Source organism: Siphateles boraxobius, unplaced genomic scaffold, assembly GCF_051911475.1.
Source record: "Siphateles boraxobius isolate OS27281-9 unplaced genomic scaffold, OSU_SipBor_1 35, whole genome shotgun sequence".
In the NCBI taxonomy this organism is placed as follows: Eukaryota; Metazoa; Chordata; class Actinopteri; order Cypriniformes; family Leuciscidae; genus Siphateles; species Siphateles boraxobius.
Window position 1 is genome coordinate 16,938,262 of NW_027508975.1, and position 72,089 is coordinate 17,010,350.

General features: G+C 41.9%; 2 protein-coding genes across 2 annotated transcripts; both read left to right on the forward strand.

Annotated features, from left to right (window-relative positions):
* The first annotated feature begins 15,825 nt into the window (after positions 1-15,825).
* On the forward strand, positions 15,826-23,488 carry srsf4 (serine and arginine rich splicing factor 4). Its single transcript, XM_077196654.1, has 6 exons — positions 15,826-15,997; positions 16,758-16,900; positions 18,563-18,675; positions 21,627-21,835; positions 22,041-22,106; positions 22,278-23,488. The coding sequence occupies exons 1-6, from the start codon at positions 15,891-15,893 to the stop codon at positions 22,801-22,803; spliced, it is 1,164 nt and encodes a 387-aa protein (XP_077052769.1). The 5' UTR covers positions 15,826-15,890; the 3' UTR covers positions 22,804-23,488.
* A 497-nt stretch (positions 23,489-23,985) lies between these two features.
* Positions 23,986-44,558, forward strand: tmem200b (transmembrane protein 200B). The gene is made up of 2 exons (XM_077196656.1): positions 23,986-24,548; positions 42,167-44,558. The coding sequence occupies exon 2, from the start codon at positions 42,203-42,205 to the stop codon at positions 43,412-43,414; it is 1,212 nt and encodes a 403-aa protein (XP_077052771.1). The 5' UTR covers positions 23,986-24,548; positions 42,167-42,202; the 3' UTR covers positions 43,415-44,558.
* The last annotated feature ends 27,531 nt before the right edge of the window (positions 44,559-72,089 follow it).

The window sequence follows — 72,089 nt, forward strand, 5'->3', positions numbered from 1 at the left end:
ATGATACACAGGTGCAGACCCATCGGTAAACTCAGACACACAAAAGAAACACAGAGTCATGACGTCATCACAAGTAGAGGGAACACGAGACACGAACCGTAACACTCCCCCACTTAAAGAAAGAACCAGTCTTCTTTTTAGACAGGTTCTGGACGAAACGAACAGTAAAAGCAAACAAGAACATCACAATAAAAACTAAATTACTCATAGGCTTACACATAAATTAAATTATACATTTACCTAGCCCTGAGAAAGGGCATCTGCCATGACGTTGTCAGTTCCTTTCTTGTGATGGATCTCAAGATTATGACATTGAGCTATTAGCGCCCAGCGCATCAAACGTTGGTTATGATTGTACATTTTATTTAAAAAAACCAACTGATTATGGTCCGCTTGTAGACGATGACGGGAGTAGAGCTGTATCCCAAGTACACATCTAAGTGCTGCAAAGCAAGCAACATAGCTAGAGTCTCTTTTCGATAATAGAATAATTTAACTGATGACGATTAAATTTAGCTGAGAAATAAGATACTGGATGGGATATGCCATCAGCACCACGCTGAAGCAGGACAGCTCCAACTCCGGTCGCACTGGCGTCTACCTCAAGCTTGAACGGACGAGCCAGGTCAGGAGCAGACAACACCGGAGAACTGCAAAGGAGAGACATTGCAAACAAAAATGCAGTTTGACATTCCTCAGTCCAATTAAAAACAATTTTAGAGCTACACATCTTCGTTAAGGGAGCGACTACAGTCGAGATTTTTTTACAAAAACACCTGTAATAGCCAGCCAGTCAGATTTAAAGGTAAAGAGGCGGCGGCTAAACGGCTAAAAACATAGTACAAAATAGAGATGTGATCTGTCCACGTAGAAGAAAAAATAACGACATCATCAAGATAAATATTACAGTTTGGAACATCACCTAAAACTGTAGACATTAAGCTTTGAAAGGTAGCAGGCGCGTTTCTAAGACCGAACGCCATACGCGTATATTGGAAGAAAGAATCGGGAGTCACAAATGCGGAGACCTCAGAAGCACGTTCAGTCAATGGCACCTGCCAATAGCCTTTTAAAAGATCTAATTTCGTAATGTACCGAGCAGTGCCAAGATTGCATCCGACACAGTAACAGAATTCACCTTGCGGGAATCGATACAAATACTGAATGAACCGTCAGCTTTAGGTACTAAATGGCACGGTGAACTCCACGGGCTATTACTCTTTTTGGCAAAACCATTTTGAACCAAATAGTTCACTTCACATTTCATGATCTCCCGTTTACCTACTGGACAACGATATGCATGCTGTTTTATTGGAACTGCGTTACCCACCTCAATATCATGCTGGATGACAGAGGTACCTGACAGAACATCACTAAACAAGTTAGGATAATCTTATACTAAGTCAATCACATCCTGACGCTGTTCACAAGATAAATAAGACAAACGAGACGGTAAAACTCTTAAAATCTCTGAATTCCTTAGATGACCACCGCTGAACATCTCCGTGGACATTTTCAACCCATCATCTACATCTTCAGCACCCACGGTACTGGACAGCAAAGCTACTCGTTCTACATTTAATACCGACTGTGCCTCACTCTGGGACAAATCATTCCCCTCACCAGTCTTCTCAGTTCGAGCTACATATTGTTTCAGCATATTTACATGACACAAACGTGTCTTCCGTCGTCGTTCTGGTGTATGGATTATATAATCAGTGTCACTCAGCTTGCTCTTAATCACATACGGACCTGCAAATCGCACAGCTAAAGCAGAACTGGGCAAAGGAAGCAACACTAATACTTTTGAAATACTTTATCCATCGATCAAAAAGTATACCCTTCTCACGGGCAAATTCGACATATGTCTGTGAAGCGGATTTTTTCGTTGAGCAAAAACGTTGTCGGTAATGTTCAGGTACTAACTCATAGGCACGGAGAATCGCATTTTTTACTGTCTCATATTGAACATTTTCCTCTAACGGAAGAGATGCACAAACTTCTTGCGCTTTCCCTATTAACTTACATTGTAACATTAATGACCAGACCTCTGTTGGCCACTTCAAAGCAGATGCTATTCTTTCAAATGCCTGAAAATAAGCTTCAAATAAGCTCTTTCTCCCGAAAAGGTGGAACAATTACAATATTTTTCGCCACATTAAATGAAGTCGAATGATCAAGAGAATCCGTTAACGCAGGTAGAGAGTTAACTGTAGGTATCACAGGAATATTTGACACTAATGCCGCAGCTCCAGACTCCGAACTAGGTCTATCTTCTATTACAAATTTTTTAGATCTTTTTGGATCATCTCGAACAGACTGTAACTCTAACTGGCGCATCTTAACTTTCATCTCCGCATCAATACGGTGCAATTCAAGCTGATGCTGTAACTCATCCTTTCGTGCTTGAGCTCTGTCTTGTGTCCCAAGCTGTAAGCGAGCTAAATGTACCTTTAACCGCAAACCTCCCGGGGGTACAGGCGATTCTTTGGTAGAGAGGGATAAAGGCTCGAACAGGCAAAGAAAAAGGTGGTGCTCCTACCTTCGCCCCACCACCGGCACCCGGCGTAACTGGATTGCTAGCGAGAGGACGCAGTGAGGTAGAAGAATGCAGTGGGAGTTGTTCCTCATCCATAACAGCTGCAACTGATTCTGCTGATTCAGGAACATCCTCCCCTAAAAACAACACCCCATCATTCATTAACCCAGTTAACAAACAAGCTTTCAAGTCTTTCTTAAGCAATGTTTTAGAAACAGATATCTCAAAATGTCGAGCAATTAGGAATAAATCGTCCTTTCTACATGTTTCCAACACTGCAATGCTAGGTTGACTTATAAACTAATTTAAATCAAACGTCGCCATAATAAATTAATGAGCAAAATCACAAACATAATAAGTTAGTAGGCTATCAACGACTCCGGACCTAAACCTACCTAACGAAACTAACTAAAACCTCTGTAGTCTTCAGAGGGTACCAGTTGAGAGGCAAGCCTCTCCCCCAGAATACCTCCAAACACAACAAACTAAAATAAAGAAAACAATAAATAGTAAACCGTAGTGAGAACCGGCGCTAAGCACGGCCCCCCTGGTTTACTCTATCTACCCGGAGATCGCCCAGCACCACTATCTTTACCTGCTCATCAAACAAAATTAAAGTAATCTGAGATCTCGGTCGAGCCCCCAATTTATGTTACGAACCCTTTTTTTAAAAAGTGGCTACGTAAGGGTTTCATGACATAAAGAGGGTCAGGTGAAAACTCGAGTGCGCTGCGTTGACATTTGGGGGAGGGTTGGGGTCTGTTGATTGTCGAGTGCCAAATAAACACAGAGATGGACAGGAAAAGGTCAAAGCCATCAGGTTCCCAATTTAGAAAAAAAAGAAGAAGAGGAGAAACGAGCAAAATATAAAGCTATGCAACTATGTTCTCTCTGTGTGATTAAGGTATGCATGTCATGAATTAAGGGCTAATGTTAAAGGGGTCATATAATGGTACATGCACTTTTACAAATTGATTGTACTGAAATGTGTGTTGGCAGTGCCTGTACACAACCATCATATAATGCTAAAAATCCATCCAGTGTTTTTGTTTTAATCTCCTTATATGTTTTCCCATGCCTCAAACTGAGCCGTTCGATTTTGTGACGTCACTAAAACGGACACTCCTCCCACGATTGATAATTGACAGCAGCGTTTCAACACAGACCCGCCCTGAGCGAGCTGTCATCGTAGTTGATACGTCATTGTTGATACGCTGGAGCAGAATGGCGTCTAAGCGATTGTGGTGTTCTGTTCTTGGGTGTAATAATTCATACTTTGCACGTGACATCACAAGTACTGGCTGGCAGGCAAGAATGCGTTTTCTAGCAACGAAACCCAGTAAACTAATCAAGGATCTTGCCAGGACGTCGCCAGTTTAAACTGATAGAGTTAACAGTGCCATGGGAGGATGCGGTAGATGAGGCATATGAGAGGAAGAAACTGCGGTATGCTCATCTGGCCACTGAAGCAGAACAGCGAGGATGGAGAGTCCAGGTTTATCCAGTGGAAGTGGGTTGTCGTGGTTTTGTGGCACACTCTACAACCCGGTTCCTCAGAGACGTCGGATTCAGTGGCCAAGAGTTGCGTCGTACAGTAAAGAACTTATCTGAAGCAGCAGAAAGGAGCAGCAACTGGCTGTGGTTGAGACGGAAAGATTCTAGCTGGCTGTGTACAGGCTGCCATGCTACGGTTTCGTAGAATTCTTGAAAACTTGAAAGGTCTGTTGGTTTATTTGTATAGGTTGTATAGTATTTACAGTCATTACGTTCCTGTGTATATTGCGTGAATGACGGGTGGTTGGGCAGATATTGTGTTTTGCGGTAGGTGGTATGCCATACGGAACCGTTGCCACTGAAACTGCATATTAACGCACCAGTGGGGCTCGACAGCCTTAGTCAAACGGGTTGGCGCGTATGGTTGGGTTGCGGAGAGATTGTGAGATTGTGGTTAGGTCTCAGCAGCAACTGTTGGTTTATTTGTATAGGTTGTATAGTATTTACAGTCATTACGTTCCTGTATATATTGCGTGAATGACGGGCGGTTGGGCAGATATTGTGTTTTGTGGTAGGTGGTATGCCATACGGAACCGTTGCCACTGAAACTGCATATTAACGCACCAGTGGGGCTCGACAGCCTTAGTCAAACGGGTTGGCGCGTATGGTTGGGTTGCGGTGAGATTGTGGTTAGGTCTCAGCAGCAACTGTTGGTTTATTTGTATAGGTTGTGTAGTATTCACAGTCATTACGTTCCTGTGTATATTGCGTGGATGACGGGTGGTTGGGCAGATATTGTGTTTTGTGGTAGGTGGTATGCCATACGGAACCGTTGCCACTGAAACTGCATATTAACGCACCAGTGGGGCTCGACAGCCTTAGTCAAACGGGTTGGCGCGTATGGTTGGGTTGCGGAGAGATTGTGGTTAGGTCTCAGCAGCAAGAGGGAAGTAGAGGTCAGTAAGCTGGGCTGAGTTGAGTGGGGGACGGAGGGGGTGACTCTGGGACGCCAGAGTCACTGTCGAGCCCTCTTGAGGTGTCGTGGGCTAGTCGACGAAACACTGAGGACGGAAGGTGCCCACTTGAAGACCCTAGAGATGTTCCCTACTCCGCTCAATCCAGAGGGTTGTTATGGGGGGACCGCACTGTGGTTGCAGCCGTTGTGTGTGCTGACGCGCAATACACTGTATTAACACCAGACAGAAAATTCACGTCACCAGATGGAAAGAATGGATGGAGAAGCATAGGTTACTGTAAAGCTACGTCTTAGTTGGTGATTATCTTGGCGAAAGCCGAGTACAAATCAGCATGAAGTTTTAACATCTACTCTCGTGTAATGGAAATCATGAAGATCTGGATACGTCCAGTGACTGCGGTGAATAGTGCTGCTGGCAACAAGGGAAAGACCTTGTGACAGCCTGGAGAGACAGCTGACAGGAGGAAAGAGACCCCAATGGGGCTGGTAAGGGTTAGCTACCCTTGTCGGCAGTATCCAGCTCTGTGTTTACAGGATGCTGGAGACACCCGCCCAAGGCTTCTGAAAAATTAAAGAGGAAAATACCCCTAGAGTCTGCGAGAGCAGGGGCGGAAGATGACTCAATGGTGGACAACATGGTTAACGACTTTGGAATGGAAACGGAATTGAGTATAGACAGTACTTCACAAAAGACTAATTCAGGTTCTGCAGTTAGCAAAGCCATTGAACTCCAAGCTTGTGTCTGTGGCTGGAGCAAGGCGACAACGGTCAGGGGTTTGAAGATTCATCAAGGGAAAATGAAATGCTTGAGGGAGAAGGGACAAGGGCCTCGCATTGATCAGTACTTCTTACGAAGTCAGTCAAGTCAGTCGAATGAAATCCAGCGACAGGAAGCAAACCACAGTTCGCAGGATATCAGCACCCCTGTCATAGAGGAGAGGAGGGTTTGCACAGTTAGTGATGAACACATTGGTTCTTGTGAACCCGGTCAGACTAACCAGCATAAGAGAGAAAAGAACCTCAACGGGCATAGGCCTGGAGTTAGATGGCCAAGAGCTTGTGAGAAAACTGCATGGGACACGGTAAACACAGATCTATGCTTTGCATTAGAAAGATTAACTGGTACAGTTGAAAAGAAGCTGGATAAATTTGGGGACATCATTTACGCATATGGAAGTGAGAGGTTTGGTGTGGAAAAAAGGAAGGAAAAAGTACAAACTACTCCTGGATTGTCTAGACGGCAGCAGAAAATTGAAGGGTTAGTTAGAGAAAGGAGACAGCTGAGGAAGCAATGGAAAAGAGCGGAACAAAGTCAGAAGGAGGGACTCAATCTCTTACAAAGGGCCATAAAAGATAAGCTTGCAACATTACGCAGATCTGAGCGCCTACGGAAACGCTACAAAAAGAAGGAGCGTGCGAGGGCTAATTTCTATAAAGATCCATTCAAATTCGCAAAGAAGTTATTAACCAGTGAGAAGAATGGCACTTTAAAAGCATCTAGGGTTGAGCTAGAGAGATATTTGGAGGAAACACATACAGATGCAAAAAGGCATAAGCCTATGTCTATTCCGTCAGACATCCCACCTGTCAATCCACCAGAATACCAAATGGAGGTCTGTGCACATAAGTGGAAAGAGATAGAGCAGGTTGTGAGAAAGGCAAGGGCTTCATCATCTCCAGGGCCTAATGGAGTTCCGTACAGAGTGTACAAGAGTGCTTCAGGAGTTCTACGAATTCTGTGGAAATTGATAAAAGTGGCTTGGGGAAAGCAGGTTGTACCTAGAGCATGGCGCAGAGCAGGGGGAGTCTTTATACCCAAAGAAAAAGATGCTACAAGCATCAGTCAGTTTCGCCCTATTTCACTATTAAACGTCGAAGGAAAGATTTTCTTCAGCATTATTGCTCAGAGATTGTCAACCTACCTATTAAAGAATGGCTTCATTGACACTTCAGTTCAAAAAGCGGGCATTCCAGGATTCTCAGGATGCTTAGAACACATCAGTGTTATCTAGCAACGAATTCAATCAGCTAAAAAGGAGAGGAAGGAGCTCCACGTGACATTCCTGGATTTGGCTAAAGCATATGGTTCAGTGCCACATGAGCTTCTTTGGGCATGATTTGATTTTTTCAGGGTACCGATGTCGATAACAAATTTAGTGAAAGCCTATTTTGGAGATTTGCAATTTAGTTTCTCAACTCCAGAATTCAGCACTACATGGCAATGCTTAGAGGTTGGAATAATGGCAGGATGCACCATTTCTCCACTGGCTTTTACCATGGCAATGGAAGTAATCATTAGGGCATCAAAATGGGTAGTAGGAGGAGAGCGCTTGGCTTCTGGGAAGCGACTACCACCAATCAGAGCATACATGGATGACATGACAACCATGACTACAACGGTAGCCTGCACTAATCGGTTATGGGGAAGTTAACAGATAATATTGAATGGGCACGAATGCAATTTAAGCCCTCTAAATCAAGGAGCATCTCCATAATTAAAGGCAAGGTAGTAGATAAAACATTCTTCATTAATGGTGAGGCAATACCAACAGTTTCTCAGAAGCCAGTGAAGAGTCTAGGGAGATGGTACGATGGGGATCTAAAGGACACAGTTCGAGTGGGAGAAGTTAGACGACAAGCAGTGGAAGGGTTGAAGAGCATAAACAGCTGTGCTCTACCAGGCAAACTGAAACTCTGGTGCTTTCAGTTTGGTCTACTGACAAGGTTGCTGTGGCCACTGAATGTGTATGAGGTTTCTTTGACAACAGTGGATAAGCTGGAAGCGTTAATAATTTCATACATCAGGAAATGGTTGGGAGTTCCACGCTGCCTCAGCAGAGTGGGACTTTATAGTAAAGGAGTATTGCAGCTGCCCATCTCTGCTTTAACCGAGGAGTTTAAGTGTGCCAAGGTCAGACTGGAAATGACTTTAGCAGAGTCACGCGACAAATGTGTAAGGGAGACAGCCCCTGTGGTAAAAACTGGTAGAAAGTGGTCAGCAAAGAAATCTGTAGTAGAGGCAAAGGCTGACCTTCAAATTGGGGATATCGTGGGACAGGTACAGCATGGAAGAGGGGGTTTTGGGCTCAGTTTAGCTCCTCCTAAATGGCACAAGGCAGGCCCAGCCCAACGAGGTGCGAAAGCAGGAGGAGAGGATGAGATGTATAAAGGCCATTTCCCAGGCCAAGCAGGGAGAGTGGATGAGATGGGAGAGTGTGGAACAACGCAAAATGGGCTGGCAAGACCTTTGGTCAATGGAAGAGAGTAGGATCAGTTTCCTTATTAGGTCAACATATGATGTTCTCCCATCATCGCAGAACCTAAACCTCTGGGTAGGAGAGGATCCATCTTGTCCTTTGTGTTCATCACCTGCCACATTAAGGCACATTTTGACAGGATGTAAGGTGGCTCTTAGCCAGGGTCGGTTTACTTGGCGCCATGACCAAGTATTGCGATGTTTGGCTTTAGCATTGGAAGGCAAGCGTAGTATGACCAATAAATTGCCGCCTGTTCTAGCAAAACATTACACGCAGAAGACAATATTCCTCCGCCCAGGCGAGCAACCACCAAGAAAAGGTGCTAACACCAATTCTCGCCCAGGACAACTGGAAGCTGCTAGGGACTGGAAGATGCTGGTTGATCTTGATCAACGGCTTATTTTTCCACCTGAGATTGCCACCACTAACCTACGACCAGATATTGTTTTGTGGTCTGGATCAGCACGCATTGTTCAACTGATAGAGTTAACAGTGCCATGGGAGGATGCGGTAGATGAGGCATATGAGAGGAAGAAATTGCGGTATGCTCATCTGGCCACTGAAGCAGAACAGCGAGGATGGAGAGTCCAGGTTTATCCAGTGGAAGTGGGTTGTCGAGGTTTTGTGGCACACGCTACAACCCGGTTCCTCAGAGACGTCGGATTCAGTGGTCAAGAGTTGCGTCGCACAGTAAAGAACTTATCTGAAGCAGCAGAAAGGAGCAGCAACTGGCTGTGGTTGAGACGGAAAGATTCTAGCTGGCTGTGTACAGGCCGCCATGCTACGGTTTCGTAGAATTCTTGAAAACTTGAAAGGTCTGTTGGTTTATTTGTATAGGTTGTATAGTATTTATAGTCATTACGTTCCTGTGTATATTGCGTGAATGACGGGTGGTTGGGCAGATATTGTGTTTTGCGGTAGGTGGTATGCCATACGGAACCGTTGCCACTGAAACTGCATATTAACGCACCAGTGGGGCTCGACAGCCTTAGTCAAACGGGTTGGCGCGTATGGTTGGGTTGCGGAGAGATTGTGAGATTGTGGTTAGGTCTCAGCAGCAACTGTTGGTTTATTTGTATAGGTTGTATAGTATTTACAGTCATTACGTTCCTGTATATATTGCGTGAATGACGGGTGGTTGGGCAGATATTGTGTTTTGTGGTAGGTGGTATGCCATACGGAACCGTTGCCACTGAAACTGCATATTAACGCACCAGTGGGGCTCGACAGCCTTAGTCAAACGGGTTGGCGCGTATGGTTGGGTTGCGGTGAGATTGTGGTTAGGTCTCAGCAGCAACTGTTGGTTTATTTGTATAGGTTGTATAGTATTCACAGTCATTACGTTCCTGTGTATATTGCGTGGATGACGGGTGGTTGGGCAGATATTGTGTTTTGTGGTAGGTGGTATGCCATACGGAACCGTTGCCACTGAAACTGCATATTAACGCACCAGTGGGGCTCGACAGCCTTAGTCAAACGGGTTGGCGCGTATGGTTGGGTTGCGGAGAGATTGTGGTTAGGTCTCAGCAGCAAGAGGGAAGTAGAGGTCAGTAAGCTGGGCTGAGTTGAGTGGGGGACGGAGGGGGTGACTCTGGGACGCCAGAGTCACTGTCGAGCCCTCTTGAGGTGTCGTGGGCTAGTCGACGAAACACTGAGGACGGAAGGTGCCCACTTGAAGACCCTAGAGATGTTCCCTACTCCGCTCAATCCAGAGGGTTGTTATGGGGGGACCGCACTGTGGTTGCAGCCGTTGTGTGTGCTGACGCGCAATACACTGTATTAACACCAGACAGAAAATTCACGTCACCAGATGGAAAGAATGGATGGAGAAGCATAGGTTACTGTAAAGCTACGTCTTAGTTGGTGATTATCTTGGCGAAAGCCGAGTACAAATCAGCATGAAGTTTTAACATCTACTCTCGTGTAATGGAAATCATTACAAAAGTTGGTGTTTTGAGGTGTAAACGACATGCCAGATAGTTGTTGTGCGATTGGATGCACTATTATTCAGCATAATCGGGTTAAGAACGTGCATGTAAATGCGCTCATTCCCTGAAAGTGAAAGTAGAAACGGACTGAGCTTTCAGCATCTGTCGCTGTATTAACGCCACATTCTCTCAGAGACGACGATGGATATAATTGTATAGCGACTATCTTAATATACTGGCTTAATATTTCTCTTATGGACCTACATTAATGACAGTAAAAAATTAGAAGAATATTTCATTTTAAACAAGTTTTTGAAGCTGCTTTTGATTTTCACAGATGGCAGAGTTATGCTGTTCGTGAACTAAAGACACTATTGTATTGTTTTTAGTGTTATTAGTGTCACATAGCGTCTGTATCTCACTACTGTTACTGTAACAATGTTCAGGGAAGAAGGAGACGGGAACCGGCGAACAATCAAACATACTTTATTTAAAATAAAACAAACAAACCAAAATACCGCCAGCAGCCCCTCGTGGACGACTGCTGGCTACCGAAGATAAACATAACTGCCAGCAGCCCCTCGCGGACGACTGCTGGCTAAAATAAAATACAAAAAACAAAACACAATGTAAAACCAGGCCTCTTCCTCTCTCGATCATCAACGTCGTCGTTCCTCCTTTATGCTTCCGCTTCTCCGTGAGAGATGCGAGACCGGTGTGCTACACAGGTGTTGCTCATTAGCAAACGCAACACCGGCCTCGCGCCGTTCTCTCACGTCCCTCGGCCGTCCTTCGCCACAGTTACCCTGCCAGTACATAAGTTACAAAAATAGATAAAAGTGACATTACGTTAACCAACCATTCAGAAACGTCCTGTTCGAGCCTTAATTGTCGAACTTCTTCAGGCCCGTCATCTTGTTCTGGGTTGTAGCAATGTTCAGGGAAGAAGGAGGCGGGAACCGGCGAACAATCAAAATATACTTTATCTAAAATAAAAACAAACAAACCAAAATACCGCCAGCAGCCCCTCGCGGACGACTGCTGGCTACCGAAAATAAACATAACTGCCAGCAGCCCCTCGCGGACGACTGCTGGCTACAATAAAATACAAATACAAAAACACAACTAAAACACAGGCCTTTTCCTCTCTCGATCATCAACGTCGTCACTCCTCCTTTATGCTTCTGCTCCTCCGTGAGAGATGCGAGACCGGTGTGCTTCACAGGTGCTGCTCATTAGCAATCGCACCACCGTCCTCTCACGTCCCTCGGCCGTCCTGTTTGCCACACGGGTCCGACTCCGGTTCAAATTGATAAGGTTGCACAGATGTGTCCTCAGAAACTCCCGCTGCCATTCTTGTTGCAAAATATACCCTCAACTGTTGTCAAGGCAACACTCCATGTGCGTGGTGTCAAAACGCCCCACAGAACAGAGGGGCGGAGTGAGCAAAGCTCATTATCATTTAAAGGCATATGCACTGAAACGGCGTGCTGAGAACAGAGCTGTTTTTGACCATGTAAAATTAGTGTTCTCTTACGGGAGGTTCTCTCGTATTGCGTAAGTTGCTTACGCTACGGGTAAAGTCACCTTTTCTCAAGATATTGAAGCCAAAAATTATCCTTAATTGTATATCTATTGTCAAAGCAGTGTAGCAGCTAGCAGACCTTGAGCAGGCTATCTTGTGTGCTCATTGGCTGCTCTGCGGCAACTGCAGCAGCCTATCGTTGAGCCTGGTGTGACGTAACGTCCAATGAGGGCGCTTCACGTCCTCTATGCGTCTGAGCCCGCCAGAATGGGAGTGGCTTAGCGTATATAAGTCAGGCAGATAGGCTTGCTACTCTGGTTTTCATCGACTGAAGCGAAAACGCTCATGGCGCAAGCACGGCCGGTTACGCAATACTCGTTCCCTCTTCTACTACCTAAAACAATCAGTCATGGAGAGTGTGTGTTACGTCACCATCAAATAAAATGAAATGGTACAACATAATATACAAAATCCATAGATGTCACATTCACAGCCTTCTTCGTCTGTGTCTTCACTACACTTCCCAGAATCGCCTGTCATCATCACCTGCACCTGCGCCTCATCACCCTCATCATCATCATCACTGTCACCTGTTGTCCTTGTCATTATCTGTGTATTTAAGTTCCCCTCTCACTCCTTTTCATTGCTGGTTATTGTTTGAGCACACGCTCACTGTTTCGAGTACTTTAAATAAACTTTGTTATTTTGCATCCTCACCTGATCTCCGTCTTCATCCACCCAGTGACGTTACAGAATAACCAGCCCAAAAAAGGTAATGGAGGACAACGCCGATGGATGCTTTTCTGTTTGATCAGAATGGGCGTTCTCTGGAGGAATTTGTTGAAGAGTACCTGCATCTGCATCAGGACGTTTACTGGGAGGAAGAGTTCTTAAAGCAGCGGTTCTGGAGAGGACTGGATGATCCACTAGCCCAGATACTGCTGCTCGAAGACTTAAATTTCCCTTTTGCTGAGTTTATGGACAGAGCTCTGTGGGTTTGCGGATCCTCCCTCACAGTGGAAGTCGTCCTGAGTCAAGTAAGGATGACTTAATTGACTTTGACACATAGCTTTCGCCACTGATCCCGTCCAGCCCAGAGCCTTCACCGCTGGTCCCATCCAGCACTGACCCTTCACCGCTGGTCCCGTCCAGCACAGAGCTTCCGCCGCTGATACCGTCCAGCCCAGAGCCTTCACCGCTGGTCCCGTCCAGCTCAGAACTTCCACCGCTGATCCCGTCCGGCCCAGAGCCTTCACCGCTGGTCATGTCCAGCCCAGAGCCTTCCCCGCTGGTCCCGTCCAGCCCAGAGCCTTCACCGCTGGTCCCGTCCAGCCCAGAGCCTGCACCGCTGGTCCCGTCCAGCCCAGAGCCTGCACCGCTGGTCCCGTCCAGCCCAGAGCCTGCACCGCTGGTCCCGTCCAGCCCAGAGCCTGCACCGCTGGTCCCGTCCAGCCCAGAGCCTGCACCCTTCGCCGCTGGTCCCGTCCAGCTCAGAGCCCTCTTCGCCGCTGGTTCCGTCCAACTCAGAGCCCTCTTCGCCGCTGCTCCTGCCCAGTTCAAAGCCCTCTTCGCTGCTGGTCCTGCCCAGCTCAAAGCCCTTTTCGCCGCTGGTCCTGTCCAGCCTTGATATGCCTCCGCCGCTGGATTTCTCCTACCCGGAGCATAAGCCCGTTAACCTCCCCAAGAAAATAATAAATCCACTCCGCCGTGGCAACCCGAAGGGTCTTCATCACCACGGCCGCCTGAAGGGTCCTCACCGCCATGGCCGCCCGAAGGGTCCTCACCGCCATGGCCACCCGAAGGGTCTTCACCGCCACGGCCGCCTGAAGGGTCCTCACCACCATGGCCGCCCGAAGGGTCCTCACCGCCATGGCCGCCCGAAGGGTCCTCACCGCCATGGCCACCCGAAGGGTCCTCAGCGCCATGGCCACCCGAAGGGTCCTCACCTCCATGGCCACCCGAGGGGTCCTCACCGCCATGGCCGCCCGAAGGGTCCTCACCGCCATGGCCACCCGAAGGGTCCTCACCGCCACGGTCACCCGTAGGGTCTACACCGGCACAGCCGCCTTCTCGTCCTGCTCCGCCCTGGCCGCCTGCTCGTCCTGCTCCGCCCTGGCCGCCTGCTCGTCCTGCTCCGCCCTGGCCGCCTGCACGTCCTGCTCCGCCCTGGCCGTCTGCACGTCCTGCTCCACCCTGGCCGTCTGCACGTCCTGCTCCGCCCTGGCTTCCTGCACGTCCTGCTACGCCCTGGCCGCCTGTACCATCCTGGAGTCCTTCCAGCTGCACGCGGTCCGCCTTCCCGTCACGGACTCCAGGATGCCCACCCCCCCTCCCGTGTTCTGTCTTGTACGGTGCGGGTCGCGTCTAGCGGGAGGGGGGAGTTATGTCACATTCACCGCCTTCTTCGTCTGTGTCTTCACTACACTTCCCAGAATCCCCTGTCATCATCACCTGCACCTGCACCTCATCACCCTCATCATCATCATCACCGTCACCTGTTGTCCGTGTCATTATCTCTGTATTTAAGTTCCCCTCTCACTCATGGACATGGACATGGACAAAAACACATGGAACCATCGCTCTTTGGAACAAGTAAACATGGCGAACTCCATGGGCTATTACTAGATTCTGCAATGCCAATTTTTAACATTAATTTTACCTCACTCTGAAACAACAACCTTTTATGTGGGTTTGTACGATAAGGATGCTGTTTGATTGGGCATGTGGACCCCACATCGATGTCATGTTCAATTACCGTTGTGCGACGAGACACATCAGGAAACAAATTCTCATGTTGTTTAATTAAGGAGATTAAATCATTACTTTCTAGTGTGGATAAACTAGACAAAAATGAATCTAGGTCATTAAGAACCTCAGAATTCTTCAATCTCCCTTCAATAACCTCAAACGACGGAGTACGACCCTCATCTTCCAACAAAGCACTCGCCACAGCACCCTGTTGTACCAACAGAGACGCATTTTCAGCTTGTCCCGTAACCACCAGCGAAGAAACAACCTCAGCACCTCACTTCTTGGACGGCGCTACTTCCATTGCGCGAGCATCATCATTTGTGACAGTTGAAGTGCAAGGAGATATAAGTTCAGAAATTGAACCTTCTCCTCGATCACAATACAACTTCAAACGGTTAATATGACATAGTGTTGTCTTTCGCCGTCGATCTGGGGTGGAGATGACATAATTCAAATCATTCAATCGTCGTTCAACATGATAAGGCCCGCTGTAACGAGCCTGCAAAGCAGAGCCCATCACAGGAATCAACACAAGAACTTTATCACCAGGACTGAAACTCCGAGAGACAGCCCTCTGATCAAACCTCTGCTTCATTCTCCTCTGACAAAGACCTAATTATTTTTAGCCAACTGACATGCAGGACCGAGCCTATTACGCATGTTGGACACATAATCAGACAAACTGAGACACTATTTAGGATCAACAAGCCACGACTCCTTCAACAGCTTTAAAGGCCCACGAACCGTGTGCCCGAAAACAAGTTCCGACGTGCTAAAACCCAAACTTTCTTGTACTCTCTTGTACTTTTTGCACAGCAAAAAGAGCACGCCCGAGCTCTATTGGCGGAAGTGAGAGACTGTATGTTTTGAATGCTTATATCTTCTAAATGTGAATTCGGTCATTGTTTTGGAGCACAGCTTAGTAAGGCTAACATATTCGAATCATACTAAAACCCAAAAAACTTCAATTTTGATTTCATGGGGACTATAAAATCTTGTTCTCTGCAGAGAAGAACAAGTTGCATCTGGTCAGTACAGCAGTGCATTATTCTACTGGGTTCTGACGTCATCTGCACCTCTCTTTTAGATATAGGCCAAAATCATTACTAGATTTTTCCACAAACTGATCGCTTCTAAAAAAAAAGCAAAATAAAGTGTTGATCATTTACATATCTTAAAGTTAATACTACTTAAAGGTCGGTAGCAAGAAAATTGAGCAACGTCCTTGTTGGTTGAAAATCTTCACAACCGCAATAATTTTGACTAAATGCTACATTACTTTTATTTTGGAAAACACCGGGTCTCTTATTTTGATTAGTCTTTTGGACTTTTATTTTGGAAAAGACGAATGCGGGTCCCTTATTTTGAATCTCATGTATGTTGTTGCTGGTTTTGCACGCTCAGCTACTGCACCGGGAAAATGTCTCGAGTTTACGTGGGAAAATTGAGCTATCGCGCCAGAGAGAAAGACGTTGAAAGGTTTTTTAAAGGCTATGGGAAGATACTGGAAGTGGACCTTAAAAATGGGTAAGTAATATTCTCTTTGTACAAGCAAATTAAATGTGCAGCCGGAACACCGATTGAGTCATTAAGAAGGATAAACTGTTTGTTCTTCTGCTCCATGTGATTTAAAAGAGAGCAATATTATAAATTCATTAGCAGAATTACTAATTAATTATGCATTAGCACATGTTTGGAACTATTTTCGGCTTTTAATCGGTTATTTTTAATATATTTTAGCTGCTTTAGCACATCGTGCTATGCTAACCCCCATTGTTTCCAGGGTGGCCTTGACTGAATTCTTCATTTAGTCTCTTTTTTTGTCCCATTCACTAAAAATGAGCTGTAGTTGATATTTACTTTTTATTATTACAGGTACAGCATGGTCTGATGCCCTCGTTAAAAAATCTTATATTTTGGAGGAAAAAACACACATACACAACTATATATATATATATATATATATATATATATATATATATATATATATATATATATATTATAACCAACAATTTGAGTGAAGAGTTTAGTCAAAATCGTCATTTGAAACAGCTACGAACCTTTTGATATGACCCGCCTAAACTTCGTGTTTCAAGATTAAATAAGTTAATACAACATAAAACTGCTCATCAAGCTATTTCATGACTTTAACCATTAAATTAGACTAGGCTATTTAGGGTAACCAAGGGAATAGTTGAAAAGGCTAATTTGATTAGACAACTTTTTGTAACATTTAACATGTTGCATATTTTCCCTCAAAGCTCATAACTCCCATCTATCTCTTTAGATATGGCTTTGTAGAGTTTGATGACCCCCGTGATGCAGATGATGCTGTGTACGATTTGAACGGTAAAGATCTTTGTGGGAAGAGAGTGATAGTGGAGCACACCATAGGACAGCGCCGTGATGGAGGCAACAGATCTGGGAGAAGTAAGATATCCATTTATCCGCTCTACCAGAATACTATATACCATATACTATTTCTGTTTCATATGAACGTATTTTTTTTTGGTAGATGATGGATTGTGCAAACACTGATTTTTCTTCAGGCTTCTCAGCTGGAGAGTTTGGTGCTCAACATGCCCATTATGATTTTTAATCATTATACCAGAATTAGGTGTTTCTGGAATTTATGTTTCCATTGATGTTACCGCAGGTCTTCAGGTAAAGGAGATCGGCTCTGACATGGTTTCAACAGTTCCATCCACAACTCTGTTGAGTAAGACATTGATGGTTTAAAACAGTGAATCACTTGTCCTTAGGCATGTTAATGTCATCATTGATTTGTGTTGGTTTTTCATCTTCATATTGACTCACTTGATCTAAAAACAGAATGGAACAGCATGTTTTAGAGTGCCCAGTCTCTGTATGAGAAGCCTGAAAATAATAAAGTATGTTTGTTAATTTCTTTTAAAACATCATATGCAGTTACTGTTTAACTCTGTAGGGAGCAAAATTGTTTGGATGGTAATCTTTACAATGTTATTGATGGGTGATTCTTCAGATTGGAGAATATTTCTGTCCTTGAAGCAATATAACAAATAGTGCACTTTTTAGAAGAAAAATAAATAAAGGATCTGCCTCAAGTAAGTTTCCCTAAATGAAGAATCACCCTGAACATTTTTAGTAATTCTAAATATTGTAATTTCTGCTTCACTATATGCAGATATCTATTGTTGCAATATAATTGAATGAGTTCTTTTCATTTTCTAAATGAAATAACTTTTTAATTCAAAATAATGTCAAAGCTAGAAATTTAACCCTCAATGTTTCATTAAAAGAGTCTGACCGCCTGCCCCTTTTGCTGGCCACGGTGTCCCCCTTTCCATGCGTGTGGCTCTTTGACCAAACTGGGCCCCTGGGCAGACCATTAAAGCGAGCCAATGTGAATGAGGACCGCTTTTCCCATTAAGCCGGGTGGTGAGGATACCATTGGGTTTAGGAGATGTGGGTTGAGCTCTTTTAGGTGCCTGTAATATGTTTTGGTTTTATTTATTTTCACATTTTCCTTTTCCCCTGTTAAATAATCTTTAAAATTTAAGTACAGCGTAAGTATGTTATTTGGTGGAATATTTTCAGTTCTTGAAGAATAGATCTATATTAAAGTGATAGTTCACCTAATGATTGTCATAATTTACTCACCTGTATGTCATTCCAAACTTGTATGACTTTTTTTGTACAGAAAACAAGATATTTTGAAATATGATTCACTTTATTTATTTTTTTATCCAGTTTTGGGCCCTACTGATTAAAACAAAAACATGATTCTTTATAGACATATCTCCAGCATGTCTTGTTTTTTATTCCAAAGATGATATATGGGTGAATAAAAAATAGATTCATTTTTGGGTGAAATGTCCTTTTAAGTTAGAGGGTAGAATTCAGTTTGTAATGTATTACACTAGTAGAAGTAAATCCAGTTTCTTAAACCATAAATAAAACTTTACTTTTTTTTAATTTTGTCGATGTTATAAGTTTAATCTTTTAGTTTTTCTGTGTGTGAAATCCACAAAGTCTTAAAGGCTTGTGTGGACACTCCATTGTCTTTTACCAATCCTGAACTTTATCCATCTTATTCTCGTCATTTTGAAGGTAATAATCGGTATGGGCGTGGAGGAGGGGATAGGTACGGCCCACCTACACGCACGGATTACAGGCTGATTGTGGAAAATCTGTCTAGTCGCTGCAGCTGGCAGGACCTGAAGGTACAAAAACACACTAGTTTTAGTTGTCTTTTGTTTGCTAAGGCGAACATCACTGTTACCTTCTCATGCTTTCACTCTTATGCTTATTGCTTATGCTTAGGGATTTGAACAAACCCCTCACTCAAAGACATGAATGACTCCACTTTTTGAGGAGAGGTGTGTTGTTAGTTTTCAAGTGTGATCAGACTTATGATTTTCACCTGGCGAATGATAAAACAGATAAAAAAAATCCATAGACTTGCATCGAAAGAGTGACCTGAATCCAGAATATCACAAATTCTAGAGACCAGAATAATAGAGATATGAAGATGGGTGCTTTTTAAAAAAAAAAAATTTATCTTGGGACAGCAAATAACTCTCCAGCAACCACTTGGAGCACCCTAGCAACTACATAGCAAAATGCCAAAATTATTTAAACACCTTAGAATTTTGTTTTAGCAAACACCCAAAACACATTAGTTTTGTTGTGGAGAGTTATTGCACAAGCAAGCACAACTCACCTTTTCCTTAAAAAGCAAAAAATAATCATTTTAATTAAAATATCCCTGCCACTAGCCACATAACCCTTTGCCCCTCCATATCAAACTATTATGTCTTTTAAAATCACCATGAAATCAAAATCACAAAAACTTATTAAAGGGATAGTTCACCCAAAAATGAAAATTATGTCAGAATTTACTCATCCTAATGTTGTTCCAACCCCGTAAGACCTTCGTTCATCTTCGGAACACGAATTGAGATATTTTTGATGAAATCTGAGAGCTGGATCACTCCTCCATACTAGTCCATAGGCTTCTTCAGGGATTGAAACTTTCCAGCCTCAAAAAGTTATTAAAGATATTGTTAAAATAGTCCAAGTGACTACAGTGGCTCAATCTTAGGGTTTATTCACACCTGCCTTGTTTGGTTCGATTGAATCGAACTCTAGTTCGTTTACCCCCTTGGTGCGGAGCTTTTGGGCAGGTGTGAATACAGCAATCGAACTCGGGTGCGGACCAAACAACCGAACCGAGACCTAGCTGAAGAGGTGGTCTCGGTACGGTTTCAAACGAACTCTGGTACGGTTCGTTTACGGTGTGAACATGAACCGACCCAATTGCAAGAAAGCACTGCGCCTTTGATTTAACAGGCTTCCGTAGTCGGAGTTGCGTTATGGGAAAGTGATCTGTTGTAGCCTACTACATTCCATTCCGGCGCGCTGTCTGGCCACACGATACTGTTGCGCGTCTTTCTGCGCGTCGTGTGTGCATCATTGGAATGGAATGAATGAATGAATGAGTGACAGGGCTCTCAAGTGTCACGCATTGAGCGTGACAGTCACTCATTTCGGTCTTTTGTCACGCTCTCCCGCCACACATTCTATTTCTCACGCTGAAAAACTATTTGTAATATATTTAATATGCCGCAGCGCCCAAAACTCTGGCCGCGCCGCTCTCACTGTGGAACCGGCAGGAATCAAGCGCGTCTCCTCTGGTGTTGTTAGCCAATCAGAAAATAGCACTATTGTATCTGGGTAAGATTTAACGCAACAACCAAAGACACCATGTCGGCACGACACGTGAGGTTTTGTTTACAAATTTTGGTTCACTTGCAAAAAGTGCAGTGTGAAAGCGAACCGTACCAAAAAATTTATTTGGTCCGGACCAAAGCAAGTGAACTATCGGACTTTCCTGGTGTGAATACAGCCTTAAGTTTATCAAGTGACGAGAATACTTTTTGTGCACAAAAAAAAAAAGACTTTATTTCAACTATTCATTTCCTTGTCTTTGGGCCTCTAGTCAGTTAAACTAGTGTGATTGCGGAGAGCTACATCACACGTAAGCTCACTATTGGCCGACGCTGGTCATGTGTGTGATGCGTGTGACGTACAACAACAGAAGCTTATGCTGTTACACTAGTGAACTGACTCGAGGCCCACAGAGAAGGAAATGAATAGTTGAAATAAAGGCGTATTTTTAGTTTTTTTTTTAGCACAAAAAGTATTCTCGTCGTTTGATAAACTTAAGATTGAGCCACTGTAGTCACTTGGACTATTTTAACAATGTCTTTAATAACTTTTCGGGGCCTGCAAGTTCAATCCCTGAAGAACCCTATGGAAGTAGTTCCGAAGATGAACGAAGGTCTTACGGGGTTGGAACAACATGAGGGTGAGTAAATACTAACAGAATTTTCATTTTTGGGTGAACTATCCCTTTAAGGATTTATTAAAAGTGATTTATCTGTGCACAATTAAATGAATATGATTTCTAATCTTTAATCGAATAGAATAACTTCCCCTCCCTCTTGCAAAGACACCTCTTGTTTGATGAATGTGTTTACTGGCATGATTGGCAGGACAACCTGTCACTCACAAGATCATACCAATAGCAAACCACAATGTTCCAATCAGGACTAGATGGACAAAAATCAAGCCCAGCCCTACTTTTTTTTTCTTGTTTGAGAAGCCGTTTCACAATAGGGATAAGACGGGTCACTGAGTGAGCGACACCTTGTGGTTCCCTCACAACGAGACAAAGTCACTCTCCAAAACTTTCATCCTCTCTGTTGGAATGAGCTGCCAACCTCCTCCCGAACTGCTGAGTACATCACATCTTTCAAGCAGCAGTTGAAGACACACCTCTTCCGCAAGCACTCAACACCCCACACTCTTAAATCAGTGCACTTACACAAACACACACAACAATTCTCTAGCTGGTTTCCTAATCTGGTTAATAAACCTGGCTGTCGGATTGTTGGCTCTTCGAAAGCTTTGTCCCTCTTTGTACGTCGATTTGGATAAATGCATTTGCTAAATGCATAAATATAATGGAAATGTAATAGGGAAGAAAAGACAAGCATGACTTCAGTTTCATTCCGACTTCAGGCATTTTGGAAATTGTAATTTAGAAAGTGTTCTGTAAATGTGGTCAATGATTTTGTCAAGTCTCTAATGTGTCATTGATTCATTTCAGGACTACATGCGTCAGGCTGGTGAGGTAACGTATGCAGACACTAATAAGGGCCGCAAGAACGAGGGGGTCATAGAGTTCAGGCAGTACTCGGACATGAAAAGAGCCCTGGAGAAACTTGATGGCACTGAGGTCAATGGAAGGAAAATTCGTCTCATCGAGGACCGACCTGGTGCCAGACGCAGACGCTCCTATTCTCGCAGTGCCTCCAGGTGCAAACAGATCAATTTTTATTTAATTATATTGTAAATGTGGGAGACGTATAACTGCAAATTAAGTTAGATTTTGCATTTGCATTAATGTCACGTTATTTGGTGTCAAAAAGGATCAGCTAAATTAACTGCTTGTAATAAAGCTACTTTAGAGGTTCATAGAGAACATATGTAAAGTTTATTGCTTCTTGCACACATCCTTCAGGTCTCGCTCAAGGAGCAGGAGGTCTCGCAGGAGCCGAAGCCACAGTCGAACCAGTAGCCGCTCAAGGTAGGCAAATGAAAGTGAATTGTGCTTTAAGTAGAATGATCACAGTTTGGTGTTCGATGAATCCACTAGAGGGCAGTAACATATAATAAAAATAAGTTCTGTGTAGCTTCAGTCTTGCTAATATATATTGATTTGATTTATTTTTCTTACACTGTTCCCTCACCTTTCCAGGCCTTCAGGCTCACGATCACGCAGCAGGTCAACCAGCAAGAAGATGAAGGGCAGGAGCAGTAATGGAGCTCGCAGGGGAGGTGAAAGTGCCAGGGATAATAGCTTGAGCTGCAGCCCCCAGAGCAAAAAGAGCAAACGGGAGAACAAGAGAGGTCGCTCCTATTCTCGATCCAGATCTCGGTCCAGATCTCGGTCCAAATCTCGGTCCAAATCTCGGTCCAAATCTCGGTCCAAATCTCGGTCCAAATCTCGGTCCAAATCTCGTTCCAAATCTCGGTCCAAATCGGGTAACAACAGGGATCTCTCCAGGGAGTCTGGGTCTAAATCTCAGGAGGCAACCAAGGGCAGTGATGAAGGCAGAGTGGCTGAGAGAGTGCACCGTTCTAGAGCTCATTCTCGATCTAGATCACAAACACCACCAGATGCTGATCTGCGCAGGGAATCTAGATCCAGATCCAAATCTCGCTCACATTCACGCTCAAAATCGTATTCTCGATCTCGATCCCACTCAAGGTCTCGTTCCTAAGTCCACTTAAAAAAAAAAAAAAAAAAAAATGTTTTCTCAATCAGTATTTTTCATCTTGTTTTCCAGTCTAACTAAAATGTTTAAAACAAGGATATATCTTAAATTAATGGGTTTTTTTTAATACCCCGCTGACATTTTTTTTGGTTACTAAATTGTTTGATTTTTTTTGCTTAATACGAGAGAATTATTTGCTGTTGGGGTTAGAAAATAAACTTAATTCAAGGTATACTGTCTTAAAACAAGTCTGAATACGTTACATTTGAGAAGAAAAGTATCTTGTTTTTAGAATTTATTTCTTGAAAATAAGATGACATAACACTGAATTATGTTTTGCAGTCGATGTCTAAATGTTGTTCTGTCCTTCATTTCTATTCTTTGAAGCAAACCACCCTTTTTTTTTCTTTTTAAATAAGATAGGTATTAGAGAAAATGCTTGCTTATTCACAGTTCAGTATTTTCTGGTATTGTTAACCTTATGCATTATTTTTAGTAGTGTTTTAATTTTAAAACTGCTTGCATATATTTTATTCATAAAAACGGAGTAAAATTGAGCCCACAATAGATGTCCTAACCTTTGGATTGTATGCTTTAGACATGTTCCATAAATGTTGTTAAGATGGGGCAGAGTTTATGGTCTTTTTACAACAAATTTCTCCATACAAAATAATAAAAAACTGCCTCACAATACTGTGTCATTCAGTTCATTTACAAAGGTGATTTGTGGCGGGTTTTCCTAATGTTGTTAGTCAAAAGTATAAAAAGTGTCCTGATGTTGTGGAACTTTGCCATTCAATGAAAATGAAAAAACGTACCAGTATAAAAAAAGCTTAATTTGCTCTAATCTCAGTCTTTGTTGTGGATTCAAACCCATAATATTAACATGGTTTTGTCATCATTGACCTGAAACCTGGTGTGATGCTTCGAGGAGTGAATGTGCAATTGCGAAAGAAAAATCAGAGTTGAATTTGGTCAGTGAGGACAGAAAATTAGGCCATACGGCTTTGAAATGATAGGACGAGGGTGCATAATTGAAGAGAATTTTCGATGCTGTTTACGAATCCCATTATTAACTACATCACAATCTAACAGTTTTATCTTGAATATATCCTATTCTTTAAAAGTAATTTGCGTACAATTATTTCTCCGCCTCCATGAAAAAATAATTCCACAAGATGTCGCCAACATTCAGATAATAGAAAAAGAAGCATGTGTCTGGTTTGTATACTATACTTCCATGTGTGCCTGCTTTCAGGCATTTCGTCTTTTCCCTCAATATTACATGACAAACCTATGTATAAACACATCCACCAACATATTTTGAGGCTTTACTTCTGAAAACTCTAATGGGGGGTAATGTAGCCTGTTGAATATATATTATGTGCATTGTGCAATGTCTGATTAAATGGAAAGCGCACTGAAGTCTGGTCACTCACTCCATTGAGTCTTATAAAAAGACACGACGAAGGAGGCGCTCTCTCCTCAACACTTTACTCAGTACAGACAGACGGTAACTACTGATGATGGAGCAATATTTAGCTTATCTTTCTTTTGAAAGTCAGTTCTTTTAACCCTTTAGTATCCTTTTCTGGAGAGGAAGAGCTGTCATGGGAGATGCGCGGCACTTCGCACGCGTCTGGATTATTAATGGAGAACCGCGAAACTTCGCAGTGGATGAAAAACATCACGAACACGCGAGTCCAGAGCGGTAGAACGATGGAACGCGGACGCATAACACTGTAACAAAGGCAAGTAAACGCATTGTCTCTTGAGGCGCGTCTCATACTTTTTGCTAGTAACGTCAAAGCGCCAATATCAATAGCTTGACCTTATTAGAGGTCGATAGATTTCAAATGTTAGGTCTATCTTAAGTTTGGACGCAAATCGAGAAATTGTGCCTTGAACACGGGGTTTCATTTCATGTCATATACAGAGAAAAGCATGTATTTATTGACATGCATGATTTTGAGATTGAGCCAACTATTAAGGGGAAAAAAGGTCATAATAGCACAAACTAGAGACTCTTTGAGAAGCTTTTTATGTGTAAAATGGCAATGAATTACAATGAGATGGGCCCTAATGGATAATTGCTGGTGAATTTATTGAACATTTTCTATGTGGTGCATTAACATGCAAAAATAAATTGTCGAATCCCATAATAATAATTAAATATATATATATATATATATAATGAGGCTTACTGCAATGTCAGAAATGTTCGTGAATTGTGTGAATACCACTTTCTACGTGATGTGAAAAGTGGTAAACAGCAGAGGTGTCACAATGATTGATTTTAGACTGTACATCTATCTATGCCAATGATGCCAGTAATATTTAGTCTTCAGACATATATCTAAGCGACAGTCAAGTTTAAACAATAATTGTCTGTACAAATAATCAAGCAATAATTTGAAACATTCAACACAATTCGGATTTAACGATTGATCTACATCTGCTGTTTATATTTTATACTCTTGTATAGTTAATTTCACCCATTTGGGAACCAGAGTGAACAGCCATTAAAAGTAAAGCTGAAATTTGTAATGGAAAAAAGAGGTCTGGAATACATCGGTCAAGTCTTTTGATGAATCAGTCCAAATATATGCTCCAAGATGCATGGCACTATACAGTGTTTCTCAATATGGATCTCATTTAACTTACAGAGTTGAACATTTTCATAGCTGTAAAGGGATACGTTTAATTTTTATGATGCAGCATTGATTTCAAAAGGCAGTTTTGACTAAAATTACATATTATTTTTATTATTATTATTATTATTATTATTATTATACACAATTATGGCCACAGCCTCATTGTTTACATTGGCCATATTACTTTGCATCTTTAGATACTGACATTTTGCTTTCAGGTTTTATCTGATAAGTACTCTAGCAGAACATCCAAAGCATTTCCTATGAGTTTAAACAAACCGAGCGAGTCGGCAGACTTGTAAATGACAATTTCAGAGTTGTTGAGAAACCTCTGCCAATGGAGCATTTGTTATTCCAGAGTGATTTTGCCACATCAAATTTCTAATTTATGGACTTTTGTTTGGCCAAAAATAGCATGGACTTTGGAGATTCTTAGTGGTTTAATTTATACTTGCCCTGGTCAGTGCCTATACAATATCAGCACAAGGCTTCCCCTTTGGGAGTCCAGCTGGGTAGTTTAACTGTCAGTGTAGAATTATGTCATGCCTCAAATCTAATGCAACGGTTTACAAATTGTTTGAGAGATTGGGAATACTCATGCTGCAATAAAACACAGGATCAGCCACTCTACTTTTAAGGATGGTTGTATTGAGAGTATATACAATTTATTTAAATGATTTAAATTGATAGATTTGTTTGTGGTGCCCCATTCACTGTAAACCCGGATAATTAGAATCTACTTCAAAAAAACAAGGTAACTCTTTGCCATAATTTAATTAAGCGTAACATTTAATTGCATCAAGTTCGTCTCTAATCCATTTAAGTTTTGTCACCTTAACTCTATCTGTGATCTGAGGAAGTGTACTCCCAGAGTGCATTGTGGCATTAATAAATTAATTGCTTTGTTTTACTACTTTTGGCTTTATTTTACCATTACAAGTGTATTTGCTATCGTTATTGGGGTTATACTGACAAGAGACAGCAAATGAAATTAATAAAATTAATTTAAAAAAAAACTTGTTACCATTGTTGTGGTTTGCATGCTGAAAGTTGAAGTCTGTGTTTGACTCAAGCTAAATTGCAAGATATTGTTACAAATATAGAGGGATTATATCAACTCAATTAAAAGTGTATGCCATAATGTGTTAGCAATAAAATGTTAAAAGATCATTATTATACATGAAATACAGTTATGTTATATTTCATTAATACATTCATTCAAAACATGGAAATAATTTAAGTATAAATATATGTAATATTTATTACTTCACTTCCTTTGAAATCAAATAACTGATTTCATGTTGCGTCTCTGCATCAATTGGAGGAAAATTACAATAATATAAATCAAGTTCCCGGTCCCAACCAAAGGGAACACTAATCACAATAATGATGAGAAATTTTAGGAAATCAACATGAATTTATGAAGTTGTAGTGTTACAAATGTATTAAATGTTTAATTGAGGTTCCAATACAATAGCATATAAACTGAGACCGTTTCGTATACTGAATTTAGCATTTAAGGTTATGATGGTGATGATATTTGCTGTGAAACAGTTCTCTTACAAGAGTATCTCTCGTACTGCGTAATATCTTACGCTATGGGGAAAACCTCTTTTCCACGAGATATTGAAGCCAAAAATTATCCTTAATTTTGAATGAATGTAAAACGCTGTGCGGCAGCATGCAGACATAGGCAAGATGGCTCGCGCGCCTATTGGCTGCCCTGTGGCAACAGCAGCAGCCTATCGAGAGAGGCCCTGCGTGACGTGATACCCAATGGGGGTGCTTCACGCCCATTTCGTCACGTCCCGCCCCGCCAGAATAGGCGTGTCCTTGGCCTATAAATACGCTCGACAGGCTGATACAAACTGATTTTCATCTCTTCAGCGAAGCTCACACATCGCTGGATCCGCAGTGAGAAGCCGCGTCGTCTGACTGTAAGCCTTCTGCGGGACGAGCCTTCGAGCCTGAAGCCACTGGCCTTCACCTCGCCGCCTTCAGCCGCCGTACCTGCTACTCTTTCCGGCGTCAATATCTTTTTACTCTGCTGAGAGTGTGTGTTCGCCGTCGCGACTCACACTCTCTCTCTCTTTATCTAAAAGAGCAGCGTCTTTTTAAAGATGCTTAGTTCCTGTGGCTCATGCCGAGCCGCACTCAGCGACGTGGACCGCCATTTCACCTGCGTTTCCCGCCTGGGTAAGGATCATGCAGCTCTCGCGCTCGCTGAGCGAGCTATTGCCATGGTGACTCTGAGGACTCGCCTGGCATTTTTTATCCGAATCTGCACTCCCGCCCGCTGTAGTGCGGCGCCGTAAAGCGCCGTACTCAGCGGGTCCCCGAGCCTTCTCCAGCCCATGAAACCTTGCCGGTTCGCCCGCCAGCTTCACCAGCTTCAATCGAGTCGCTCACTGACGGACAACGGCAACAGCGCGCCGACGCCTCCGCCATTATGACGACGAGATAGCTGCATCTGTAGAGAAGGCCAGCTGCTCTATCCTGGCGTCGGACAGTGAGGATTGGGCGAGCTCTGTGGACCTCCCCCCCTTCTGCCCGCGAGTCGTCAGGGAAACGGGCCAGCATCAAAACCGCGGCTAGCTTTTTTTACGTTATAAGAAAGCTACCCCGCCCCCGCTCCCCGTGGGCGTGCGTCACATGGCGAAATGAGGAAAGTGTGTGTTTTAGTCCCGCCAAGGCCGGACCAATCTCCATTTCTCAAACATTTCTCAGCTCCTCGTAGTTTGAGCGGCTGAAAATGTCAATATTGCAGCAATGAGCCTGTTGTATAACACGCACGCCTGCAAACAAACGCCGACACACACAAAACTGTGATGACGCTCTCTTATTCGCTCGGGCTAATGTAAACTTTTGTCGTTTCCCCCTGTGGCTCAGTGGCGAAACCCAAAGCCTTCGCACGGGAGACCCGTGTTCGATCCCAGCTCTCGAAGCAGATAAAATTTAGTCTCCCCGCGGCCAGACTTACACCCAAACTTTTCGCTCGTTCAGTTCCAAGAAAATGCGACTGTTCCAGTGTATTTTGCAGTAAACAAGCCTGTACCATGGCCCGCTTGCCTGCACACAAATGCCGTTTCCACGGCGACTCAGAAAAATCATATAAGCAGACAGTGTATTTTCTGGTATTCCGGCCACAGCCGATGGTGTTATGAGTGTATTAAAAATGCCCACAGCCCAGTGTTCATTTCTACACACAAACACAGCCCGCCACAGTGCAGGGCTCGCATTAATGAGATCGACTCATGTCAATTGTGCATTACATGTAGTGAATGTGCCCCCAACCCAGTGCCCACAAAAACTAAACACTGCATGTGCCAAACTGCTCGTTCAGTTCCAAACAATGTGACTGGTCCAGTGTATTTTGCAGTAAACAAGCCGGTACCACAGCCCGCTTGCCTGCACACAAACGCCATTTTTACGGCGACCCAGATAAATCCCAAAAAGAGTGTATTTTCTGGAATTCCGGCCACGGCTGATGGTGTTATGAGTGTTGTAAGAATGCCCACGTCTCAGTGCCCATTCCCACACACAGACACAGCCAGCCACAGTTCAGGGCTTGCACAAGTAAAATCAACTTATGTCGATTGTGCAAAAAATGTAGTGAATGTGCCCACGACACAGTGCCCACAAACACTACAAAATGCATTTCCCACGGTTTCTGTAAAAACGAAACCAACACACATTCAGTCAGCACAAGTCAACGGTGTTCTCAGTGCAGTGAGTGTGCCCGCTGTCCCGCGCCCACATTCCCTCACAAACACGCTCAACCCCACGGGGTTTGTCCCGCTCGCTCTTTCTCCACAATCTGTCATAGAGAAATCGAACGTGACCAGGCTGCCCGCCGTGATCGGCGTGCCCCTCGCCTCGCACACTGTAAACACAGTGTTTATGTCTCAGCACACCGAAGCTCTGCGGCCGCCGCTATGCCGCGGCCAGAGCCCGGATTTCCAGAGATGGGGGACTCGAGTCACATGACTTGACTCGAGTCTGACTCGAGTCGCAAATTTAAGGACTTGAGACTTGCTTGACTAAATTAAGAAAATGACTTGACTTGACTTTGACTTGAGATCCAATGACTCGAGACTTGACTTGACTTGAACTGTATGACTCGAAAATAACTTCATATTCATTTTTATATAAATCATTGCAAGATATATTGATGAACAAAATGAAAGCAACGGAACCATTGACGCCAGTCATCAGATTCTGCGCGATTGCGTGACGCACAGAGCACAGAAAAAACATATACCTCAGTGAACGCGCTAAATACAAAAACATCTCCCAGCATCGTTTCTTTTTGGATATAAACACTAGAAATTGGCCATATTCATACAAAAAGATTTGCTGTACGCATAATAACTGGCAAGGGATATCGGACAAGACCATCACAACCTCGAACTTCATTCACCACGTCTAAAAGTAAGCTATGGCTTGTTTAACCTGTTTGTTTCAGTTAATTTGACTAACGTTAAATCTAGAGAGAATAGTGGTTAAAACAGCATGCCTCTTTATACAATATTATGTTTCAAATATAGCTTAAGGCTATCAATAGATTCAAATTATAATTAATGGTGGCATATGTTTTGTATAACTTGCATAAATTCACGCAGACATTTGCCACAGTTTCTTTCAAATCATGCTTTAAAGCCAAAAATGTCACTCTTTCCAATGACGAAAAACAGCATAGAAAACTGTTAATGATTGTTTGGTCGTGTTTTATGTTTCTCTTGAAGCAGGGTCAGATGTAATCAGGGGGTTGGGGGGCAATGTGAGCAAAATTAATATGCACCCAAAATTCAAGATGTGGAGAAAATGCCCCTATATGAGTTATTTTTATATTTATAACATATGATATTAAAAAAAAATCCAGAATATTGGTGCGATTGCAAATGTGATAATGATTTTATACAAAAGTCCAGTAAACGAAGAGTGAATATTGTGTGACATTTTAGACGTAATATTGTAAATATTCTCTGTTTTTGCTCTATTTCTACAATGACAGTAGTTTCAAACAAACCACAGAAAAAGAGTAAAGCCGGGGTTTTTGTGATTCAGTGACCTAGTTGCTTAGTTCCAGATTGAATCTGCCGCTTTGAACGAATCAGTTGAATGAATGCTTCTATGACTCGTACATTAAGACATTGATTTGGCGCCACCTATTGGCGGTTTTAATTTCATAATTAAAATGTATTATTTTTTAGCATCTAATTTTTTCTATATTAAAATGATTATATTTAAATAATTAATCTCATAACATTATTTATGGTGTTGTAATTGCAGTGTAAATGCATGGATAAAAAAAATGGTTAGAACATAGTTCTAGAACATAGAAAAAAATGCCCCTGGAAATCAATTTAAGGGGTAAAATATGGGCTATTAATGAGAAAGTTAATGTCTGGGTGATATTGCATACAAAATATATAAGCAAAGTTAAACATATGACATTTACTATAAAACCAATATAATTAATGCATCACACTTGTGAATTTGCCTTCAAATGTTTTATCTTCAACATTTTTCATATAATTGTTATTATAATCATAATAATTCCAAATTTTGATAATCATAAATACATGCTGTAATAAATTATACAAATATTATTAATATTACAATATAAATGTATAAGTAAGGTAATCAAGGTAATCAAAAATAAATAAGGTTGAGGCCAATATAAAAAATTTTTCTGTTTGGTATTGTAACTTAACTTGACCCTTAGCAGAACTCGACTTGACTTGCTTGAAGTGAACCCTTGACTTGACTTGACTTGACTTGGTTGCATGTACATGCGACTTAGACTTGCTTGAGACTTGATGGTATGGGACTTGAGACTTACTTGTGACTTGAACATGTGTGACTTACTCCCACCTCTGCGGATTTCATTCTACCTCTAGCTATTCACGCAGATTCGTGGGCAAAGCTTCCCGGGGTATTAGAATGAGTGTTGAACACTATAAAAAGAGGCTATTCGCTACAGTTCGCTTGACGTCCCCGCCGCACGCGCAAGTCGAAACCACGGTAAACAACGAAGTATCTCTATTTCGAGCCGAAATAGTGAAACCACTGAGCAAAGGGGCCATAGAACCTTTATCTCAAAGCGAAGAGGGGCTATACAGCAGATATTTTCTGGTACCGAAAAAAGACGGGGGTCTCAGACCCATTCTAGATCTACGGCAGCTGAACAGAGCACTTGTGAAGTGCAAATTCAGAATGCTGACAACCAGGAAAATCCTCGCACAAGTTCGCCAGGGAAACTGGTTTATGTCAATAGATCTGAAAGACGCCTATTTCCAAATACAAATAGCGTCACGTCACAGGCAATTCTCGAGATTCGCCTTCGAGGGCCAGGCATATAAATACACAGTCCTGCCGTTCGGCCTGTCCCTAGCACCCCGTACATTTACGAAGTGCATGGACGCGGCTCTCGCACCCCCGAGTCTTCAGGGCATTCAAGTCTTGAACTACTTGGACGATTGGCTGATTCTAGCTAGATCACACTCAGAGCTCATAGAACACAGAACCACATTACTAGAGCATCTCGAGAATCTGGGTCTCACAGTCAATTGGGCGAGTTAAGAGTTCGCTGTTTCCCAGCCAGAAAATTGATTTTCTGGGAACAGTGCTGGACTCGCTGTCTATGACAGCACGTCCGTCGCCGGAGTGCGGACTGGACATTCAGCGCGCCGCGAAATCCTTCCGCCGCGGCTCTATAGTCCCGCTCAAAAGGTTTCAGAAAATGCTGGGCCTCATGGCCTCAGCATCTTCGGTCCTTCAGCTGGGCCTGCTTCGCATGCGCCCACTGCAGTTATGGCTGAAAGCGCGAGTTCCTCCCCGGGCATGGACCTCTGGTCTGTTTCGCCTCAAGGTCGACATGGAATGCGTTTCGGTTCTGGAACCTTGGAAAATAGCCAATTGGTATCAGTCAGGCGTGAGTTTGGGGACTCCCTCGAGTGTGAAGGTGGTGTCCACGGACGCCTCCATCTTGGGATGGGGAGCGCTGCTCAAGGGCAGACCGTTCTTTGGCCGGTGGTCAGAACGGGAAAAGCTTCTACACATAAACTGTCTAGGACTGTTGGCAGTCGACAACACGCTACGGCGCTTTTGTCCCCAGTTAAAAGGCCAGCACGTCTTGGTCCGGTCGGACAACATGTCAGTGGTGGCATACATAAATCACCAGGGTGGCGTCAGGTCCCGAAACCTTTACAGGCTGACTGAACGCCTCCTGGTCTGGGCTCAGCACAACCTGCTTTCACTGAAAGCAGCGCATGTGCCTGGTCGCCTGAATCTGGGACCAGACAGTCTGTCCAGAAACAGTGTCCCAGCAGGGGAATGGTCGCTGCACCCACGATCCAACTGCTGTGGGAGACATTCGGCAGAGCGCAAGTGGACCTGTTCGCGTCCCAAGAGAACGCTCACTGTCCGAACTTTTTCTCTAAGAGCAGGGATGCGCTGGCCCATGTATGGCCCCGCTGCCCCCTCTATGCTTTTCCCCCCGTCTTGCTCCTGCCTCAAGTGCTGGAACGAATCAGGGAAAACTGATGCCCAGTGCTGCTCGTGGCTCCGCACTGGACGAACTAGATTTGGTTCCCAGTCCTAATGCGGCTGACCAGCACTCCCCCGTGGCCTATACCGGTGAGGAGAGACCTCCTCTTTCAGGCAAAGGGCTCGATTTGGCATCCTCACCTGGAATTATGGTCCCTACATGCATGGGCCATCAACGGGTACCCGCTAACCTCCCGGAGGGAGTGTTAAACACGATCACGCAGGCTAGAGCCCTGTCTACTAGACGGCTCTATTCCTCGAAATGGTCAGTGTTCTCTGCCTGGTGTCAAGCTCAGGGCTTTTCACCCGTAGACTGCGGGGTCACGGAAGTGCTCAGCTTCCTTCAGGAGCTGTTGGATAAGGGCAGAACCCCATCCACGCTCAAAGTATACGTGGTGGCCATAGCGGCGTTTGCAAAACCGACGTCTGGCCAGTCACTGGGGAAAAACGACCTGGTCATGCGATTCCTCAGGGGAGCTCGGAGGCTGAATCCTCCCAGACCCCCCTCAGTCCCTGTGTGGGACCTTTCTACGGTTTTGGAAGCCATGAAAGGTGCCCCATTCGAGCCAATCCATTTGTCAGTCATGAAACATCTGTCTTTCAAAACGGTGTTTCTTATGGCTCTCGCTTCAGTGAAGTGCACATGGGACTTACAAGCACTCTAAGTAAGCGCATCATGTGTGGAGTTTGGCCCTAATGACTCAAAAGTCATACTCAAACCAAGGCACGGGTACGTGCCCAAATCCCTCAACACACCGCTCAGGACCCAGGTTATTTCTCTGCGCGCCCTCCCCACCCTGTCTGCGTGAAACACTGTTAACATAACTAGCTCCTGTGGGATGCTATTTCATGGGGAATGATGCTTGTAGCCTCTCTTCTCCGACTCTCTGTGAGTCTACGGTAATTATGCACTATATGAGCCCCGGGCTACTGCCCTTGGGACTTTGGTGTCGGATCCCAGTATGCACGGCGTGTTGCATTGTGTTCCCCATAACGTAAGATATTACGCAGTACGAGAGATACTCTCGTAAGAGAACGTACTCGGTTACTAACGTAACCTCGGTTCTCTCTCTCTCTCTCTCTCTAGAGAGAGAGAGAGAGAGGGAACGAGTACTGCGTATCTCGCCGTGCATACAACAGAGCTGGTTCACTTCAGTGATGAAAACCAGTTTGTATCAGCCTGTCGAGCGTATTTATAGGCCAAGGCCACGCCTATTCTGGCGGGACGTGACGAAATGGGCGCGAAGCCACCCCCATTGGGGATCACGTCACGCAGGGCCTCTCTCGATAGGCTGCTGCCGTTGCCGCAGGGCAACCAATATGCGCGTGAGCCGTCATGCCTATGTCTGCATGCTGCCGCACAGCGTTTTACATTAATTCAAAATTAAGGATAATTTTTGGCTTCAATATCTCGGGTAAAAGAGGTTTTCCCCATAGTGTAAGATATTACGCAGTACTCGTTCCCTCTCTAGAGAGAACCGAGGTTACGTTAGTAACCGAGTACGTTTTCCAGCAAGAGAGTCTGGCAAATCCTGTTTTCTGTTTCTGTCAGATTAGGGCTCGCTATCAAACCTGCTATTCCTGTTTCTCTCTATTGTAAGCAGATTGCTGAAACTTTGGTAGTCTCACTGTTTGAATAGTTATGCTGATTGGATTGGAATTGGTAACATTCCATGTATAGGGCCGGTTACTAAACCGGTATACATCATTTACATGCTTTGTTCATCACAATGTTAAGCCCTGCCCCTAAAATGTTTATAAATTGCAAGGGAACTTTTCCCTTAGTTAGACTTGGGTACGATTTTAGACTTGGTGACTACAACAGTAGTTCCAGAACTGAATCTCATCAAAGATCTCAACAAAGCTGACTGAGTTCCAGAACCAAACTCAACAAAGATCTCAACAAAGAAAGAACTTTTCTGACTGAGTTTCCAGACGGAATCTTTCCGCACAACCAACGATTTGGTGAGTTTCCACTCAATTCAAAGAACCACTGAAGACCAGTACAAATTTGTCATTCCTCTGCGACGCCAGAGAAAGGTTAACAGACAGCTGTAGAGTTTGGTTAACTGGTGTTATCCTCTAAAATTTTCTTTTAGAGATGAAAGTTGATCCTCTGTTGTCAGGCAGGGAAGATTTTAGCATTACCTGTTAATATTTGGTGATCCTCTGTTCACAGAGAAGGATTAGCATTACGTGCTAGTTATTTTTATTTGGTGATCCTCTGTTTCAGGCAGGGAAGTTTAGACGTGCTACTTAATTTTTTTATTAATTTGTTTGTTCACCTGGAATTTAGCTTATCCATTGCACAATAACAAGCTAGGTGTATAGCTAAATTAAAAGAACAGAACAAACAATTGCACACTAAGGTGGGCCATAACAAGGCATCAACCAAATGTGACTCAGAAGACCAACAGTCAGATGAAACTTATCCTGACTTGCAAGCATTCTTTGAAACAGATGTAGACATCCCATCAGTAACTGATAAGCCTGTAGATTCAGTAAAGGTATGTGTCGCAAGAAGATCTCAGGGAATTGAGGGAACTGAAAGTGTTCCTCCCAACTCTTCTGTTGTCCAAAACCAAACTGTTGCCAAAGCACTCGGACCTAGAGACATAGAAAGACTATTCCAAAGCTTACCTTCAGTACGCACAGATTTTTCTGAATTTAGAAGGTCATTGATCAGTAAGACATGTCGTTGGCAGAAGTCGCACAGCTGATGTCACAAATTCTAACTGAATCTGAATTCAACAGTTTTGAGTCTCCTGTTACTTCTGAACTATAACATGCCAGAAAAGATGAATTGAGAGAGGGAGTTCTGGAAGCGTTGAAGAACATTGTTGGACCAAACATGGACTGGTCAAAGATCACTAGTTGTGTACAGAAGAAGGATGAGACTGTTTTTGAATACACAGAAAGATTTTGCCAGACCGCTGCAGCTTACAGCGGGATTGCTGACACTTCAGAGAAGGTGTTAGATGATAATGGTCCTCTAGTTCGCGCATGGTTGGATGGTCTTTTGTTAGAACATAGAAATGCATTGCCTTACTTAGAATTAACATGGTCCAGTAGAACCCTGCAAAACAACTTGGACAGGTTAGTTACTTGGGAAAGAGACTCTGCTGTTAAGGCAAGAGTAAAAAATTGCAGCAGCATCCTTTAAGGTCAACACAGAGAATCAACAGAAACGCAAGTGTCCTAAGAGAGAGGGCAGTAGTTGTTATTATTGTGATAAACATGGACATTGGGGAAAAGAGTGTAAGAAAAACAAAAAGAACTTTAGACAAGTTAACAATGTTACTCAACTTCTACTCAGTCTGCTTGCTACTCTGAAACAGCCCCTCCCCTCATCATTAAACTGGGGCAGCTGGTTGAGGTGTTAACCATTTGGGCTGTGAGTGCTTAATTTGCCCAGTAATTATCAACAGAGATAAACAGAGATAAAACAGAGATTTATCAACAGAGATAAAATACATATTTTGGTTTAATAGAACAAAAGGAAAGTGACTGTCTCAGCCTTCCTTTGGGGGACACTAGTTAAGTAGACTCACAGCCTTAAATTTTATGCTACAGCACAGGCCCTTCATCAGTAATGGTGTTAGGTCAGACTGTAAATGTAAAATGCCTTTATGCAGTGTCCACACTGATGAATGAAGCAAAAGAAACTTCTGTAACCTCCTCCCGTTGGGGAAATTGGTTAACTACTCTCACAGTACCCTCACCCATTCTCATGTATGATGTCTACAATGACTGAAGTTGTGTTAGAGGATGAAGGAGAAATGACTCACGATTGTGTTACGCTTACATACACACCTTAGAGGGAAGTAAAATAAACTCCCATAGAAAATTCAGAATTTGAGTTGTTTGTTGGCGGTTCAGCTCAAGTAATTGAAAGTAATTCCTATGTGGCATGGACCACATTAAGTGATGTTGATTACAGCAGCCACAGTATTGTGTCAGGGAAGGAGAAACCTAGACTAATGTGTCACACTGTAAAGTTGTTCCCCCCACCTACAGGGATAGGTTAGGACACGGAACCACTGCCAAACCAACTATCACGAAAGAAAAAAAAAATACACAATGCAGAGACTCACATACGAAACCTTCAGTCATCCATCAACATGATCAAGATTGTCGTACCAGTAACATCACAGACACTCTCGCTTCGCACAAGATAATGATATTACAGAACAGAGTGGCCTTGGATTACATTCTAGCAACGCAAGGAGGAGCCTGCACCATCATCGGACCTGAGTGCTGCACCAGGTTAATGGATCCAACAGAGAATTTGATCAAGACATTCTTGATCTTTCAGCAAAATTACACCAGATGACTGAAGATAATTTTTCATGGTACGGAAACTTGATTGGGAAACCCTGGCTTTGGATAAAGGAAATAGCAATTATGTTGTTGTTTGTTCTACTGGCGTACTATCTATGCGTCCACAGTATCAAGTGTTTCATTCAACATATGAATCCCGCCTCTCACGAGAAAATCACAGTTCCTATCAGTAAAGACTATTACCCGTAGGGACGTCACGGACCCTAAAATTGCATGTTTGTTTCTGTGTCAGCATGCAATTGCAGAAAAGCAAACACAGAACATGCGTTATGTGCCTGTAACGATCACAAGTTACAATAATGAACTTTTAAGTGTTTAAATTTGTATATAATGTGAGAGTTATTAGAACTCTCAAAGGGGGAAATGTAGTGTTACAAATTTATTAAATGTTTAATTGAGGTTCCAATACAATAGCATATAAACTGAGACAGTTTCGTATACTGAATTTAGCATTTAAGGTTATGATGGTGATGATATTTGCTGTGATACAGTTTTCCAGCAAGAGAGTCCGGCAAATCCTGTTTTCTGTTTCTGTCAGATTACGGCTCACTATCAAACCTGCTATTCCTGTTTCTCTCTATTGTAAGCAGATTACTGAAACTTTGGTAGTCTCACTGTTTGAATAGTTATGTTGATTGGATTTGAATTGGTAACACTCCATGTATAGGGCCGGTTACTAAACCGGTATACATAATTTAGATGCTTTGTTCATCACAATGTTAAGCCCTGCCCCTAAAATGTTTATAAATTGCAAGGGAACTTTTCCCTTAGTTAGACTTGGGTAAGATTTTAGACTTGGTGACTACAGCATCGCAACAGCAAAGTCTTCAATAAAGAGTAACTTCTGCATTGAAAGATATCCCAATGTCTCCTGGTCTTTCGCTTCTAAATCTTCTACACTGAAGAAGGAAGAGGTTTACAACAAAGTCAACTTATGTGACGTTCTCCCAAAATGTTTAGTTGTTTTGACAATAACATTCAAGATGAATGGAAAATTAGACAAATGCAACTAAGAAAAATTATGACTGCAGAAGTCGAAGAAATGAGTGAAAAGTCTAATAAGATCTACCCCGCCTCAAAAACCATTTGCCCCGTCTGTTTTTTTTTTGTTTGTTTTTTTGCAAAATGGTACTCAAACCAGTCAAGTAATGTCTACTTGGGTTTTCTGAGTAAAGAAGGCATAGCATCCAAACACTACAGATTACTAAATTGTTTTAAGTAAGTTCAACTAATTATTCGACATTAAGTAAAGTGTTAGTTAGAACAACTGTTCGGTTTTACAGTGTCCAGAGGAATTAGAATTGTACACATCTCTGAAAATCTCATGCTGCTGTGATTTATTATGTTTCTGAAATTTTAACTAAATTGTAGGGGAATTACAGTTAGACCCCATAACAAGACCAATATGCTCAATGAAGACCAAGGGCCTCATTTATAAAACTGTGCGTAGGATCCTTACTAAAAGTGTACGTGCGCCAGAAAGCCAAAAATGGCATACGCAAAAAAAAATCAGACTTATAAAACTGTGCGTGCGCCAGAACCTGAGCAGAATTCACTTTATAAATCCCAGTTAGCGGACCATTGTGCACACATGCGTTTCCTCCCCGAAACAACCATATATGGAGCTTACAACGCCTAGTTTTACTATGCATATCCTCATCTGCATATCATTTGCATATGATTATTCATCCACGTGATAACATGTTTAACGGTACAAGACATTAGGAAAATATGAAATGCGGATGTACTGTCACATTAGTTACATTAATAAAAATCATTTAGTAGCCTATCCTTGCCTTGTTTTTGAATAAATAAATCAAATAGTGTAAAACACATTTCGGAGAAAGTTTTTCTCAATCTTTCCACTGGCCAAACAGTATTTTTAATTGATTTATGTTTTTAATGGAAACAGATAGACCTTGTTGTGCATTATTTGCACGAAACAATTTTCTCAGCAAATCTACTATTATCATGATAAGCAAGTATCTCTGTAGTTAAAACATTAAAACACAGCATGCCAGAGGAAAAGTTTTAAAAGAATTGCATCCACAACAAATTTTTCTATTTATTGAATATAAAAAATGTTGTAACTTCTCAGTAATGATTTCATGTAATTTAAGTGTTTAACTCCATTAATAAGAATGGTATATTTAATCTAAATCTTTACAACAGAAGTAAATCAAAGTTTAAATCATTCTTTTATTTTTTTAAACTGTTATTGTGAACATGAACTGTATTTATGATTTATTATGTTTCTGAAATTTTAACTAAATTGTACGGGAATTACAGTTAGACTCCATAACAAGACCAATATGCTCAATGAAGACCAAGGGCCTCATTTATAAAACTGTGCGTAGGATCCTTACTAAAAGTGTACGTGCGCCAAAAAGCCAAAAAAGGCACGAAAGATTCGAAGATTTACTGTTTTAGATGCGTTATGCTATGTGTCAGTTTCACTACACGGCCCAACGCGCTCGCTGGCGCGGACATTTAAAAAGGGATGGATGTTTACTTCATGTGATAGGCTTGGTGAGTGAAATTATATTTGTATTATCTTTCTGTATATGTATAATTTTTTTTAGATTTTCTGTCTAAAAGTGACCAAAAAGACATGTTACTCCAGCTCGCCATAGGTGTCGCCAAACTGCTCCATCTCCAAAATGTTCGTACGCATGGGTCAGAGTTTGCGTGCAGATGCGCAAATTTTCCCGTCAAGTATGTTTTTATAAATCACAACTTGTGCGTCAGAAGTGGCGTACGCCTCTTTCAGGGCCTGTTTTCTGCGTACGCAATGGTTATAAATGAGGACCCAGGAGTCAAAGTTGAAGTTCAGTCAGTTGACAGGGAGTTTACTGAAGATACATTTCTCCACACTTCCAAAGGCCGTGGAAATGAGTGAGAGGATCTGGCCTCGAGGATACAGAAACAATTGTACTAGTCATATGGATAATCAGTCATTTCCACCTGTTCAGATAGGTTAAGAGTTCAGATAATTCTAGCAGCACCCGAACATGGTATTCTATTCTTTATGCAAATTAGGTAATTTAAAGACATTATCTTTGACACACTTTGTTCTATATACATAACAAACTTCGGTAAGGTTCACAGGTGAGTCATAGTCTCCAGAAATGCTCTTCTAATCTGGGACATTGAACTCTACTGGAGAGTATTGCTTTGGCATTTTCACATGCATCCCATAATAATAAACAACCTTTGAAACTCAATTAGATAAAACTATGATTTCTAATTTATTATATAATACAAGAAGATCATTTGATCATTTACTGGCGAAGAAGAATTCCATTCCATTCTTTGTTTGTGCCATTTATCTTTGAATTTCTCATCAAAGATGCACTGGTTCAGACATGGGCAGCCTTTTGTCTTTTAAGTGTTCATCACAAATGTTATGCAAAAGTTATGCAATTACAATTAAAGTCCATGGGGTAAATGAACAAATCATTAATTTCTTTACACAGTCCATAAGTCAAGGGCTTGATTTGTATTTAACCTGGAACATTCCTGCAATTTATTACCATTTATTAAGTGCTTTTTGAAGTTTGTGAAGGAGAAATCACTGCACTTGTTTTCTTAAATTATTTAAAACAAGACAAGCCCCTAAGGATTAAATATTAATATAAGCCATTATAACTAAGTCTGAGTAGGACTAAAAGAAAAAGAAAAATAACTGGAGCATTAGCATCAATGTTTCAATCACACAGTTTAAACAAGGGATTATAATAGTTGTAGCATGTATAGATGATCCGACTTGTATATTAGGCTACGTTTACACTTGGTATTAACATGCGAACTATATCCGGATGTTGTCCGCATACACATACACATATGCTACTTTCAATCATAAAATTATTCTTTTCGACATACAATATTAATGTTGGGAAACTTTGATTGGTAGATTAAGTACTCTATTTGTGATCAATTGTTCTTTTGTTGAATAAATCACAAAAATTCTGTGCTGTGCGTTTGGGGTTAGGATTGTTGCATTATTCCAAATAAATAGATTGAGATTCACAAACAAATGTAAAGAGATTCACAAAAAATTATCAAATTCACAAATAAAAATAGGCACAAATTGGTTGTAGCTAGAGCATGCTACGATTGGTCAGCTCAATGTGGCCATTATCTGATTGGATTGAGGAAACGGTGGGTGGAGTCCACTTATTTGTGGATTTGTCTGCCTGTCGGCGCTAGAAGTGTTTCAAAATCCACAGATGCATGAGGAGATTTACAAATGCACAAGAAGAGATTCACAAATACGTGCAGTGATTTACAAATGCACAGAAAGCGGTTCACAAATAAATGCTAGGCAGAGTTGTATTTGATCCGTAAAACACATTTGTAAATATTTTTTTTATTTGCAAATCTCATTTTATTTATTTGTGAGTTTTATAATTTTTATAAAACTCTTTACATTTATTTGTGGATCTTAATCTATTTATTTGGAATAATGCAACAATCCTAACCCCATATGTGTGCACTGCCATTGATAGAGGCTACAGTGAAAGTTGTTTTACGCTACAAAGCCATTTGAAGCTTCTGCCTTTCAAATGTGCCACAGAAATAATTTACATATTGTGCGGGAAATATGATTGGTTATCCAGATACAGAGGCCACTTAATGTGAACAAATGTAAACACGCCGTGTCCTTTTTGGCTAATGATCCGATCTGTTTGAACAGATCACGGTGATTGTAATGCCAAGAGTAAAATTCTAAGTCTAAAATTCTCTTGACTTGAATAAATTACTGAATGCATGTCACCACTTGACCTCAACCATGATATCCCCTTTCCTTCTCACCTTTACAGATTCCCATAAGGGATAATTACAGACCAACTTATGCCATGAGGACTCAGAAGTCCTGCGGCCGGACGTCAGGCACACCTTCCCGTCAACGCCTGCCACGTTTCAGTCTTCACTCCAGGAGAAAGAAGGAATGTGTCATCCAGGGAAAGCTGCGTATCCGTTCGATGCCAGGTGCCTTTCTGGTGCTTGGGGTGGTGGTGGTTGTTGTTGGCACTGCACTTGCCGTGGCGGGCTACTGGCCATACAGGGCTCATCGATCATCAGTGGACACAGAAGCGGAAGGATCTACTGGAACCGCATCAGGATGGGGAATAGCATCCAAAGGACTCCTTTCTGCAGCCAGTCTGGTTCATAGTGAAAGAATGAAACTTCTAGGACCTGTCATAATGGGAGTGGGACTTTTCATACTTATTTGTGCCAATACAGTACTCTATGAGAATCGGGACAGGGAAACTCAAATGCTTCTGGCTCAGATGCGGAGCGTCATTTGTTCTGTTTCTGCAGCCATGCCTTCGGCAGACCTACTGCAGGTGAACTCTCTTGCCAGGCACTACCAATGGGTCAGCAGTTTACCTGCAGCCCACCTGAACATCCTCTGCCTGCATGAAATGTCCAGTTCGGAGCCTCTACTCCAAGTGAAGAGCATGGACGAGGAGGACAGCATTCAGCATCAAGACGCAGTGCATACTGAGGTTCTTCATCATCAGGACTCTTCCTCTTCCCCCTCTATTCAGTCCTCCAACTCTTGCAACAACAGCAAAGAGATGTTTTGCACAGAGGAACAGGGGGCCACCTCTGCACTGGATCTGCAGCAAGAAAGTCACTTCGGACTCAGCAACTGTATGACCACATCCTCTATGTCCACACTAGGTGGGGAGGACTGTGAGATCTTCTCCATCCCACCCAGACGCTCCTATAGCATGAGCCACAGGACTAAACCACATATACTACCCAGGGATCTGGTTCATCCAGAGTACAAGACTGTGTCTTCTATGGGTCACCATAGACTGCTTCCAGGACAATCCAGCTCAGAGGTGTGTGTGAACATGGTTGGAGTTGGCGTTACAACCCTAGACCTTATACCTGTGGAAGAGCAGAGGCACCTCAGCTGGCCTCGGCTAGACCTTGGAAGCGCCAGGAGGTATCTCAAGCTGGAGAACAAAGAGGACTCTGTGGACAAGTTACTGGACCAGCTTGAGCAGCAATGCTTACAGATGAACAAAAGCTATGGCTCAGGTCCCTTCCAATGAGCTGCAGTTTAATCATTACATTAATGGAATTGCAGTTCCCATGGTCATTAGGGAGTTATATCACTAAGTGACATACACTTGGAATAACTCAAATTGGCAATTTCCAGTGGATATTATCTACACAGTTTCTGGAATCCCTTGAGGCCAACTAATTTCTAAGACCTGGCCATTTATCTCACTTGACTAGTTTTTGTAACTAGTTTGTTTGGAGATTTGCGAAGTATGGACATGTCAATTGAAAGAACATTAACACCTGCAACATGGTCCCTGCTGCTCTTGACGGTATGGGAATATAAATATACTTCCTGAAGGAAGCTAGGGATGGAGGTATTTTACAGTCATGGGAATGTGCTAAACAGTTTGTGATGTCAGATGATTGGATGGATCTCACGGCTTATGTGTAAACGGCCAGTTGGTGGGATCAGTTTGTTACTGTTGCTAAGTCCTACTTGTTACTAGGACACAGTAAGCAGCATTTCTAAATCTATGAGGTAGAATAAACTAAGACCTCGGCAGTGACTAGATTCAAAGTAAACACATTTCTGACTTCCGAATTCAGGTCAGCCAAAAGCATAACTCCGCATTTGATAGTCATAAGAGCCAAAAATAGAGAATGCTGGTTCTTTGACCAAAAAAATGTATTAATCCAAAGAGTGTGCTTACAATTGAATTGTCTATTAAGTTAAGTTAAGGTAGAGCAACCTCAATTGCAATGTCTGTAAATCTGTGTCCATGGTTTCCCAGAGTGTCTATTCTCCTTGTATCTCACCCTTCTTCCATCTTTGCCTGAAGCATTCATGATGAGGGTGCAATGCCCTCTTGGCTTCAATAACCAAGGTGATCAGTGTTTTTGCATGCACTAATTCAGGTATATAATTGCTTTCCCTTTAAAGGGTGGATCTTGACAGAGCTCCTCCTCTTTGCAGTGAGAATATGTAACTTCACTCTGTTTACAAAAACAAGGCTGCCACCCCGTCTCTATTTTGTCTGTGTAGCCTGTTTTGGTACGTTGTGTTGTTTGCTTTGTGTTCTCAATCTATACTGAGCAATATCCACAGACTGACCAATCAGTAATCAGATAATTTACACCACCTTTGAACTGAATTTCATGCCTGTGTTGCAAATAAAAGGCAAAACAAAACCATTTTGAATGTAAGTGTTTGTTTGCTGTCCGTGATTTTTCAAGGTAGCATCAGGGGTCAAGTTGTGGCTTGTTGTGCCCTTGCTGGTAAAAGCAGGCCAAACGCTTTTTTCTCCATCAATGGACATTCATATGCAAGATGAAAAAAAATATTTTTTCTAGTTTTAAAGGGCACCTATTATGCAAAATTCACTTTTACATGCTGTTTGAACATAAATGTGTGTTGGCAGTGTGTGAGCAAAACCACCCTAGAATGATAAAAATGCACCCAGTGTTTTTTTACAATCTCAATAATTCATATGCACTCTCTCAGAATGAGCTGTTCTAAGATTCAGCTTTTTGTGACGTAGAACATGGGAAAGGGGTTTGATTGACAGTGTGGTTGGTGGTTGGTACCTCCCTCCGTGATCTGATCCTCCATTGTTGTTTCAACGACAGCCGGACCGCTGTTCTGAAGATTTGTGCTGCCTTCTAGAAAATGCCTCCTAAGAAAAATAAGTGTTTTGTTGTGGGCTGTAATACTTCGCATAGTTGTTTGCACTTGCTTCCGACATCAGAGCCACTGAAAGTGGGTGGATTTTATTTATGAAGGAAATGCGTCTCTTACACGCCCGAAGTACGTTTATGTTTGCTCAAATCATTTTGAGAGTGACTGTTTTTTGAACGGCGGTCAATTCAAAGCAGGTCTTGGTACAAAATTAATCCTCAAGGGTGGATCGTTGCTTAGTGTTCGCTATCCAAGGACAATTCCTGAAGAAGTAACTTAAGTGTATTTTATGATTTCTGAGGTAACGTTAATAGTCATCGACAACAAATGTTGTTGTCGTCGTCGTCGTCGTATGATTTATGTAATTTAAACCTTTTAAATAACCACACGTTTTCATATGTTTTTTAAGATATTGTTATTGTCGGTATTTGTGTTTGTGTTTTCAAACATTTGCGTCAACGTTATCACAGTTTTTGTGTGTCTGTGTGTGTGTTGCACAGCGATGACAACGCAATGAGTTCATAAATGTATAAAATAACCATTCCGAGACATCCTGGTACATTCTCGATCGTGTTTCTTCAGCCGGAGTCTCTTCGTCATCTGGGTCGGACTCTGGTTCAAACATACGGCCGAATGCCATACACAATTGCGTGTCTATCACTCTCGGCCATTATGGTTCCACCGACTGTTAATTGCCATAGTTATGCAAGTTACGCCCACATCCAGCGGCAAGGTGGGGATTAGCAGCTCATTTGCATTTAAGGTTTCAAAACAGGCCCCAAAAATGACACATTCAAATGGTTATAATAAATTAACTGGGGGGTATTTTGTGCTGAAACTTCACAAATACATTCTGGGGACACCCAAGACCAATATTACATCTTGTAAAAAGGGCCATAATAGGTGCCCTTTAGTGTTCAGTGGTCATTAATATGCCATTTTCAGCTCAGAGATTGTCTTACAAAAAGAAAAAAAGAAAAAGAACTGAGAGCTCATGAAGGTGCCAGTATACAGATTGGAAAATCGCCCACTGACTATTTTACATTTTTTTAGAATGACATTCAAAATCTAACAAACAATAATGTAAGTGTAATATTTGCTTACTGCTTTGTGGTATTTAATCTATTTGCATACTGAGTGATATTTATTTAATCATTTTAATGATCTATAGTCAATAAAAGAGTATGAGTAGGTGTGACGGGCTCTTGCTCTTAAAAATGTGTCAAAAATGTATCAAAAACTATTAACTTTACTATTTTAGTTAAACTCTAAAGGATATTTATATTAACTCATAAATAAAGTAAAGATGACTTTTTTTCCAGAGAAAAGCTAAACATCTGACTACACCTGATTTGGAATCCTACAACAGGAATCCCTGTTGTTTAAAGGTGCAGAGAGGCATAAGATTATTGTAATGAAGCAGAGCTCAGCGATGTGCTTTGTTACATTTGCAAGAATTGTGGATGTTTAATGTTAAACTGCTGTAACCACTCAACCATACAGCCTTAAAAGCAAGGTCTGTTTCAGTGATGATGGATGAAAGCATTGTAACTGTTTTCATATGGTGCTTGCCTACTGATATTACTTAGACATTATATTTTTCTTCTACCCAAGTTTAAGAAATGAATTCAGCTTGAACTACTTATTGTACAGACATTAAATCTTAATACTTTTCAACTAATTTAAGATTGAAGTTCTCCCTTTTATCGTTACGCATTAAAACATCTAGCAAATGGTAATGTCACTGTAGCATTTGCATACCAAATTATGATTGGTCTTTTTGTTGCTTCATTATTTTACAGTCTTCACTGCATATTACTATCAACCTTTCTCTCCCTATTTATCCTACAGTGGATATAAAAAGTGTATACACCCTGTTATAACAGCTTTTATTTGTGATGTAAAAAATGAAATAAAGATAAATCATAGCTTATACTCTTTATTTGTAAAAACAAGTGACATGTTTCAGAGAGAAAAATAAATAAATAACTTGGAATAACTAACTGCATGAGTATGCACACCACTGAACTAATACTTAGTTAAAGCCCCCTTTGATTTGATTTGATTTCAGCACCCATTTTGGATAAGAGTCTACCAGCATGGCACATCTTGAATTCAGGATATTTTCCCACTCTTCTTAGCAAAAATGTTCCAAATCTGCTTAATTGCGAGGACATCTCCTTGCACAGCTGTCTTCAGGTGTCCTTATAGATTTTCTATAGGATTCAGGTTGGGCTCTGGCTGGACCGTTTCAAAACATTATTCTTTATTTGCTGAAGCCATTTTTTTGTTGATTTAAATGTGTGGTTTGGATCATTGTCATGCTGAAAGGTGAAAGTCCTCTTAATTTTCAGCTTTCTAGCAGACGCCAGAAGGAACTGTGCCAAAAATCAACTGGTTTTCATACCTTTAATGTAAGAATTACAACCTATAGAATGGCACAAAAAAAATAGAGTGACCCATTTCATTGGGGAAAAAAAAAACTTTTATAATTGATTATAGTTGTGTTCAGAATGAACTTATAATCAAGCTCCAAAGAGAAAAACAGTCAGTGAGGCTATCAAGAGGACTACAAAAGCATTAAAAGAATTGCAGCTCTGTCTGGCAGGTGCTGGTTGCTCCCTACGTGGTCTATGGGGCAGGGTGGCAAATACACAAGACTTTTCAGACAAAAAAAAAACAACAACATCCAAGCTCACCTAAATGAAAACGATGTAAATTTTTGGACAAAATGATAAAAGGTATGTTTGGCACGAAAACAGCACAGCACAGCAAAAGAACACCATAACCACAGTGAAGCATGGTGGTGGCAGCATCTTGTTCTGAGGCTGCTTTTCTTTAGCTGGAATCATGAATAGCTGTAGCCTAGAAATCTAGACGCACCCTAGCGGCAGCAAAAATTATTTTGCAGCAAAGTGTGACTTGGAGTTAAGAGAACGTCACTTAAGTCATTCTTAAAAAAGGAAGATGTGTTCGGAGTTTTGACGACAGGATACTGCAAAAGTTTAATATATCAACTAGCTCCTGGTGGAAAAACGCATGGAACTCAGCCACAGCCGTCCGTTGTTTTGGTTGGTTGTAGCGCTATCCTGTTGCGTGCAGAGGGAATTTGAAAGACAACCGTTTATCCCACCACTCGGATTGAGGTATGCCAATTGGGAGTTTCCAGACCTAACATCTTGATGTAGGTCTGCCTTGCCAGGCTAGAATATCTGTATTGTACCTGTCGATTTAGCCACAGAGCCTTATGACGTCTCCTTGAAAGCTGAAAATGAAGACAAATTTCACCTTTCAGCATGAGAAGGATTCAAAACATGTCTAAATCAAAAAAAAAATGGCTTCAGCAAAAAAAGAACATAAATTAAAAAATAATCTGTGAGGAGGACTTGAAGGGGGCCGTCCACATGAGATGCCCTCACAATTCAATAGATATGGAATGTTTTTGCAAATAAGAGTTATTCCAAAGTCAAGATGCCAAGCTGATTCACTGAGTGCTTTAGTAAAATCAAAGGGTGCTTCAACTAAGTATTATTTCAAGGTATATTACTTATGCAGTTAGTAATTCCAAGTTTTTATCTAATCTTATTTTATCTGGTTTTCAGCGACAAGTTCTGATATGGTTTAACTTTATATTTTCTTTTCTTTTTTTTTACATCACAAAAAAACAGCAAACCTGTGTAGACATTTTATATCCACCGACTCTAATTTTTGTGTTTACAACCTTTCTACCCATCATGTTACTTTTTTATTTTCCTGCCTTTTCCATCAGTAAATGCAAATCTAGATCTATATCTGGCTTTTATTGATAAGGACAATTGATAAAGATTTATTGAAAAGGACAATGGAAGAGGTATTAACAAGAGCCAAACTCAAACAATCACTTACGCAAGTTTTTATCAGAGCATACTGGTCCTGGACTACCACGGCACTGCACATTTTTTATTTCTCCTTTTGATTTTACAGCTGATTCCTCCAGGACCAGGTTTGAGATCACTGTACTAGACCACAGCTTTGTCAACTATACTTATCTTCAGAGTTGTCTTAAAAAATCTAGTCCCACTCTATTTTAGTTTTGCCAGCAATAATGATTCCTCATAAAATGTAGTTCCTGTAGATCAACTGGCCACGTTCCGGTCTTTTGTTCTTTCTGAAGGAACACACACTAATTGACATGACATTTCAAACAATGTGACACTTGCAATACTTGATCTAAAACAATTGTTAATGTTTTATTATTAATAATTTTGTTGTTGTATAATTGACACTTTGTTAAGCTCCGCCAAACAGACAAATTTTGACAGACAAATTTCACATGATCTTTTAGTACCATATGTTAAAAAACATTGACATTGCAATGCATTTTTATCTGTTCCTTTCTTGAAGCAATTTCTAAATTAAGCAAGTAACATGATAAAAAACTGAAATCAGAAACACTTTTCTTGGTTGAGAGAAAAGCCTCATTTGATAATGCTTTTAACATTACCCTAAGTGAACTGTTCCTAATGTTTCTACAACACATTCACAATGGTACTGTGTGCTCTTTTGTTATTATCATCACTATAATGACCTGAATCAAAAATTATTATATGACTTGTATAACGCGCGTGAGTTATCCTCTGCATTTAGTTCTTAACCAGCGCTGTTCCGTAGGTTCTTGGCTTCGTTCTGTTATCACAACAGTAGGGAGAACACTGACAAAGAGCTCCGGTGATTACAACACTTGTTTATTGAACAATCTCAATATCGTGAATTGGCCGCAGCCTATTAAAGAGTGCGTCTCATTTCTCTCTCTGATCACAACTACCACTGTTCCCTTTCAGGAACGTCGAGCTGCGTGAAACGCTGCGGGAACGCCTCTTGCGTTGTGCGTCATGAAGCACGTATGGAATCAGCCCAATGGCAAGACGGAACGTCACGAGTGACGTCATCGACCAGAAAACTATAAAGCACACCCCTGAACACAATGGCGACAGCTTCTGTTGACTTCAGCAAGCCAGCAAGCAAGTGTGTGAATCTGTCCCTGTGTTTTTGTCTGTTCTTAGTAATTGCTAGGCAGGAGTTTTTCACTTAAAAAACTATATATATATTCACATATATCAGTATGACGAGCGAGCAGCAATACAGAAAGTGTGTTCCCCCCTGTACTCGTTTTCTCACGGGTGGGGATACACACGATCTGTGTGTTGTTTGTTTGGGAGTGCAGCATACCCAGTCAGCTCTCGAGGGGGCTGATTGTGAGCATTGCGAGCGTTTTCCATTAAGAACGCTCCGCTCCCGCCGATCACTCTTCGGGGAGAGTGGTTCGGTTCGCGCTCCCCACGGCTCGGGTCCCGCTTCTGTCGAGGCAGAGCGGCGGCGCCTGTCGTGGGGATCGCAAATGGATCTGTCAGCGGGGTTTGAGACGGGCTCTGCCTTATCTCAGCCTTTACCTGCCAGTTCCAGTGCCTCAGTTCCGGGTGTGGAAGCACGCATTGCGGTTTCTTTCCCCCCAGGCTGAGGCACCAATACTGCAGCTATCCAGTTCTGAGGAGCTGGATGTTGTCAGTATTGAGACAGGGGATGTTGAAGACTCGTCACCTCATTCCCCTGAACACGAGGAGCTTATAGAGGTGCTCACTCATGCTGTGTCAAAAATAAGCATTGAGTGGCCAGCTGTTAGGCAGGAATATGTTTCTAAAAGCAAGCTTGACGAACGATTTTTGCCTTCCCGCTTTCAGCCTCCACGGCTGAAAGCCTTCCGTTTCTTCCCGATCTCCACACCGAGGTGTCGAGGTCGTGGAAGAGACCCGCCTCTTATCGTGTGTTTAGCCCCCACACTTCCACATATTCTAATATATCGGGGGCTAAGTTATATGGTTATAGGGCGATGCCCAAGGCGGAGGAGACTCTAGCTAGCCATCTTTCTGCTGAGTCTTCCTCGTCTCTTAAGAAACCTGCTTTACCCACCAAGCCTCTCAGAAATACTTCGGCTCTGGTGGGTAAGGCTTATTCGGCGGCTGGTCAGGCTTCGGCGTGTCTGCACACGATGTCAATATTGCAGGCATACCAAGCTGATCTTTTAAAAGATATGAGTGAGAGTGAGGAGGTCAGCACTGACGTGGTTCGAGAACTGCGTCAGGCTGCAGATTTATCTCTGCGTGCCACCAGGGAATCGGCTAAACTAATGGGCCGTTCTATGGCAGCCCTGGTGGCCGCAGAGAGACACTTGTGGCTTAATCTGTCTGATATGAAGGATAAAGAGAAAGCTTTTCTTTTGGATGCTCCACTTTCTCCTTCTGGTTTATTCGGTGATGCGGTAAACACGGTCATAGATAAATTTCAGGAAGAAAAGAAACAAGCTGCAGCTCTTCAAAAATTCCTCCCACTAAAAAGTTCATGTCCCAGGGTCTGCTGGGCGAGGGCAGACCAAGCCGTCGACTAGCTCCTCACATAGGGCGCAACAAAGGCAGAGTATCGCGTCTCGTGGCCCCCCTTCTAAACAGTGGGAACAGACACGACAGTCTCAGGCGAAGCCTTCTAGTGGTAAGACTGATTTGAGGACAGTCATTATGGCTAGGAAGGCTTCGTCTAAGAAGTCCTGACGCCACTGGTGTCAGGATGCCGAGGGTGGTCCCCACCGTGAGAGGGAGGTGTTCACCGCTTCAGACGGTGCCCGTTCTCTCACGGTGCCCTCAGGGGTCCCTTCTGCCAACCCCGCCTTCGTGTCGGGGCGCAGACAGGCACAGCGAGCGCTTTCCCGAGGGACGCTCGCCCCCTCTGAGGAGGGGTTTAGAGCAGTCAGACCAGTCGTCCCCTGCCGGTGCGCCGTTACAGGGCGCTGTGTCTGCTGCTCAAAATATTCCAGAGGCCAGCCTCGAGAGGCTGGTACCCTTAGTAGATTTTCTGGCAGAGTGGAAAAGTCTTCCAAAAATATCTCAGTGGGTTCTGCATTCGATAGAAAGGGGTTATGCCATTCAGTTCAGATCTCCTCCTCCTCGATTCAACGGGGTCCTACCCACCGTGGTGGGCCCCGAGCAGGCTCTGGTAATGGAACAAGAGGTGAAAACGCTCCTTCAAAAGGAGGCTATAGAACGGGTTCCTCCTCCCAGTGAGGAGTCAGGTTATTACAGCCGATATTTCATCGTTCCAAAGAAGAATGGGGGGTTGCGTCCAATTTTATATCTGCGCCTATTAAATCGTGCTGTAGCCCAGCTCAAATTCAAGATGCTTACGCTAAACAAATCGTGTCACAAATCAGGTCCGAGGACTAGTTTGTCACGATAGATCTGAAGGACGCATACTTCCACATCTCCATCCTTCCGCAAAACAGGAAGTTCCTGAGGTTCGCTTTCGGGGGCGAAGCGTACCAATATCGTGTTCTTCCGTTTGGCCTAGCTTTATCTCCCCGCACGTTCACGAAGTGCATGGACGCAGCGCTAGTCCCGCTGCGGCTCCAGGGCGTTCGTATACTGAACTACATAGACGATTGGTTGATTCTCGCTCAATCGCAGCAGCAAGCGGCTCGGCATCGAGATGTCGTCCTCGCACACATCAAAAGATTGGGGTTGAGGCTGAATGCCAAAAAGAGTGTTCTATCTCCATCACAGATAACATCTTTTCTGGGGGTACTATGGGATTCTGTGGCAATGCGGGCTCGTCTGTCGCCTGCCCGCATCGCTTCGATTCTCTCAGCTGTAAAAAGAGTAAAGCTAGGCCAGTTGCTCACTGTAAAGCAGTTCCAGAGACTGCTGGGTCTGATGGCAGCAGCGTCCAGTGTTATACCCTGCGGCCTGCTGTACATGAGACCATTACAGTGGTGGCTCAGGACCAAGGGGTTCTCCCCGAGGGGAAACCCCCTCCGCGTGATCAAAGTTACACGGAGTTGTCTCCGTGCTCTGGTCATGTGGAGGGATCCTTGGTTTCTGTCCCAGGGACCTGTGTTGGGAGCTCTTTGTCGTCGTGTAACGCTAACGACAGATGCTTCCCTCACAGGCTGGGGGGCGATCATGAGTGGTCGCCCAGCCCAGGGTCTGTGGCAGGACCATCATCGATTTTGGCATATAAATTGTCTAGAGATGTTGGCAGTGTTTCAGGCTCTGAAGCACTTCCTGCCAGACCTGAGAGGTCATCATGTTCTTGTCCGGTCCGACAACACATCGGTGGTCTCTTACATAAACCATCAGGGGGGTCTGCGCTCTCGGCCGTTATACAATCTGGCTCGCCGGATCCTTCTATGGTCCCAGGGGAAGCTTCTCTCATTGAGGGCGATTTATCTCCCGGGGTATTTAAATCGGGGATCGAACGTCCTGTCGAGGCAGGGGCCGAGGCCCGGGGAATGGAGACTCCACCCCGAGGTGGTGGAGCTCCTTTGGATGCAGTATGGTCGTGCCGAGGTAGACCTATTTGCGTCCAGGGAGACATCACACTGTCCACTGTGGTTTTCTCTCAGTCATCCAGCCCCGCTGGGGTTGGACGCTATGGTGCAGGCGTGGCCGAGGTCACGTCTGTACGCCTTTCCCCCGATTGCTCTGCTCCCAGGAGTTCTGGAGAGGGTTCGCCGGGACGGGGTCAGTCTATTATTGGTAGCCCCATTTTGGCCGGCCCGAGTATGGTTCACGGACCTAGTGTTTCTTCTAGACGGCTCTCCTCTGGAGATTCCGATCAGGAGGGACCTTCTCTCTCAGACGAGCGGGTTGATACTTCACCCCCGCCCAGAGTTGTGGAAGCTATGGGCTTGGCCTCTGAGGGGGCCCAGCTTGTAGGGGCTGGTCTCTCAACCGAGGTTGTTGAGACCATCCTTCATTCCAGAGCTCCTTCCACGAGGAGGTTATATGCCTTGAAGTGGAGGCTCTTCACTTCTTGGTGTGGTGAACACCTGTTGGACCCAGTTAACTGCCCAGTGGGTGCAGTGCTGGAGTTCCTGCAGGAGCGTTTCTCCTCAGGGCTATCCCCCTCCACACTAAAGGTGTATGTGGCGGCACTTGCTGCTTACCATGTCCCTTTCAGTGGAATCTCTCTGGGGAGACACCCATTTATAACTCGCTTTCTTCGTGGTACTTTGAGACTGAGGCCTGTAGTCCGCACGAGGGTGCCAGCATGGGACTTAGCTATCGCCCTAGAAGGTCTTTCCCTAGCTCCCTTTGAGCCTATTGAAGAAGTTGCTGATAAGTTTATTACTTTGAAGACTATTTTTCTCCTTGCCATTTCTTCTCTTAAGAGAATCGGAGATATTCAGGCTCTCTCGGTTGCTCCTTCGTGTTTGGAGTTTTCACCTGGGATGGTGAAGGCTTTTCTCCACCCCAGGCCAGGTTATGTCCCTAAGGTTCCTACCAATGTGGCCAGACCTATAGTTCTGCAGGCCTTCTGTCCTCCTCCTTTTACATCATCTGATCAGGAAAAACTTAATCTGCTCTGCCCTGTTCGGGCTTTAGATGCTTACGTCCACAGAGCTGCCCTGTGGAGAAAATCAGAACAGCTGTTCGTTTGTTTTGGACCACCTAAGAAGGGGTCCCCAGTGTCTAAGCAGAGGATGAGCAAGTGGGTGGTTGAGGCCATCTCACTTGCCTATGAGTCGGTTGGTCAGCCTTCACATTTGGCTGTCCGAGCTCACTCTACCAGGAGTATGGCGGCTTCCAAAGCCTTATTGTCAGGAGTCTCCCTCCAGGACGTTTGTGATGCGGCAGGCTGGTCCTCACTGCATACTTTCGTCAGGTTTTATGACCTAGACCTCAGCTCCACCCCTGGGGCGCAGGTGCTTTCAGCTGAATTTAATCTTTGATTCACACAGTCGGTCACTTGCTCTTATGGCGACGTGGGTATTAGCGTTCCCGCAGCGTTTCACACAGCTCAACGTTCCTGAAAGGGAACGTCCCGGGTTACGTATGTAACCCTAGTTCCCTGAAGGAACGAGACGCTGCGTGTCGTTGCCATACTCCCGGCATTCCCTTGATCGACTTGCTTCAGACTTTTTCCAGAAGCTGTCGCCATTGTGTTCAGGGGTGTGCTTTATAGTTTCCTGGTCGATGACGTCACTCGTGACGTTCCGTCTCGCCATTGGGCTGATTCCATACGTGCTTCATGACGCACAACGCAAGAGGCGTTCCCGCAGCATTTCACGCAGCGTCTCGTGCCTTCAGGGAACTAGGGTTACATACGTAACCCGGGACGATTTTAAATCACGGGGCGCCGTACTCGCAATATTATCCCAAATCCTATTTAAAGTCATAGAACATTATAACCCTTAAATTTCACTTCCTACACTTGTTTTACCTATTTATGTTTTACCTTTATTTTCCACATTCATTTGGGAATTGGGGCTGACATAGCACTTCCCACAGGACAGAAAATACCACTTGTATCCTTAAAATTTAATAAAATTTCAACTTTACTGTAAAAAAAATATATTGTTCAAAACTGTAAATATTATAAAACATTATTAGAGTACATTTTACAAGAACATTTCGGCCTTTCTAAATTAAAATTTAACATTTAATACAATAGGTTACTTGCTGTTTCTTTGTGATATTATTTGTTATATTTACTTGCAGTTTCTGAGTGAAAATTGTAATTCCTACACCAATATATATATATATATTTTTTTTTTTTTTCCGGTGTAAAACATTCAAACACTTAGGACTACAGTTTACATAAGTTTGATGATTTGGCAGAATACAACAGCCTTGGTTTGTCAACTATACCACAACTAAATAACAACCCACTTTGTGTATAACGTAAAACATGAGAAGAAGAAATAAAACTTGGTGAATTTTGTTCAGTAAGTTTCTGTGATGGAAGAGGAAGGAGGAGGGGAATATAAATTCCCCTGCTGTAATTATCCTCCACAGTGTGGAAGGAACGAGACGCTGCGTGTCGTTGCCATACTCCCGGCATTCCCTTGATCGACTTGCTTCAGACTTTTTCCAGAAGCTGTCGCCATTGTGTTCAGGGGTGTGCCCCCCCCCCCCCCTTATTAGGTTGTATTGCGCCTTCCGGGCAGGTATGCAGTCTCTCGTGATCTCTTCTCATTTAATTGATCATTTACAAGATGGCTTCTGTGATTCTAACATCTTGTAAAGCTAACAGGCAAGAACCAGGGCTTTTTTTGCCAAAAATTCAATGAGGAAGAGTTGTATGTACCGTAGGTTGAGAGGGGGCAGAGCAGGGAACTAAAGCACAAAACAGTTTTGTGTTTGTGAATTTGAATATGATGTTTCAAACAATGGTAAGGCATTACATACAGGTACAGTACAAATGTGTCAGCTGGTTGAAATTTAGCTATACAGCTTCTTGGTATATGCACAAATCAGAGGGCAGGACTGCTTTATGATATTTACATGTGAGGACAACAGAAACAAAAAATTAAGAGCATGTTCCAAATAAGTTAAGACCATGATGAACAGTGTGATTTGGCACAATGCAAAATGTGTTTGTTTTTTTGTGGTTACTGAACAAATTGTGCTATTTTAATGTTAAGTTAATGTGTCACAAGCTAATGTGACTCACTTACCCAATCAAAAATTACAGTCAGAACTATATCTTGATATAATATTATATCAAAACTATATAATATTTGTTTTAAACTGTTGTATATGTTTAAAAATTGTATATGCACTGATGACAGATGTATCATTCATTTGTTATGAATACATCTAAGTTTAGGTTTACTTCTAGCAAGTTCCACATACAAAAATCAAATACATTTAATTTGAAAGTATTTAATTTCATTTTCAAGGGATAGTTAACAGAAAAATGTAAAAAAGTTTGTTATCGCTTATGCTGTACACCCTCAAGTTGTTCTAAACTTATGAGTTATTTTTTTCTGCTGAACACACAAGAAGATATTTTAAAGAATGTTTGTAATCAAACAGTTGACAGTACCCATTGACTTCCATAGTAGGAAATAAAAAATACTTCTATGAAAGTCAATGGCTACCGTCAACTGTCTGGTTACCGGCATTCCATAAAATATCTTATTTTGTTTTCAACAGAAGAAAGAAACTAAGGTTTGGAACAGCAAATGATGACAAACATTTTTTTTTTTTTTGGGTGAACTATCCTTTTAATTTAATTGTGTGTTTCATTATTTAATCAAGTGTTTCATTATTTATTTCATTATTTTTATTAAAAATTGTAATTTCCACATAATTATATAATATTATATTATAAACCCATTTTTGATAACTTTGTTATATATATATATATATATATATATATATATATATATATATATATATATATATATGTTGTAAACTTGTATATAGGATTTTGGCATTACCACCCTCACCTAGTCGTCTTGCGTTTACACATTTTCAGCAACTACGTAGCCATTAAATTTTGCAGAGTTGATGAGTTTTATGGCAGTCCTGGACCATGGTCTTCATCTTAGACAAATTGACACAGCATTGCAGCTTGTGCTTTACCAGATATATTATCCTCTGGCACACGGTTATTAGCTGCCATCAGCATCTGCAATGCATTAAAAAAGTTTAGTAAAAGCTTGCACAGATTCAAAGGTCCTCTCGGCACCTTTAACATGTGACAGAAGTCTGTTAAAAACATCACCTCTTTGCGCTAATCACAGCCAGATGCAGAGTTTGTGAAAAAAAGTTGGAGCCATAATACAGCCTGTTTACCCTATGCAGAGAACTGCTTGTCACAGAAGTATTAAAGTGGATTAAAGTTTTGAACAATGCATCATGTAACTCAAAACTTTGTGTCAGAGCATGTTGTTTGAGTTTGTTAATATGTGTGTGTTCAGGGTGTTAGCAGGAGGGTTGTATAAACGGCCTGGATGTAATTTTCTTTTACTGCTGCATGTCCCAAGGCACAGTCTCGTTGGCTTGTGTGCGGGCAGTCAATGGGATCCAGGTGTGACAACACACTCGCATGGCAATTCATAACTATTTTACATTTTGGTTCATTGGTTGCTAATTCGTATGATCTCATTTGTATGTTTTTGCTCGATCTGCTTACACCCCAGTGACAGCTAGGTTTAGATGTGGATTTTCTTGCTTACATTTTTCTAAAAATCTTATGTTTACATACAAATCAAATCTTACCAATTCATACAAAATCCCCATCTTGTGAAATAGTTAAGTTTTCTCATGAGAACAGACTATTGAAAGAAGATGCCACAAGACAACTAGAAAAAACAGAAGAATAAAATAAAGCATATTTTGTTACCTTTTAGAGCTTGGAAGGTTTCAGTTTGAGCAGATGTTTTATACCATCATCACTGTTCTCGTCAGAGCTCTTTTCCCAGTACATTCAGCATCTGGCTCATATTCACCATCTCAAACATATTGTCAAAACTATAATTTTCAACATCTTCAAAATCAATATTTTGATCGCTGACAGCTTCTTTGCCAGATCCACCATTAAGTGAAAGTGACACTAATGTTTGATTGCATTCAGTACTTGCTCTGCAATAAATTGCTGAGCCATTTCAAGTTTTGCTGATGATACTTCCTATTCTTTTGTTTTCTACCTGCAGTAAATATGAGTGAAACGTAACTTCAACATTGTCTATCAGACATTGCGTATTGCACTTAGTCAGGCATCAAAGATTAATTTATTGTTGTGCAGAAAATATATACTTTGACTGACACACACCTCGGGTCGTTAGCAACCCTATACAATTTTTACAAAAAATGAATTGGAAAACAGGCATTCTTTTATAACGTTCTAATTTTTACTTGTCATATTGTTTAAAATGAATTGATTGAGGAATACTAAGAAAGTTGATGTCTATCTTTAAAAATGAATGAGGAGGTAAGTAGTGAAGGATGTTCCGTGTCACTAAAGACCTGAGGTATGCGTTTAAGAGGGAATGAACTACTCATCCCATGAAGCATATGACCATGAATCGAAGATGCAATATATTTTGTATTAATTTATCAGATATAAGCAAATATGACTATATATCTTTTCTATGGCCCCTGCTAAAATATCCAGCATTGCTGGTCACCAGCATAAGTTATGTTTTGCACGCTGGGACCAGTATGGGATACTGGTTGCTGGTTTGCTTGATCCCAGTATGATATGTTATATTTTGAGTGCAGGTATCATCCCAGCAAGACCATTACAAAAGTCATATGTGTTACATATTACATTTCTATAGTGTGTACTCATAGTTAAATAAAGACCAAGACAATTTTCCAATTAATAATAAAAAAAAGGATAAAGAAAATGCATGTTGCAGGTTACATGTTTTACTTGTACACAGCAAAATCCTCAGTGTTAAACGAACACTGCTCAGTTTTCATATGGCCCCAATCTATAGAGAGTAAACAATGAAGCAAATTTGCAGTTAGTGAAATAAAGTAGATTCAGATTTTTTTATTTTTTATTTATGATTGACCATTAATGATGACACGTGGTTAAGAAGCAGAATCACTGAAGAGAAGAGAAACAAGAACAGAGCAGATCAGAAACACAACTACAACTGACTCACAGATACATAGCCTTAGATTAAATAAACTGCAAATAAATCAATATCTCACCAAAGCAAAATTAATTGTTAAATTAATTCTTTCAGCAATTTGTTGAAAGTGCATGCTATCACTGTTGTCTTATATCTAATATTCATGTTGGCACTAATGACGTTCGACTTTGCCAGTCGGAGATCACAAAAATTAACGTTAAAGAGGTGTGTGATCTCACAAGTACGATGTCAGGCACTGTAATTTAATCTAGCCCCCTTCCTGTTCGCCGGAGTGATGAGATACTTGGTAAACTGGGCTGCGTAGCTTAGTAGCAAAATAATATAGAATTCATAGACAATTAGAAAAGTTTTTGGGGCAGACCTGACCTGTTGAAAGGAGATGGTATTCATCCCTCCTGGGATGGTGCTGCTCTTCTCTCTACTGTTATGGCACATAGACTTAGAGCTCAAACATGAATTGGGGCTCAGGTCATGAAGCAGGCAGACTGGCTAAACCGACCGTCTGCTAGCTGTCTCACTTCACTGAGGTCAGATAAATCCCATCACATAGAGACTCTTTCGCCTAGATATCATCTAATAGAGACTGTGTCTGTTCTCCGAATTAGGAAATACAAAAAACTTCCAAACCCATCATAGGGTAAACATTTAATTGATGTTCAACAAATAAAAAACAGATATAATACAAATGAACAAATGATAAAGCTTGGGTTGCTGAATATTCGATCCCTTACTTCAAAAGCACTTATTGTTAATGATATAACCTAGATGTGCTGTGTTTGACAGAAACCTGTCTAAAACCAAACAGTTACATTACTTTAAATGAGTCCCCCCCCCAAGATTACGGTTATAAACATGAACCTCGTCTGAAAGGCAAAGGGGGATGTGTTGATGTAATTTATAGTAATATTTTCAGAATTACTAAGAAGTCTAGTTTCAAATATAATTATTTTAAAGTGTTGGTGCTTAGTGTAACAATATCTAGTGTAAATGATAAATCACATTTGAGATTTGTGCTGGCTACTATATACAGGCTACCAGGGCACCATACAGATTTTATAACAGAATTTGCTGACTTTCTATCAGAGTTAGTACTGGCTGTAGATAAAGCCCTAATTGTTGGTGATTTTAATATACATGTAGATAACGAAAAAGATGCATTGGGATTGGCATTTAAAGACATTCTTAACTCTATTTGAGTTAGACAACATGTGTCAGGACCTACTGATTGTCGTAATCATACTCTAGATCTAACATTTTCACATGTAATCAATGTTGATCCTGTTGAAATTCTGCAGCAGAGCGATGACATCTCAGATCATTATCTAGTCTCGTGTAAACTCTCTCTGTAGCCAAAGCTGCAAAGCCGACTCCATGTTACAAATATGTTAGACCTATCACTTCTGCCGCTAAAGATTGCTTTATTAATAATCTTCCTGATTAGTTTCATCATCTCAGCATCCCAGATGTCTTAGAAGAACTCGATATTGTGACAGAAAATTTTAACTCTCTCTTTTCCAGCACTTTAGACACAATTGCTCCTTTGTGCTTAAAGAAGATTAAAGAAAATAGTCCAACACCATGGTACAATGAGCACACTCGGGCCCTTAGGAGAGCTGCCAGAAAAATTGAGTGAAACTGGAAGAAAACAAAACTAGAGGTATTTCACATTTCAGGGAAAGAGAGCACGACTGCTAGATCTGCTTATTTTTCAACCTTATTAGAAGAAAATAAACAAAACCCTATTTGGAACAGTGGCTAAACTAACGAAAAATAAAGCTTCTAGCCCAGACGTTTCCAAGCAGCACAACAGTAATGACTTTATGAACTTCTTTATTCACAAGATTGATAATATCAGGGAGAAAATGATAACTATACAACCGTCTACTACAGTATTGCATCAGGCAGTGCATTGTAGTCTCCCTGACGTAAAATTCGATTAATTCATTGCTATAGGAGAGGAAGAATTTTCTAAACTCGTTAAATCATCTAAATCGACAACATGTATGTTAGACCCTGTACCGACTAAGCTACTGTAAGAGATGCTTCCAGAGGTCATAGATCCTCTTCTTAATATTTTTAATTCATCTTTGTCAGTAGGATATGTAACAAAAACTTTTAAGCTGGCTATGATTAAAACGCTTGTTAAAAAAACGCAACTTGATCCTACAGAATTAGTCAATTACAGGCCGATATCGAATCTACCTTTTCTGTCAAAGATACTAGAAAAGGCAGTATCTTCACAACTATGTTCCTTTTTAGAAAGAAATGATATCTGCAATCAGGATTTAGACCGTACCATAGTACTGAGACAGCTCTCATTAGAGTCACAAATGATTTGCTCTTATCATCCGATCGTGGTTGTATCTCTCTAGTAGTGTTACTCAATCTTAGTGCTGCATTTGACACTATCGACCACAACATTCTTTTAAATAGACTCAAAAATTATGCTGGCATTAGTGGAATTGCACTGGCATGGTTTAAATCATACTTATCCGACCGTTATCATCAGTTTGTAGCAGTAAATGAAGAGATGTTGCTGTTCACTCTGTACATGCTACTCCTAGGAGATATCATTAGGAAGCATGGCATTAGTTTTCACTGTTATGCTGATGATACTCAGCTCTATATTTCTTCACGCCCTGACGAAACTTACCAATTCACAAAATTAACAAAATGCATAGCTGATATAAAAAACTGAATGACTAGCAATTTCCTACTACTTAATTCTTAAAAAAACAAACAGAGATTCTAATTACTGGACAAAAAAACTTCCTCACGTTATAACCTAGAATACTTTTTAACACTTGATGGCTGCTCTGTCAAGTCCTCTTTTTTGGTTAGGAACTTGAGTGTGCAATTTGATACCAATCTTTCATTTGAAAGTCACGTGTCTAGTATCTGTAAAACCGCATTTTTCCATCTTAAAAATATATCTAAATTACTGCTCTCAATGACAAATATGGAACAGTTAGTTCATGCGTTCATGACATTAAGGCTAGATTATTGTAATGCTATTATGGGTGGTTGCCCTGCACGCTCAATAAACAAACTACAGCTGGTCCAAAACGCAGCAGCTCGAGTTCTTACCAGAACCAGGAAGTATGACCATATTAGCCCGGTTCTGTCAACACTGCATTGGCTCCCTATTAAACATCGTATACATTTTAAATTATTGCTGATTACTTACAAAGCAATAAATGGTTTAGCTCCCCAGTACTTGAGCGAGCTCTTAACGCATTATAGTCCTTCATGTCTATTGCGATCTCAAAATTCCGGCCAGTTGATAATCAAAATCGACTGCTGGCAGTAGATCCTTTTCCTATTTAGCACCAAAACTTTGGAACAATCTTCCTAACATTGTCCGGGAAGCAGACACAATCTGTCAGTTCAAATCTAAGACTAAAAACACATTTCTTTGGTCTAACATACACATAACACATCATAGACTTCTATAGTTCAATGTTAGCCTGCATAGCCGGAACCGGGAACATTTCCCGTAAATCCTGATGTACTTGGTACATCATAAGAAGGATGGCGTCTACAGTGGCTGACAGTTTTGAGGTTTGCGCAGAGATAACGGATAATCGTTTGCACCTTCGAACCTATTTCAGGGAGAGCGTTCTCAAGACACCAGGCACTGTTTTATGCAGGTTAAAGGTTTTTCTGTTCGAACGGTGTCGTGTTAGCGGCCATAAGTTAATAACTAATGAACTTCGCAACGAAAGTGAATCAATCAAAACTAACTTTAGCTGCACAATAACTTTATCGTAGAGCTGTGGTAAAGCCTAAACAATATGTTACGGTCATTTTTATTATCACTGTAAAGCTGCTTTGAAACAATCCATACTGTTAAAAGCGCTTTATAAATGATGGTGACATGTCTTGACTTAATATTTCATGCTCCTGACTACAATGACAACTCTTACTGTGTGCACTTTTTGGAATCAGTGAATGATTTTGACACGTCAGTTGCCAAATGAGCATGGAAGTCTTTAATTGAAAGAGCTCTTCTCATAACCCCTGTTATTGAACAAACTTTTATTTGGCATTTTTCTTTTTAATATATATCTCTAAATGCTTTTAGTTACGTGCTAGCATTTTTGTTCCCTCCCCTTTTGTTATTGTTTGCTGTGTTTCTCCCCTCTGCTGTTGGTTTCTTCCTGTTTTCCCGCTCTCTGCTATCTTTAAGTTTGTAGGTGCTGCTATTGGTAAGAGACAACTAATCAACTAAACTGCACTAGTCTGGAGAGAAGAGTAAAGGAAAGTATGTCACGTGACTGTAATGCCGAACCAGCAGAGGGAGTACAGACTGTGATCCACGCCCTCTGCTTCCTCTACACTCATTTCCTGTTTGCCTTCCTCTTTAACCAGAGACCATGCTTGCACACATTTGTGAAGTATTGCCAGTTTACCTGCCTTACCAAGCGTCTTGACCATTCTCATTTGCCTGTCTACCTGTGTATGATCTTGCCTGATTCTTTGTTTCTTGATTTCCAGATTATCCCTTTGTTTTGGTTGCCTGTTCGGACTGATGTTTCTGCTTGGACCCCTTGCCTGCCTACTCACTTATGCCTTTTGGATTTCCCCACTGGATGTAAACCTATCTGACTGCTACCTTGGGTTTGACCCTCTGCCTGCCTTCTCGTATTTGTTTATGGTGACTATCTTCAATAAACTTCCACACATGGATTCTCACTCTGCCTCTGCATCCTCATTACAGTGACATACATCTTACATAGACATAGAATTTCCGCTGTTAGACACACTAGGGAAGGAGCGTGTGCAACTATGTGTAAGTTTTGTTTGGTTAGTTAGTGAAGTTTTAGTTATGATGTGTTAAGTGTTGAAGAAATCTTTATTTTCTGTTCTTTGTTTTTAGTTAGTTTAGAGGGTGGGAATTAGCTGTAGGGATGCACCGATCCGCATTTTTTCACTTCCGATCCGATTCCGATACCTGAATTTGGATATCGGCCGATACCGATACTATTCCGATACCAGAGCTGTGTTTGCTTTAATATTATTATTATCATTATTGTTGATTTTATATGATGCTGCAATAAACTTCTCTCTACAGGCAAGTATGATATGTATGCATGTATGTCCCAAAAGGCAACTTGAGGTAAGTATAAGGTTAGAAACAAATAAGAGACAATAAGTGTAGGCACCAGCACCAAATCTGGTAAAACGTTACACATTGCTGTTTGTATTGTTGTAAAATACATTCATAAAAAACAAGATAACAAAAATCAAAAAGATAAATTATTTTATATATAGTCTAGCTACTATAAAATTAAGACATTTTTTTAATGTATAGCACAGCTGTTTATTGAGGCAGCAACATATGATAGATGGGACATTTAATAATCTTTCATTGCGCAAAAGTATTATGATATGATTATGAAAGACTCCAATACAGTGCGGCACAAAGCGCTTATGCGCATCCCGAGCGCAGAATGATGCGCTTGAAGCAACATGGAGTCACAGCGCGCAGCGCGTCGAGTCCACATTGAAAAGTTCAACGGACAAAGGAAAGACATATTGATGCGTAGTGTATTGTACAGTATCTATCTATGCAATAGTTTATTCAGCCTTTTCTTTTAACAGTTTTAAATTTCAGTTACTGTGTGCTTGAAGAACAATTATAGTGCTCTCCAGTGTTGTGATCTAACAGACACACGTTAAAAAGTAACATGATTAAGGTACAGCAAGTCCAGCAAGATAGTCATTTTATCCGAAACCATAGAGCTTTATCTACAGATCAAGTATAATAATAGTAATTGAATCATCTTGGAGAGTTTCATCGAGTTGACTGTCATAACCGAACGCGACGCGCTGTTGAATGCTGAATGAAGAATGATTGACAGCCGCAGCGGAGGGAACAGTTTACGTGATCTTGAATTTAATGACTTAAATATTCATTTCTATCTCACATTATACTATAGAATGGCTTCAGAACACTTATAATATAGTGCACGAACACTTAATGGTGCTTTATAATACTTTTGTGGTGCTTAACAATAACACAATAGTAAACACACAATATCGGATTTAGATCGGCCTCGTCTGACCGATACCCGATCCGGCAAAAATGGCTGTATCGGAGCCGATACCGATACTGGATCGGATCGGCCCCATCCCTAATTAGCTGATGTGTGTTTTGGTTTTGTTCTTTTTGTTTGTTTGGCACTGCTCATCTTCTTCTGTGGCTTATTTCAATTGTGATTTAAGTTGTGTGTGTATATAGCTTAACTGTAAATAAGTTTATTTGTTTTTCATTTATGTAAATTACAATGTTCTTATTGTAATTAAAAGCGAACCACCTGCTTGCAGTAATTTGTTGTCTTTGCGTCATTGGCCAACAGCACTCTCCAGAGACCAAAACTATAGGAGTGTGTTGCAATTTTATTATGTACGTCTTATGTACGCCATACCTCAATGCCATCAGGGGATTTAACATAATTTGGGGCCTCGTCCGGTATATTTTCCCAGTATTGAAGAAGTTCCGGTAGTTAGTATAATCCCTTGTTTTACTCCGGGAGTGTCTGTGGTGGATGGACTCAAGTGACTATAGTTGTCTTGTCAGTATTGTAGCATTGAGCTTTGTGCAGTTTAGTGTTTTTGTTTGTAAGCTTCGTGATGTCCTCGAATGTACATAGATTTATTGAGAATCCGTTGTTAGACATTTTTGATAAATGTCATAAAGATGATCTCTTGGCAATAGCTAAACACTTCCAAATCTCAGTTCGTCGGCAGTCATTGAAAAAAGAGATTAGAACTGGTCTTTTGGAATTAAATGTTTTGAGTTTGACCGAGTCAGTTAGAGAAGCAGATCAAATCAGTGAGGGAATGACGACACGTGAACGTGCGAAGGCTGGCGATGAGGAGGTTAAGCTTGTTGAGGCCGATGCTGAGGCCGAGGCTAAAACAGGCTTACCCCCATTTGAGCCATTTTCCACGCCTACACCGGGTTCTGGTGACAACGCGCACGTAAAGATTCGTCTTGCTCGAATACGCATGGAGGCGGAAGACCGAGCACAAGCTCGACGGCTGAATTTGATCTGCGGCTTGAAATCCGGCGTCTTGAGATTCAGGCTGATAAAGAGGTAAAACTGCGGTGGTTGGGTTTATAGGAGGGGAAGCTTTAGTCTAAATCCACTGGCCTGCCTGCTTCTGATTCAGTTGGCAAAGATTCAACAGAGCAAGGTTTGTCTACCACTGTTTTTGATGTAAGTAAAAACATTTAATCTGTGCCGTTATTCAGGGAGATGGAAGTGGACAGTTATTTTGGTGGATTTAAGAATATTGCTGTTTCGTCAAATTGGCCAAAGGAAGTGTGGACATTGCTTTTGCAATCTAGACTTGTGGGGAAAACCATGGAAGTGTTCTCTACTTTGTCTATAGAAGATAGTCTGAAATATGAGATTGTGAAAGCAGCTATTCTGTGCGCATATGAATTAGTGCCGGAAGCTTACGACAAAGGTTTCGGAATCATAGGAAGAGTAGTCATAAGACTTATGTCGAATTTGCACGTGAGAAAGGAGTTTTGTTTGATAAGTGGTGCGCTTCGAGTCATGTTAATGATTTTCCTTCCTTGTGTGAATTAGCGCTCCTTGAAGATTTTAAAAAGTGCTTGCCTGAACACATTGTTATGAACAGAAGGTGATGAAACTGTCTGCTGCTGCTGTACTAGCTGACGAGTTTGCGTTGACTCATAAAAATGTGTTAAGTACCATGCGTTGTGATAGAAATGATTCCACAATATTTCTGCTGCACACCGCTGCAACTAAAACCAGGGTAGAACCAGCTAAAGTAAAGCACGAGTGTTTTTATTGTCACAAAATGGGTCATGTAATTGCTGATTGTATAGTGCTGAAAAAGAAACAGCAAAATTCTTCCAGAGCACAGCCTGTTGATTTCGTAAATACAATTCCATTATCTGTTGACTCTGTTTACCAACCATTCTTGTTGGAAGGTTTTGTATCTTTCAGTGGCCAATAAAGTTGAGATTCTGGTTTTGCGAAACGCTGGAGCAGCATGCTCATTCATACGTGGAGATGTGCTGCCATTTTCAGAGAAGTCCTGTTTGGATTCCAGTAGCCTGGTGCAAGGTATTAGCATGAACATATTGAAAGTGGCACTGCATCGTGTGTATTTACAGACTGAGTTGGTTGCAGGTTTTGTCGACATCGGTGTGCGACCTGTGTTGTCAGTGCCTGGTGTGGAGTTCATTTTGGGCAATGACTTGGCTGGGGGTAGAGTGCTGCCAGTATTGGAAGTGTTGGATAAACCTGTGGTTACTTCTGTTACAGAATAATTAACTTTGAAGTACCCTTTGCCTTTTTCGGCCTGTGTGTTTACTCGAGCCCAGATGAAGAAGATGGGGACAGAGTTTACATTGGATAACACATTCATGTGCACAGATGGTGATATTGTTGTAGGAGATAAAGTGTTTTAGGAAACAGGGAAAGAAAAGGTTAGTGGTCTGTCGACATCTTCATTACCTGTTAGCCATGAAAAGTTAATCAAAGCCCAACGGGATGATACAACTTTTCATTAAAGTTGTTAATGCGATTTGTTAATGCGGAAATTAGTTCCAATTTCGGTGCTCGGTGAACCTTTTGAGCACGTGATTGTGGATAATGTCGGACCATTGCCTAAAACAAAGACTGGACATCAGTTCTTGCTCACGCTGATTTGCGTAGCGACTCAATACCCAGAAGCAGTGCCATTACAAAAAATTACATCCAATGCAGTCGTTAAGGCATTGGTAAAATTATTTTCTACTTTTGGTCTGCTTAAGATAGTACAAACAGATTAAGGCACACATTTTATGTCCAAGTTTTTCACACAAACTTTGTGTTCACTGGGTGCCTGTCATCGTACTTCCAGTCCTTACCATCCTGAGAGTTAAGGTGTGCTTGAGAGATTCCACCAGACACTTAAGGCTATGTTGAAGAAGTATTGTTGGGAGACAGGGAATGAGTGGGATAATGGTGTGCCACTTGTTCTTTTTGCTATTCGTGAAACCATTCAGGAGTCTTTACGGTTCAGTCCAACTGAACTTGTGTTTGGACATAGTGTCCAAACACCACTAAAAAGTTCTTAAGGAGCAAATGCGTGGTCTGGATGACAGTTTAACTCCTCCAAAGAACATCCTTGATTATGTGGCTTGTTTTCATGAACAAGTGCAGGAAGCCTGTGCCTGTGCCAAATAAGCTCTTTCTGAAGCACAGTCTAGCATGAAACAGCACTTTGATAAAGCAGCAGTGTCACGATCATTTTCAGTTGGTTATAAGGTGCTTAAAATTACCAATTTTAGGGTCTGCAGTGTGCACACGTTTTGATGGTCCTTACGGGATGGTGGGAAAACAAAATGACAATAATTATGTAAATGTGTGTCACATTAATATGCTCAACGCTTACCATTCCAGGAAGGAAGCATCTCACTGTTCAGAGGAGAACACAGGGCCCGTGATTTCATCTGTTGCCCTGAGTTGTAAGACAGAACCATCATTTCCTGGTGATGCTGAGTTTGATGCTGATGAGGTGAGACTACAGGTTGAACCGTTGCCTTTCACACCATTGTCTAATTCTGAGATTTTAGCTGATCCTTCTAAGTTGCTGTGTCATTTGACAGAGGATCAGAGTGTAGACATTGTAACACTGATTCAAAGTTTTCCTCTGATTTTTGGGGATGTACCTAAACAAACTGATGTGCTTTGTCATGACATTAATGTCCGCAATGCCGTTCCCATTAAGCAGCACCCTTATCGGATGAATGCTGCAAAGAGGGCTGCAATGAGGGAAGAGGTTGAGTATTTGTTACAGGAGGATCTCGCAAAGCCCAGCATGAGTCCATGGTGCGCTACATGTATCCTGGTTCCAAAAGCTGATGGAACAGTTCGATTTTGTACTGATTATCGTAGAGTGAATTCTGTAACAGTACCAGATTGTTTTCCGTTGCCAAGGATGGAGGACTGCATTGACAGTGTGGGTTCTGCTAAATTTGTTAGCGAGTTAGATATGCTCAAAGTTATTGGCAGGTGCCCTTGACACCAAGGGCATCCGACATCTCTGCTTTTGTAAATTCAGATTTATTCCTACAATATGATGTTATGGTGTCCGGCCTCAGAAATGCACCTGCGTCTTTTCAGAGGTTAGTGATTACAGTGTTGGCAAATGTACCTAATTGTAGTTCATATTTAGACAATCTGGTTGTCTATATTTCTACTAGGCCTGAACACATGTCAGTGTTGAGTAACAGACAAGCCTGTTACGTAGTCTTCACCACTAGGGGTGCTATGGTGCCTAAATGTGCTCCTTAAGTAAAGGTGGGTTTGTTGAGGAAGTTATCAGAAAAGCAGCAGTAGAAAGCATGGCTTACCCGAATTTGTGCTATGTCCTGGTTGGGAAATGTTCCATTTCAAGCTCAACTTAAAGTAAGGATTTGTTTTCTTTCCTGTTATTTAAAAGTATGCCTTGATGATGATGTTTGTTGCTAAAATGTTTGATACAATTTATTTGTATGTATTTTTGAAGGACTCTTTACCGGTGGTTTTAACACTGCATGTTGCAAACTAAATATGGATTTAAAGCCCAGAGGGATGTAAGCTTGGGACTTTTGGCTTACTTATGACTGTTTCTGATTTGGAAGAGTCTGATGCATCAGAACTGTTATCGTTTGGAGTGAATTCATCACAAATGGTTGGATTATTCATCTACTAAGTGACTGCTTCAACGTTGGACATTGTTTGATGAACTATACCATCAGATAAGTCTTACACACATCAATTTTCACTTTATTGAATTGTGCAACCTAATGACCAATTCCTGTAAAGCACCTATTCGTTACATTGTTTTGTTTATTGTAGTTGATTTTCTTTTTCTTGTATTTATTTTTGGGTGTTGCCAATTATTGTTGTTTGTATGGGAATATAAAAAAGAATATAGGCCTAGTGTTTATTCATATGGGGAGCATCTTTCCTTCTTGAACAGATATTAGGAAAACTTAACCCCCCATTATTGCGCTGTATAGCTTTGATATCAGTAGCGTACCGTGGGGTTTCAGTCAGGGCGTTCAGTAACGCACTGTGTGGGTGCGTGCATGCATGTGAGGGAGAGAGAACAGGGGGCAGCTGACAGCACTGCGAGGGTAACAAGCTTACTAACACCCCTCACAGTGTTGTCAGCTGCACCCATAACAGTAAAAGAAAGGCTGCACCCCGTTCCTCGCTGCACTTCCTGTGTGAATGATAAATAACCTGTTCCGCTCAGTGCTAGCTGTTAGCCAGTCATAGCGGTCATATTTACCCTCAGTGAAGTGCCGCACAAAACTTTTTTCGACCTTGGTCAGCCCATCCAGCTTAGGTGTAGATTTTCCTTTTTAAATGATCTCTTTCTTCCCTCCAAACATACCCATTGAAAAAGGCACACGAAGGAGATCGTTAACTGGACCGGTAAGAGGTGTGAAGGCAGCGGCCATAGCTCAGTTCACTGACATTGCTCACAACCCGCCAACATTTCAAACGGTTGATGACATCAGCAGGGGCTAGCGCCGACACATCGCTGGGCCCTGAGGGCGTTCTGTCACTGCGCATCGAAATTTGATTGGCTAATGATACACGTCAGTCAAAGTTATGGTCAAATGGGAAATGGCAGCTTCAACGGAAGGGTAGCTACACTTCTAGTGCTGGTCCACGGAGCTGTGATGCGTTTAGATGACTATATGGAAAATCCAGCTCAGCCTCACAAAAAATAACCATATTCTTTATGGAAATATAATCGTAAAAATGAAAAATATATATTTTACATATATTATATTATATTATATTATATTATATTATATTTTAGATTCTGACAGGGCCAGCAGAGAAGGCCCTGATGGCCCTGACAGCCCACCTCTGCTTGATATGCATTAAAAATACAAGACGGTTATAGTTGACTATGGTATTTCAACAACTGGCTGATGCTTCATTAACTTTTAATTTGGCTAAATGTGAGTTCTGCAAAGCTACTGTGACGTACTTGGGTAAGCAAGTGGGGAAAGATTCCTAGGAATGAAAGGGTATTACAGAAGTTTTTATAAGAACTAATCTTCTGTTCCAAAACCCCTGACAGACTTGCTCAGCCCCGCAAAAGAATTAATGTGGTCAGCTGAGAGTCAGCGTGCTTTTGAAACCATTAAGCATTTATGCAGCTCTCCTGTGTTGTCTGGACCTATTTTTTCTGTACCCTTCAAGATAGAGGTGGACACAAGCGCAGTTGGAGCAGACGCTGTGCTATTGCAGGAGGACGAGGAAGGTATCGATCACCCAGTATGTTTCTTTTCTAAGAAATTTAACAAACACCAGTGTAACTTCTCCACAATTGAGAAAGAGGCTTTGGCTTTGTTAATGTCATTGCAGCATTTCGAAGTGTATGTTGGCTCTACCTTGTATCCTGTAGTTGTGTACACAGATCACATCCCTCTTACATTCCTGTGTCGAATGTACAATCAAAACCAAAGGCTAATGCGAGGGGCTCTCGTGGTTCAAAATGATAATATTGAGATTCGGCACAAAAAGGGAGTGGATAATGTGGTTGCGGATGCCCTTTCTAGAATGTAACTACTGTGAGGGGTTGTTTT

What these genes read in the sequence shown, in the direction of transcription:
- tmem200b (XM_077196656.1), top strand. Translation starts at nt 42,203, where the DNA reads ATGAGGACTCAGAAGTCCTGCGGCCGGACGTCAGGCACACCTTCCCGT.
- srsf4 (XM_077196654.1), top strand. Translation starts at nt 15,891, where the DNA reads ATGTCTCGAGTTTACGTGGGAAAATTGAGCTATCGCGCCAGAGAGAAA. An exon ending in GCAGCTGGCAGGACCTGAAG is followed by an intron (nt 18,676 to 21,626) that starts GTACAAAAACAC and finishes GATTCATTTCAG; the next exon opens with GACTACATGCGTCAGGCTGG. An exon ending in CGAACCAGTAGCCGCTCAAG is followed by an intron (nt 22,107 to 22,277) that starts GTAGGCAAATGA and finishes TCACCTTTCCAG; the next exon opens with GCCTTCAGGCTCACGATCAC.